Source organism: Colius striatus, chromosome 4, assembly GCF_028858725.1.
Source record: "Colius striatus isolate bColStr4 chromosome 4, bColStr4.1.hap1, whole genome shotgun sequence".
NCBI lineage: Eukaryota > Metazoa > Chordata > Aves > Coliiformes > Coliidae > Colius > Colius striatus.
In genome coordinates this window covers 71714429-71786517 of record NC_084762.1, presented here as the reverse complement: position 1 = coordinate 71786517, position 72089 = coordinate 71714429, and positions in this window count along the sequence as shown.

The following is a 72089-nucleotide window of genomic DNA, read 5'->3' as shown; positions in this document are numbered from 1 at the left end:
GTTAAGAAAAAATCCCTCCATAAATAGCTTAAGTGACTGAAGGGAGACCTCTAACTAGAGTTCACTCAAGAAAGCTTTAGCATTAGAATGTGTGCTGCCCTTTAAAAATAAGGACTTTGTGAGACAGCAGAGGCAATGCACAATGGTGAAGGGTCTAGAGAACAAGTCTTATGAAAGAGCATCTGAGAGAGCTGGAGTTGTGTAGCCTGGAGAAGAGCAGGCTGAGAGGAGACGTGATCATTCTCTCTCTACAGCTACCTGAAAGGGGATTGAGGTAGGGGTTGTTCTCTTCTCTCAGGTAATGAAGGACAGGACAAGAGGAAACAACCTCAAGTTGCAGCATGGAAGGTTTAGATTGGACATGAGGAAGAACTTTTTCCAGTGAGAGAGTTCTTAGACACTGGCACAGGCTGCCCAGGAGTCACCATCCCTGGAAGCATTTAAAAGATGTGTAGATGAGGTGCTGAGGGACATGGTTTAGTGGTGGACTTGGCAGTCTGAGGTTACTGATTGGTCTTGGTGATCTTAAAGGTCTTTTCCAAACAAAGCAATTCTATGATTCAAGGATACTAAAAACCAGAAGAGTTTTCATATATCTCTTACACATGCCTCTAGGCATAAATTATCCTATTCTTCTCAGTTCACAATGGGACAACAGGAAATACTGGAACAGTCACATACCAACACTTACTTGTTCATTTTCTCTTTCATCTTCATGAATATGTCATCTACAGGCTTTTTGTCTGTTGCTTTTTAACCCAAGCCACAAACATTTAAAATTCTCAAACATTTACCAAAAGGTCAAATCAAATTTCTGGCCACTCTCATTAAAAAGTTTCATTTTAATAATTTCAAAATATTTTAGTTCTGTCTTAAATATTTATATTTTTAAACTCCTTTAAGAGTATAAATTAACTGCACTTGCAAGATCATACAGTCATAGTATCATAGAATCATAGAATGGTAGAGGTTGGAAGGGATCTTTAGAGATCATCTAGTCCAACCCCCCCCGCAGAAGCAGGTTCACCTAGATCAGGTCACATAGGAGCATGTCCAGACGGGTCTTGAAGACTTCCAAGGAAGGAGACTCCACAACCCCTCTGGGCAGCCTGTGCCACTGCTCCCTCACCCTCACAGTGAAATAGTTTTTCATATATTTAAGTCATCTGAAAATATTTGAAAAGTTGTGATGTCAGCAGTTGCTTACTGCTTACTGTTCCTGTTACCTCATGCCATTTCTCAAATGCAATTCAACAGAACCAACCTTTTCCTACAGGTACATTCAAGGTTTGGTGGCTTTCTATTCACTAACAAATCACAAAAGTTTAACTTATATATTGCAACAAATAATGCCATTACTACCCTATGGGTGCAAGGACATGCTTGCAAATGTCACCTGAGAAAGACACAGACAGCTCCAAAATCTCCTGCTGCTGCTCTTGCGCAAGGATAAGAACACAGACACAAAATCTGGTCACACAGATGACTTTCTTTTCCACCGATTTAACAGTGAAACCTAAGGAAAATGTTCTTTCTTGCTTTTCTGGGAAAACAAGCTATACTTTTGAGCAGTACTTAAGCTGTGGAAGAAGTTGCTCATATTGCTCATATTTGCTGGTGAAAAGGCGGTTCTGATGATTTCAGCTGCATGGGGTGTGATACAGTATTTATTCTGGCAAGTGGAGATTTACATTTGAATGTTTGCAGGAGAAAAAGAAAAAGGACATATAGCTTCTTAAAGCTGTGACTAAACCACACAGATGAAGAAAACAAAAAAAAAAGGGGGAAAAAAACAGATAACTGTATTTGATTACTCCATTTAACTGGTAATATAGATAGAAATTGACACAACTTCAGTTATTTGTTGGCTGGTCAAGTTTCTAACCATCTCCTCTCCCTAGGGAAGTTTGCCTACTGGAAGTGTTTTATGCTACTAGACTGAATTCTGCAACAGATTTCTAATGGTACCAAAAAGATCTCAGTGGAAAAGAAACCCTTTCTTTGCCCGAGGAATCGGTGTAGACTGGTAGAGAGTTTTGTGGGTAGACCAGTGAAATGAGAAAAGAATAAAATAAAAAACCCACCAGAAAGAATTTATTACTCTTGCTCATGGCTTTTTCTGCTAATGAAACTTGAGAGAACAGTGTGAAGCCTTTTGATTATTTCTTCTTTTAAAAGATAAATCCTACTTGTCATTGTGATATGATAGGCTCAAGTGCAGTGGTTGTATCTCTGTTATCTTCAACAAACTAAAACCATCACCGCCTATATACTCCAGAATGAGAACAGAATAAGGCTACAGACACAAAGACTCCAATTCTGCTCTGAGATTTATTTTGTCCTTTTGTAAAAGTGACCTAAGTACAGCATTGATGTCACCAAGAGAACAGCAGTTTTTGAGTAGGGTGCAGATGCCATCTTCTTCCCCTTGTCTCTGTAATGCGTAGCTCTACATAGGGGATGGTAGTGCAACTGGCAGTTCTGCTGTTGCCCAGTCTGAAAACCCTCTGTGATTTAAAGGCCTGCTCTTTTAAATGTTTTAAATTATTTCCTAAAATGGATTTACTGAGATTGGGTGTGGAGTGGTTAGTATTACTGGGGTGTGCATTTAGGGAGACTGGAATAAGCAATACCACGTAGCAATCTCTATAGATGAACCAAGAAAACATGGCTTGGAGGGGATGCAGAATTTTACTGATTTTAGTTTTGCATTCAACTGTTTGTTGTTTGCCCTGGCTAATGCACAAGATTGGAGAGTGACACTTGAAACACTTAGACAAGGAAGAAACAGGCTATCTCAGGAGATGCAGCCCCAGGAATTAAAGAAGTCACAGAGTGTTTGAGGTTGGGAGGGATCTCTAGAGGTGATCTGGTCCTCATGCAGAGCAATGTAGAGCCAGGATCGTGTCCAGATAGACTCACTCATCTATTAAACAAATTAAAGCTCCACTGGAGTAGAAGTCATATGCCACTGATCTGCAATCCAATCCAGAGCCAACCATGAACAGCACTTCTTCTTGCATGTAAATGTAATTTATCACAGTCTCTCTCAACCAAGAGTGTGTGCCTGGGGAGGCAGATGGCATTATTTTGGAGTTTTGTGTTTCAGAGGATACCAAGAAATTCAGAAAACTCAAGTTTTCTTTTCAGTGAGTTGGCAACCGTGAATGCTTGCTGCAAGCAGAGGCCATTAGGGGAAAGGTGAATGAAGAACAGAGTGAGAAGTGTGGAGCTACTACAAGAACCGGTTGAGGGCAACCTGGGTCAACTGTTTTGAAAGGAGGATGGACACATAGTGGAACAGTAAAATCCTAGAAGAGATTATGACTTTAACAGCAGTTGAGGGGATCACTATCTGCTGCTCCTTCTCTTTCCCTCTAGATTTATGGGCTTTGCAGAACCCCTGGCTCTCCAAAGAAGTCTGTGCTATATTTCTTTCATAGATATGTGAACACTTCTCCCCCCTCCCTTTACATGCAAGCTTTGGACAACATATCTCAAATCCTTTTCTCTGCTGTCTCTGACTGCAGACGTGTCAGTGTCAGCAGCCAAACTAGATGAAGCATGAGTCAAGCCACTTCTGGGGAAGGGTTGAGAACTGGCGTGCTTGCTCCATACCACAGAATAGTGATGCTGATGGAGGCAAGTTTCTGACCCTGTCCATCTCAGCAGAATATTTTCATCTCAGCTGAAAATATCACATTAAGGTAAATGATCCACTCAACACTTCTGTTTAAAGGTCAGATATTTTCTAAGCACTTTTAAAAACTGATTATTTCTGAGGATGTTGTTGCTGGTTAGTATGTCCCAGGAGGACACTGGGAAAGCTTAGTAATCAAGTCTGGGATCATGTTAAGTCAAGTGGTCAATATAAAGAATTATTCTTCTCTACTCCCTCACTCTGGTTTTGGTTCTACAGATTCTCTTGATAGTATTTTCCCAGGTCTGGGGATCCAAGCAGGATGCAGATCCAGCCCCGAAGATCTCAGATTCAAGCTGTGCTCCAGTCACTGCCAGGTAACCACTGCCTGTTCTGAGTGGCAGTTCTGAGTGTTGGCCTTGAGGTAGACTAAGGAGAGAAAACAAATCTTTCTTGATCCTCCAGTTCTCCCCTGTCAGTGGGAAATTAGAGATTTCTGTCTTTCAGGGAAGGAGAGGGAGTTCAGTCTGCATCTTCTTCCCCTGTGGCTCACAGCAACTTGCCAACTTGTCCCTCTCCTTGCTTCTTTGTATGGTTTTCATTCCTCTCCCATACAACCACTTTTATGATTTGAGGCTGTCCTGAAAAGTGCCTAAATTTAATCATCTGAAATCACAGAGGTACAAACTGACTGCAGGTGCAACCCTAACATTTTCTGGAGGAACTTTAAATAAGTGAAACATTATTCCTTTTTCAGATAAGTTAGGAATTATCCACAAGCACACTGTTTAATATATAGGGCTGCAAAGAAATCAGGGTAGAAATCAAGCAGGATGTCAACTGGTTTAGACAAAAAGTCCGTAGCATTGTCAGGGAGAGAGGCTCTTAAATGATTAGAACCAGAGAAAAATAGGTCTGGAAGGGACTTTGGGAGGTCATGTAGTCACTTCCCTGGCCCCCAGCCAGCTTGGTTATATGTGTGTTGTTCCTGACAGATGTTAACCTAAATTGTTGAGACCGCCAGTGATGGAGACTCCACGACTTCCCCAGGCGATCTATTCTAGTGCTGCCTTAATAGTACCATTAGAAAGTTTTCCCTAATGCCTAACAAAATTTTTACACACTTCCTTTGCAGCAGTTGAACTCCACCGCTTCTTGACCTATCCCCTGTAGATGCAGAGGGCAGGTTACGCCTTTCCTCTTCACAGCAGCCTTTATGTACTAAAAGGCTGCTACCATCCCCTCCCCCATCTATTTTTCTTGAGACCACACCAAGCTAATTCCTTCCCTATTTCCTCCAAGGTCACGTGTTTTTAGACCTCGTGTTGCTTTCTTTTGGGTATTCTCAAATTTGTCCATATGCAGCTCAAATTAGAGCCATATCTGTGCCAGGGAACAAATAAATAGTATTTCTTCAAGTATCTTTCAGCAGCACTACTTTTTATGCACCCCATACAATGTTTGCCTTTTCATGATACAGCTTTGCAACTTAATTTTGTTCTCACGGGCCTCAGATTTCTGATCAATCTTGTCAAATGCCTCACCTTGCATTTTCACCGTGGAAATTCATCCTGTGTATTTTCCAGGCCATTTCACCGGTTTCCCAAGGGCACTTGGAATTCTAATGCACTCCTGCAGTGTACTTGCAGCTCCTCCCAGCAGTATCATCTAGCTAATTTATCTAGCTCCTTTCCTATCATCCCGATAGTGATAGCATGGGGCAAAACCAACTCTAGTGTCCCCCATCATCCCACCCAAGGCATCCTTCCACTTTGAGAGCAAACCTTTACAAGAAAACCTCTGCCAGAACTGCTTGCAAACAGCCTACAGACTATCTTGCTTGCTTGTGTGATTGAGAGCTGTGCGCAACTGCCAGAACTCAATTGAAGCAAAGACAGCTGCTATCCACTGCTTCTCCCTCTATTTCTGATGATTTGTACTTGGTAGATCCAAGCTGGGTGGTAACCTTTTCACCTCCCAGTTCCTCCCAAGACGTTTGTTTGCTTATTTGGGAAGAGTTTCTCAGAGACTGCATTTAGGCTGATGACTCCACAATGTTCTATTTTCTCTGAGAGTTTTTATTGTCCCTTGCTTTCCTTTGACCTTTTTCAGACTTCTAGTAACCCAGCTGCTCCCTGCAAGGCCTCAGTGATAACTGCTGACGAGCCAGAGATATCCTTATGTCAGACGAGGAAACTCAGCCAATTGAAAATGCAAGCCTACCTGATTCTTCTCCGACTTGTTCTTGCCCTACTATGGTCTTTTATCCTTGGAATTACTGACCTTAAGCACGTGATCTCTGTTATAGGGAGACAGATGGAAAAAAACCCAAAACGTTAAACAATTTGACCTTTGTATGTAAAGTTTCCCTTTCCACCAGTCTTTTCCTTACTAGAAATGTACTTGTACAATGATTTCTTCTTGTCCTTGATGCCTGTTCTTAACATGCTTGAGTTGTTCTTTTGTGCTCACTTTAGCAATCTCACCTACTGTTTACTCCTTACATTTCCTCTTGAGTTTGAGATCAACGAAGAGCTCATGATTTTGCTAAATTTGTGTCTTTCCATAGCTGATTTCTTCCTCTAATTCTTTTAGAAGCTGACAGCTTTTTTAATCTTTTCCTTAAAGTGCTTTCCATGAGCCTTTGCAGTTACTAGTTTGCCTTTTTGTGTTTCATTTTTTTAAAAATTCTCTTTATGAAGATCATAAACTTTGTCATTTCATGTTCACTCTCACACAAATTGCTTTTTACCTTTATATTCTCAACACCTCCTCTCTATTGGTTAGGATCAAAACTAGAAAAAGATTTTACTGTTTCATCTTCCTTAACAAAAATTGGCTTCCAAGAAGTGGCTGAACAGTCTGGGTTTTGCTATATTCCTTCTCTTTTGTATAGTTAAAATTCCTCACTGCTCCCAAATCTTGCTTAGTGTGATTGTGTTAATAAAAGCTTTTAAGAGTATCTTATTAATCTGATCCACTCTAGAGGCCTCCCCTTCCACTGCAAGGCAGTGAACCTCCCTCTTTTCTTCCTTAATCATTTTAAGAGACTGTTAGAGGTCTAACTCCCTCTACCTTGTAGTGAATTTAGGAGATGACAGTATGTAAAGCAACAATTTCTCTCTTCCTCATGTCTGTCTTTCTAGAATGATTTATAAATGATATGAATATTCTGATAATTTTAGATAACCAGCCTCTTCTTTGTTGTGGTGACAGTACCATTTTCTTGGTTATATATTGAGACTTCCATCTCACTTTTAAAGCAATAATGGTGGAGCTGGTCAGCTGAAATGCAAACATCAGTTAGTTTTCCAGCAAAGGAATTTTCATGATGGACACGCAACATTAAAACAGTAAGCTCAGGCTAGAGCCACAGATTCACTTAGTACAGAACTCTGTAGATTTCTGAGACTTCCTTCCTCAGACCAAGCTCCATGTCTGGGAACAGTACCCACAGATGTCCAGGTGTGAGGCAGTGAGCTGCCTACATGAAGTAACCACATGTTTTTCCAAGGAAGTATCCCCAGAGACAGCGGATGCTAAATCCCAGATGCTGAGGCGCACTGAGGATTCACAGACATAACTTGCCAAGAGCAAAATGCTTAAACCAACTCTTTCGCAGGGAGAATAGTGATGAGGAGCCCCACTATCAGTAAGTGCTTGTTAGAGGACTCAGGAGAAGAGAGGATGAATCCAAAGCGAAACATCCATCTTTGCCTACTCAGATTTGTGTCCCCATCTCCCAGTCAGTGAGCTAAACATCCCGAAACACTGAGCTAGAGACATCACAAGCCTTTAGGGTGAGGCAGCAGCTAAACAGAGGATCTGGAGGTCAATAGAATGTCTTCAAATTCCTCAAAATGTCAGTTAGAGAGAGAAGACCTGTACTTCACCCCTCCTTCCTTAAGCAACCCAGCAGGGAGAGTTCAGCCTCTGTGCAAGTGACTTTTCTGTTACTCACTGTACTTTCTTCCATGAACAAAACCAAAGCAATCTGCTCTTGTGGCATTCCCAAGCAAGCTGTGGTCTCAAGGCGATATTATTATGTGTAAACGTAGCTGCCATTAGCTCTAATAATGTGTGCATTGTTCAGGGTTCAAACCCAGAGCTTTGCTGCCACCACCTACTTCAACCAGTAGTGCTTTCCAGCTTCAGCCGCCCTCCTCTGTCAACCGGCGCTTGCCACAATTTATACCTAATGCCTGTGTCTTTCAGAGCATGGAAATGCTCAGTCCTGGGGATAGTCTGCAGGCTCAGGTAGCAGGAAGGATGACAGAAGCTGTCATCGTCTGACGACGGTGACCGGCTGGTCAATGAGAACGGTGCAGAAGCGCCAAAGGAAAGCACTATTTCTTTCTTAGAAAAGACATGTGGTACAGCTGCCTGCATAGCAAGGGGAGATCTGGCTGAGTAAGGGAGGCTGGGCAAAACATCTGTTTTGTGTTTCCCAGGCTTTTGACAGCACGACAGTTATTTTGGGGTTTTTACAAGTCTTGCAGTCATTTTAAACAATGTTTTTGCCAAGTTTTCCACTTTCTGCTAAATAAGATTGCTCCTGATATCAAGAGGTGACTTTACTTCAGAAAAAGAAAAAAAGACATAAATGTCTGCTATTACCTACATACCCTCTCCCTAAGTTTTTTTCACTTTTCTAGCCCAGCTTTTAAATACCCATTCCAGAACTTTGTGAGAATTTCTGCTGGTGATACAAAGAGAAAGATTTCTTCCGTGAACAAAAGAATGGTTTCTCTTAGAAGAGAATTACGTGTGCTGCAGCCTCATTTTTTCCTTCCCCCTCTAACTCTTGGTTTCCAGATGTAGAGAAAGCTGGTTTGAGCATAAGAACATATGTTTTCAGCATGAATTCTGTTGGCAGGGTACTTCTGCACAGTACTGCAGAGTTGCTGCAAGCCATCCCTGACCAGCATACATGTATAATGTGCTCTAGAGATTATCCTGCTTCGTTTTTATCCTCCTTCCCCTCCCTTCAGCAAGTTTCACTTTAATACAACACTCCAGACTTTGTGCTCTGTTCCACTGCTGAACACCTGAGTGCTCCTATCAATAAAAATGTTACAAACTGAGCTCTCCCAGATGCAGGGAAAAGGCATCTAACTTTAATGCGTGCCTTCAGCATCTCATTTCTTTGATCTGCATCTGAGGCATGTGGCCGTTCATATTTATTAATTACAAAAATAAATTATGTTGTCCGGTGCTCCATGTTTTGGCTGGAAAAGTCATAACAAAGGAAGAACTTTACATGTGGTCCTCAGTGTTTATAGAGTTCTTCCTCTCTGCCTATTAAAAATTAATAGGACCCTTTATATTTATGTGGTGATATTTGGCTTCAGCCAACTTTGGACCAGCTTCTGGCTCACTTGCTCTTTTTGAATGGTCTCTTACTCCAGGAGAGGTAGATTTATTTTCGGGTGAAGTACAATTCAGCAAGAGCAAAGAGTGCCAAAATCTAGTCCTATAGTAGCATCACAGAGAAAATGTACTATAAACATGTTTATCTTAGCAGGCAATATATCAGAATGATAATGTTTCCATTAAATATATTTTCAATGACAGAAGGTTAGAATCACACTTTGTTCAGTCATAGATGCTTGGCTGAGTCATCTGCTAACTTGCTGCTTGCCTTACTCCTGTCATATATTATCCATGAATGAACACAGCAGTTTCCATCACTATTATTCTTTGGGTTCAGTCATTTAGTGCACTCCTCAAAGCAGCTATGAGGCCATCTCTCCATCATTACTTCAGCTGCTGGTGAATTATCAAACCAGCAATCCATAAAGCCCGTAGAGCTCATATTAATTATCAGAAACTGATAGTACATTAATTGATCCCTTTTGTATTCTTGCTTGTAAATACAAAACCAGCCCAAGATAGGAACCTTTCTTGAGGCCTGCTGTTATGCATATTATGCTAAGTTGTGGAAGTGAAGGTGTTTGTTTAATGACTATGATGTCACTTGGCTTAATTTGTCATACAATACAAATAACAGTAAAGTCTATGTACATTTGAAGACTGCACAGTTTGTTAGATTGGTTTCTCCCAAGTATTTTATGCATCTTGAATAGTCATTCTGGAGAAGTACAATGTTACCCTTTTGAAACTGAGAGATATATCAAAATTGTGTGTGTGTGTGTATGTGTGTGCATTTTGTAAAAAGATGAAGGAATAATGCAATGTATGGCTAGATATAGTGACAGACTTGGAATGGCGTAAACTGTTACTGTCTCTGATTTGAGATGTGAGCACGTGGATACATTTCCTCTACCAAAATGCAAAAACAAGACAGATGAGCTGAAAGATTGTCAGAAAACTATCCTGGAAGTTGGTGCTTCTTTTAAGCCCAAGTGCTGGTTTACAATGAGAGTGTGATGTTTAGTTTCCGCAGTTGTACTGAAATCAAACAACATGAAAATGTTTGCAGATGAGTCCAAGCCTGTTTCCACAAGAAAGTGGTACTCATAATTTGGGTCAGTAGTAACGTAAGCCAACAAAGCAGGATGCACATAGAACTTGAAAGCCCAAAGTGTAAAGCTGAGACCCAGAAACTGTGGTATTGGGCTGTCAGCTGATTCTATAGGCACAGGTACTACATAGGGGCTTAGCATCCTGTGTGTGGGTTATCTTATGAACATCAAATCAGAGCAGCTAGCTGCCTCACTGATCCCTCCAATCAGCCAGGAGCAAGACACTAAGACACAAATGTTCTTGCAACATGCCTCATGTTCACCAGCAAATTAATGTTGTAAAAATCACAGGAGACATCCTAGCTATACTTTAAAGGCCATAGCACACTGGCTTTGGAACCCTTTGCCTTTCTAGAATAGCCAAGGAGGCAGAACAGTCATCCATGACAGGGGAGACATGACTTCATTCCCCTCCTCAGCCTGCATGAGGACAAACCTAACTATCTCTGAGAGGGGAGTATACATAAACCATACTTAACCTATACTTAAGCCATAGGGTGCTCAAGAGGAATTTTTCCTACTCTTGTACTGAAGCCATGCCACCACACAGCAAAGAAGCCATATTTTTGTGAAATGGATTAGGAAAGCACAAAAAGTGGGACTGCAGCCCACTGCTTAGACTTCTCTCATGGGGCAGGAGTGGTCTGAAATTTTTAAGTGACTGTTAACTTGAGATGTAGAAACGCAGTTTAAATAAAGGCATATTTTTAAAAATGTGTAAGCTCTGGAACAAAACTAATGAGCACCATTTGAAGAGAGCATATCGACCGAAAGTGGATAAATAGGTACCAACACATGCTTCCAACCTTGAGAGAGCCACTACATCCCAAAGAGCTGACTGAGACAGCTCCTCCACTTAACACAGAGAAAAGGCTTCTACAGAGCCTGTAACAACTCCGAAGACCAAACTTTGAAGACTGGAAATCATTTCAAGCAAAGTTAATCATGCTAAAATACACCAGCTGCTTTACTTCTTGTACACAACTGGCAGTCAGATAAGCTACACTCTAGTGCTGGTAAGGTTGTCTGCGAGCCCCTGGGGGCTTGGCAGGCTATGGAGGGCATGAGGGAATGTGTCACTTGCACTGGGAGGAGGGCATCCAGCCTCTCCCGGTAGACCTCCATGGCCTGGGGAACTGAGGACCTGCTTTTAAGGCTCAAATCCTTATACAAAGCCAGAAATAATGAATATCCAAGGAGACCTCACAGCAGACAATTTTTGCTTGAGATGTTTGTTTTGGGTTTTTTTTTTTTCTCCTCCCAGAAGAGAAAGGGAAAATGAAGTTCTGTTGCCAAAAACCTATGTGGAAATTTACTCTTTGAGGCCTCTACTGATGTTAGAATAGCCCTGGGGAAGTCCTGGGACTGAAGCCTAAGCCCAAGGGTCAGACTTGGGATCTTGTAGATGGGAAAGAATTGTAAGATTATTCCTGGAAAATACCCCTCTATTTTGCCTTTATACCTCCACTCTTCTGTCCCTGCACAGAAGATCAACTGTTAGAGTAATACAAACAGCTGTAGTTAATCCCACAGAGAGGAAAAACATGACGTACCGCATCCACATCCCAAATTACTGGGTACCTGTTTACATCTGGGCCAGTCCTTTGGTTTACCTCTTGAGCTCACATCTGCAAAATTCAGCAAGATACTGCATCTGTTAATATCACCATGGACTGCACACCCTGTCGAAGGCAAGTACAGATCTGAGATGTCACAGAATACATTCAAACATGAACAAAAAACTATTTGAGGTCTCTGAAGTGCCAGGATTAGTACTGATAGAGCATAAAAAGAGGCACTGCAGAAGCCAATGGGGTAGCCTAGGCTACATTTGTGCAATTCACAGAATTAAGAGCCAAAATTAGCCTCAGAAAAATGAATGGTCTCAGGATCTAATATTTGTTCACAACTTCTATTTAAAATGTTCTTAACCTAAATAGATTTCTTCACCTATCCTGAGTCCTGAGGTCATTTGGCTGCTAGAAGAGCTGAGATGTTGTAATTACATAGGCTTGGATAAGAGTCACAACCTTGTATTTTTTTCTACTGTGGACATGGCATAGGAACACTGCACTTACTTCTTGATAGTGTGTTTTGGTGTGTGAAATAGCTCTTCATTTATACACTACATAGACACTGAATTGTGTCCATCAGAGGAAAACTGAAATACAATTGGGTTGTTCGGTGCTGCTGTTTGTCTTCAGACTTAGTCATGACCTTTGGGAAGACAGCAGGCCATGGCAACAGCCTCCTGACATGACCAAGGTTGTTGTCATTGCAATGTCAAAAGATGCAGCACACAATGGTTCTCTCATTTAGCGATCATCTTTTCATGTAGAAGTAGTAAAATGCTATCCTGTAATGGTGTGCTACTAGTTCTTCAAATCAGCAAGACAGCATAAGTAATTTTTCAGTCTGGACTTGCTATTCATGTTTGTTATGTTGTCAGGACTTCTTTTTAGCCACTGGTAATGATTTCCACTTGTTGTAAAATGACTAGGAGCCTGTCAAGTAATCACCTACAAAAACACTAGGTCTAGAAGACAGGGATAATTCTCTCTGTCATAAAGGTTGCAATCTCTGATATCAGGCCAGATTTTGTTTCCAAATTAACAACCTACAGGTATATTGCACCAAGTAATATATTTTCACGGTCAGTTTTTAAGATCAAAGAGTGCCATAGGGAATGGTTCGATGATGGCAGGAGATGGGCCATGAAAATGCATGTAATAGTCCACCTCACAACATATCTGTACATAAATTAACATGGGAAATTAAGAGTTATTTAAAGTCATAAAGAGAGTTTTGTTCTTAAATAGGCTGAAAGATGGGCTGCCACAGCTCTGTGAAGTGGGGCAGGATTCTGTGATGCAAGTGTCTTTGACTGCAGGGGAGAATTTGAGACCCAGGATCTCTCTTCCACACATCTTTCTATAATTGTATATTTAGGTGAACATTCCTCTTCATCTCTCATTTTTACCTCTTTGGATTTGCAAGCAGCATACTAGCTTTGCAAAACTGATGTTTTTACTGAGTGGGGAAATAGCGAGAATATAACATTTTGTCAGTGGGAGAAAAATAGAAAAAGACCAAGAATTTATGGACCTAATTTCTTCCTTGATCAAGTCAGTTGAATGCATTAGATTTTAAGATGAGTTTCAGAACTTTGTATTGCAAAACTATTCAAAGAAATAAGTTTAGTTATGTCTCAGAAAACTTCTCTAACGGTTTTCATTGGATTACAGTCAAAATGAACAACACAGAAATGGTTCACAGTGATAATTCTGGACTTTCTGTGAGAGATAATTTGCAGTGATATTATGCAAGCTTTCCATCCACATGAGGAACTATTCCTCGATGTCTCTGCACATAAATGACATTATTCTCATTGCAAAGGACCTCAACCAAGATAAGTGACCCCACGTTTCAAGAGCACAGCAAGTTCATCATAAGAAACAGTCTAAGGGAAGCCACAGTAACCTGAGATGTATAAACCTACTGCACACCCAAAATTGCTGAGAAACACAGGTATAACCATACCAATGGAAAGCTGAAAGAGGGGGTGCTCCATCCTGCAGGTTAACATGGGCCAACAATTTTAACCCTAATTCCTGTAGCTATGAGTAAGATGGCATAGGAGGACAGGAGGAAATATGTCTTCTGCAGAATTCGTTTGCTTATTGAGTGGAGCTAGCGCATAGGTAAAGATGTAAACACAAATGTCATGACTGAGCAGCCAATGCCTAACCTGTTTTTGCCAAAATATACTTTCAGCTTGTACTGTTTCATTGTTGTAATAACCTGTTCTAATTACTTTTTAGCTCAATGCTCTAGGAGCCCTTTGCTAACTGGAATTTTAAATATTAATGCAAGAGTGTTTAAGATGTGTCCATTAAGGCTGGTAAAGTTGTGTTTGATTAACGGGCTTTTCATAAATGCACTGACACAAAATCTTTTTTTTTTTTTTAATTAATTCAGCCTGCAAATGAACATCATCCATTTTGCTATCATATTTTATCAGTCTGTAAAGTGCATTCTCACTTCAATTTTCAGCCCTGAATGCAGAACACTTTGTGAAAAATGACAGAATTTTAATGAGAAAGTGAACAACATGCCATCAACACCCTTTCGCCAGTAAAAATGGAAAAACATCAAGCTTTAAATCATGTTCTCTCCACACCTTTGGACATCTGCGATTCTGTCTGAGTCCTCAAAATCTGCTATATCTATCACCAGGTGCAGCCTTTAAACACTGAGGAGCTTTCTGCTTCATTGGTTGGCATGGCAACAGTTGTCAAATCATCCCTTGATAATGCTCTTTAATTGATTGTATAAATTATTTCTGAGATACATGATTGCAAAATGATGTACTGAAGCTCTTAAGTGAACTGATCAGAGTATGTGCGTTTAAAAATGCACTGCATTCACTGACCCTATCCAAGAACCTGACCCTCTTACAAGCCTGAAAGTCTTTAGATGAAGCATAAACACTAAGCATTAAGAAAAAGTTCAAAATTACGGCAAAGGTATCTTCTGCTCCAAGTGCCTATTAACAGTTATACCAGGAAAGGTGACCTACAAAAACATCATCAGCAATAAAGCTCTTGTTAATATGTTTGTGTCTGCACAGAGAGATAAACGGACAGGGAACGCAGAGACGCTCTCTTATCCTTTATACTCTCAACCATTTTAGACCAGTTACTAGAGTAAACTCTGAGGGTAATATTCCTCTGGCCAAAAGGAGACGTTTGCAGTGGAAATACCTGTATTTGAGCTGGTTTTCTAGATTTACTTTTATTGCCAGCAGAGAGAAACATTAATTTCTAAGACACATTAGTAAATACCTGAAGAAAATCAGATGATTTGCTAAACCCAAACAGCCTATTTTCCCTCCATTAACTATAAAGGGCTGTTGGTGTGACCAGCTCAGATGGATGCACTTATGTTTCAAATACCTGAAGGTAACTGAGAAGATTATTTTTTTTCTTCTACTGCCCTTTCAATTTTTTTTTTCAACATAAGACCAAAACTTGTTCCATGATTTATGTGTAAACAATAAAATCTTTTAAGATCGTGCTTAAAATGATCTCTTCTTTCAAACTTTGTTTCCATTATAACAAAGCATCTCAGTCTTGAGACAAATTTCCTATCTGAATAAAAATAGAGATGCCTTGATCAACAGATGACCACATAACTAAGACAAATATTTAGTTTCCCTAGTGCTTACAAAGACTTGTGAATTTATTAATTTGGTTTTTTTCATAAATTTCAATGTCAAAAGTACTAATCATGAATAGACTGTTGTATCGATGAACTGCAATTGGGCCTTAGCACATTGAAAAGCTTTCAATCCCAACTAGCATTTCAACACATGCATGAGCACAGATAACAATTTGTAAAGATATACAAAAAGAGAAGGGCTTATCTCAGCTGTCAAGCACAAATATTTCATTGACCCTCAAACAGAAATTTGGCTTCATTCTGAGAGACATCCTCCATCTTCATGAAACAAGGAAGAAGGTGTTGGTAAGAAAAGTGTCATTTAAAAAGAAATTCATCCATAACAGAGAATTTAAATGTCTTGAGTTTAGATTTAAAGGATTCTTTTGAGACAATGTGAAATCCCACACTTAGTGATGCGGAAAAGACTCTGCAGAAGAAGGGCCTTTGTGAAAACAAATATGTCTGCTGTATCTTCGTCTTTCAAAAATGTAGGTCAAAAGACAAACAGCAACCCACAGCATCATAGTGAAACTGGGCTCTCCCCATACCAATAACCCTCTCATAGTCTGTGTTTATCATCCTTATGTCTGAAGTCTGGCATAAAGAGATTAAATGTGTGCACAGACACATATATATATTTTTCCTTCTGCTGGTAATCAGAAAATGGCAGGGAAATGGCTCATTCATCTGCTATCTAAAAACATATAAGATGTTCTATACTAAATGGATATATTCACAGCCATCTTGTATCCCCAGCATAGTCCATAATTCTCTGTTGCTGTCACACTGAAGTTTCTGCCTTCTCTTGGTTGGAGAGGTTATCCTGACTTTGAAGACAAAGAGGGAAGAAGGTACTAAAGAGTAAATGGTGGCTCCACTGTCAAACATGTCTCCCTCCACAGGGAAGAAGGATGTGATGGAGGATGTGATGCCTAGGCAGCAGCTCTGGAGACGTCAGACTGCTGTCAACCTGGGCTTTATGATCTCCTCCTTCAGTCCTCCTTCAGCCAGGCATGAGAGGCAAAGGATGCCTCTGTCTTACTGTAATAAAGTGGCTGTCAAGGCTGCCGGGGTGGCCAGGCTGGCAGCCATGTCAGTGCCTGTAGTCTCCCATGCCTTCTAGCAGTGAGGCTGAGCCCTTTGCCCCTCTGGAGCACGCCAGGAGCTGCTCAGCTAGGACAGGGATCTACCAAGCATGTTTGACCTGTGCATCCCCACAGTTACTGTGCAAGGATAAATCTTCAGTGGGACGAACCCCATCCTCAGCCAGAGTGCCATCCACCTGGATCCAAAGCTAAGGGTCTCAGCTGGGGTAAAGATAGCTTCAGTGTCACACAGACCTTGTAGACTCTGGCTGCAGCCATGTGCAGAGCTCAGGACTGGCAAGACCCCATGCTGCTCACACAGCTTGGTGCCACACTTCTAGCTGACAGCAATCTTGCAGTTATCTACTCTGTGCCATAGTCAGTTTGGTGCCTGCAGGGTAGGCACTGTCTAAGAGGCAAAGAGGAATGGGTGAATTTCACTTGTGTTAAATTATCTCTGCAGAAACTGATTGCTCTCATTTCTGAAAGTTTTTTCTACCACACAAAAGTAAATAATGAAATCATGGAACGATCACAAAATGAAAGACAAAGAAAGTAGCATTTATCTTTATATGTCTAGAAGATACTATCTATCCAGATTATAATCTAGATGAAGAGAATTGGCTAAATATGCTTTACTCTCAGATGAGACAAATATGCTCACTAAATGAGACATATATGACTGACTTGACTTGAATTTATCTTCTTCAGCCTCAGTCTGAAGACTTTGAGGAGCTGGATTGCATTTCTTGCATTTAAATTCAATTTTCATTTCCTAGCTATTGTCAGAAATACTCTAAATTCATCAAAGCTCACACATTGCTCACCATCTAACCAGAGAAGAAGTAAATACATATGTCAGGCCTCGTTAGCAAAAACTGTCACTGACAAATGCCTGTTCTCCCTCCCTTTGCATCCTACCGTACCTCATGCAGCTGATGATCAACAACTGCTGCCGCTTAATGAGCCTGAATCTTCAGCACTGCTCCCTCAGAGACGCCTAGTGCCGCAACACCTTTGAAAACTTATAAAACAAACAAACTGGCTACTTTATACCCAAGGAAAAAGATTTCTAGAAGGAAAAGTCTGTCCTGAGGAGGAAACTTCTCCGCCTGAAGTGCTTCTGCTGAACTCAGCGCAGGAATATTTCACGGCTCAGAGACGATGCAAAGGTGGGAAATCCCCACTGAGCCTCACAACTGAAAGCCAAGCATCCTAAATTCCATCTGGCAGCAGCTGCGAAGAGGCTGGGAGCCCAGGTAGCATGTGTCTGCAACAAGAGACCCACTTCATCAGCAGCCCTCAGTACTGCAGAGGGAGGTGATGGATAGCCTGGTATGATGCCTGCTCTTCTCCCCATAGGAGCTGCAACTGGCTTGCCCACCACATGAACCTGCTGCCCTCCACCTCCAGCAACAACCAGAAGAAATGAGGTTAAGTTAAATCCAATGAGCTTGTGTTAAGAATTAGAACTTTTATCTCTCACGTCTGTTAAACCTGGAGCTGATTGATGAAGGCAGGATTGCACCTCTGGTGCTGCAAATCCCCCAAAATGACCTAAAAAACTTGGACAGTGTTAGTCATCCTGCCTCTCCATGTCCCCTGCCCCAGACTGTAGCAAGTGTGGGTCCTTTCCAGATTTAGGCAGTATCTGTGCAGATTTTTAAACCTTCGGCCAAAAAACCTGCAGATCTCGTTATATAAAGAGGGATTTAACACCAAGAAGTCTCTGAAGGCTGAAACAAGCTGGAAACAAATGTTGTTAGGGAGGTCCCTCTCCTCTGTGTGGGTCCCTTGAAGATTTCTGGTTATTCTGAAATTGTATTTCCACTCCAGCATTTTGCCTCTCTTGGAAGCAGCTGTGAAATAGCAGCCGCAGCAGCTGATTAATGCCAGGTGTACGTTCAGATCCACGCATCTGTATTTGTTGCTGCAAACTTAAGTAAACAATGACCAAATGTGGCTTTTCTAAGTGCAGCTTGAACTGTGTGTGCATACAGAAACTTAATCACTGTCAGCTGCTGCGTCGTAGGCTCAGAGGGCCCTAACCTCAGCGAAAAGCTCAAAGGAAAGTTCAAAAGATATTGACCACTTGACACATCTTGTGTTTTGGGAGATATTTTTGGATGACCGGAGAGCAGTAACAATTTTTATTTTCAAGTCTGTTTTTCCTTTCTGTGGAAAAAGACAGAAAAGATGATATTTTTTCTTCTTTCATTTGTTCTTGGTCTATTGATTTTATGGACCATATCACCAGTCAAACAAAGCACAGCAGGGGCTGATTCACCTAAGGCTTGTCCTTCATGTACAGCAAATGGGCAATATCAGGGAAATTCCTCTTAACAGTTAAGATAAATTCACCTTTCATTGTCTCTGTGACTGGGGACTCCTGGTGAGGTGTGTTTAATAGCTTGCTTTGATTAAGACAAAACAGGGAAACCAGGACCCAACATTGTACAATTTGTGGCAAAGGGGCTGAGGAAAACCTGTCCGAACTGAGGTCAGTGCTGAGACCCCCAGTGATTTCCATGGGATCCAGATTTTATCCAGTACTTTGTGTGAATGAGACATGTGACTTATCTTCAGTGTTCAGACAATAGTAATAATAATAAATTAAAAACATCATCCATCTCAAAATTGCCAGGCTGGATATAAAAGTTTTTATCAAGTTTAAAAAAATATTTTCGATGACTGAACAAGAAAAAGTGAGGGAAGGGACTGAGTATGTTGTGAACAAATGCACATGAGAGGGAGAGAAGTGGGAAGGTGTGGAAATTACTTCTGAAGCTGGGCCGGTGGAGTATGCACACTTGGCAAAACAAGCCACATATGTATGTCATCAGTAACTTGAAGTCTCTGAGTAACATGAAGTTAGAGCAGATGCTGACTTGAAATCTCATTTGTAGCAGAGTTAAATCATGTGTGGGTAATTATTAAATATTAAAAGCACAAGTCAAAAAGATTACCCAAAGAAGGAAAAAAATGGAGTATTTCATAAAACTTCATGATGAGGAGGTGCTGATGAATGAAGACAGGCATAGGGATGGATTTAAGTGCCAGATTGAAACATTATCAATTTTGCATGCCAGGTGTTTGATAAAGGGCACAGAATTCCCACTGTATAGCTCTTGTCTCAGGTACACTGCTTTCATTTCTTTAGACTCCATCTTTCCAGTCCTTTACAGGGAAGGAAGAGTATGAAAGTAATCCTTGGACTGGCAAAGTCTTCCTCCTGTTTAACTTCATTTGTCTGTCATGACACAGTGGACAGGAAGGAGAAATCCTCTAAGGCTTCTCTTATTTTGGGTCCAATGAAGGAACAAAAAACCAGATTCCTAAAGCTCGAGTTGCCTCTTAGGCTATGATTACAGCCATAGGGAAGACGGTGGCACAGGAAGAAGTATGGTATTTTTAAAGACATTGCCAAAGGTCTTAACAGGGGAAGGTGTGGGACTCTAACTGCATAAAACGACTAAGACTGCTTATGTCCCCTAGGATGAATTCTGCCTTTCGGGAGTGAGTCTGTATGCCAAGCCAAGAAAGATGGATCTTATTTTATTAGAAAAACTAGCAAACAAGCTCCCAAATACCAAAATCATCACAAACATCCATTCAACTATAAAGACCTCCAGCATTTTTAAAGTAGGGAATTAAGCTATGAAGAACTAGAACAGAACTAAGTATTATTCCAGGACTTGATATTTTAATATTATATATATTTTTTTAATTTGCCTTACTTTTATTCATCACAGACCAGATGTAAGCAGCAGTGCAAAGAAAGGGGAAGGAATCCAGCTGTAAACTCCAGGCCACTCCTCTTTATTTATCAGGCCCACCTCTATAATTCTCATGGTAGCACCAATTAAAAAGTCTCAGTAGACCTGTATTTTACCAGTAGCAACTTTTTTTTCAGTCTCGGCTTTTTAATTACATCTTATTGAAATCTAAAGGAAGTCCTGTGTTTGAGCATGGTTCATAAGTTCATAATGAAGTTAATAAATTATGGGTATTCTGCATTTCATAGATGGGTTTTGGGATTCGATTTAATTTGTTCAATTACAAAGGGCCTTGAAAGTTCAGTCTTCTCTAAGTACAGCATAGGACAGCAAATAATTTTCTGCTTGCAGAAAAGTAAATACAGTGGTATCAGCTAGCCAATGCTGAGCTGCAGTGTTTATCAAATGTTGGGATTTTATTGTGACATCTACTGTCTTTCACAACTTGTAGATGAGTAATGTTACAGTTAAGCTGAATTTGAGAACAACAGCAGCTTAAAACATCAAAGCCACAGGAGAAGATTCTTCAACATAAGCTGTGCACTAGCTCTTCATGTCTTAACTCTCCCCATAAAAGTCACTAAAAATTATATTCAAAATTAAAGAGAAAAGTAATACTGTAACACAAATGCCCAAATGTTCAGACAGTGCTCAGGCACAGAGGTCGGAAGACAGTGACAGGGTGGTAGCAATGTATGCTTGCTTTGAGGCAGAGAGCTGGAGAGCTCAGCTGACCAGGTGTGAAGGCTACCACTTCCATCGCTCTCCAAGCTGCTCCTGGCTGCTAGCCCCAGCACCTGGATCCATGTGCAGCTGCACAACCTTCTTGGCCAAATTCTTGAAAAGACAAAGGTCACATTGTGCTCTCTGCTGTAAATACATAGAGGCTGCTGCAGCTGCAGGAATGGAAATAGAAGCAGAAGCCAGCCAAAGTTGTTGCTATAAAATTGCAAATGGGTATTTGGAAAATAAAGTCCCATCAGAAGTTTTCATGAAGGTTTTACTTCTGCTGGCAGGCTGCTCAATCTGGGAATATAAACCCCGGCTCACATCTTTTTTTGGTATTAGTTGTATATTAGTGTAACTCCATTAACTCGTTTGCATTATTTCCAGCCTCCCTTGGAGAATATCTTTATTTATCTTGTACATCTGAGTGTAGCAAACCTTCAGCTCAATCTGTTTGAGCAATGCCAGAGAAGATTAGTCATTGTCCTAAGCTAGGGAGGCCATCTCACTGCCTGAGCCACAATTCACTATGCCATGGCAGCTTAAAGACAATTGTGCTTCACAGAATAAAGATGGGTACATGAAGACTTACTAGCTAGGATGAAATTTAATTCCTATTTTCTGTTAAAAGCTCTTTAAAAAAAATTGTTTCCACAGTACAATCCTTTGACTGAATTAGAAGAATGTATTTAATACAGACAAATATTTGTAGATATACAAAGTAGAGAGAAAAATTTCACCCTGGAAGCTCCTATGTTGTCATGAGATATAGTCTTTCAGAAGCCCACAGATGCAGTGTTATATCTGAGACTGGAGGAGCATTTGTTCTAATTTTTGTTAAGAATAAGATCATTTCCTCACCCTGCTCACTAAAATCAGAATCTGGTATACTTGGCTACTGAAAAATTATTCAGGTCTTTTTGCTCCCCTCAACTTTTTTTTTTTTTTGCTAGGACTGTCTGTCCCTTTGCTACTCTTTAGATACCAGACTTTACCAGTGCTGATTTAGTTTCAGGGAGGTGGGGCAGGAACTCCAGGCAGGTTGCATAATGTTCATTAACAACTATGCCATTCAACAGTGTGGGTTGTCATTAGTGTTTTATAATATAGAGAGACCAATGCGAGAGACCACCCTTAAGTCACTTCACAACTTACAAGCTCACCCTAAGACTGTCCAATACATATTACATATGATTCTGGTTTGCTTTTATTAGAAGTATGCCTTAATTAAGATTTTTCTCAGACCCTTGAATAACTCCTCAAGACTGGTTTCATTGTATACAGACTGTTGAATTATGGGGGGAAAAAGGAGTTCACAGTTGCATTCCCTTTTGGTACATTATATCAGCAACGTCTACAGGTGGAGCAGAATTATGAATTTATTGCCAAGGAAAGGCCCTAATGTCAGTTTTCATCATTCTTTGTGTTTTCTGTTTCACAGACATACATAAAATTACATTTGAATCCATAAATTTTACTATTCCAATGGGAAATTACTGATAGTTGTAGATTTTGCATATGACATTGTTTTGAGTGCAGCTTTTTGTTTTCTTTATTTGTTGGATCTGGGTGTAATAACAGGGTGGGAGGATGAGGAAACTCCTGATGTACAAACAAGTAATATTATTCAGCTGGCTTACTTTATATCAAATGTGAAACTTCTATGTTAAAATGGCAATGTTTGGTGTCTGTGAAGATTCAAAAACTACAGCTGGGTCTGAAATGCTCACCATTCCGTGTTTATTATGAATTATTCTTTGTTTCCACACAGTCCTCTTAAATGTTCATCATACATGCAAATGCATAATGCATTTCTCCTGATTCGGTCTAACACAGACTCTGTGATCCCCTGTGAACAATCAGCCCAGGAAAGGCTTTGCTCTCTTAACTCATCCCATACACTGTAGCTTTGTGCCTGTTTATTGTGCTCATTGTCCATGCTCAGCGGAGAATTGAAATGTAGGGGTTTTCAATTCTTACTTCTGAAGCATCTGACCCAACGGTTTCCCAAGTAATCAAAAAAACCCACCCCTAAACCATCTCCCAGTGTGTGAATAGTCTCACAATCTCTAAATACACTTGCTTTGCATATAAGAAAAGCAACAACAACTTCTGCGAAATGGAGCAGAGATTTGCCTTGCACACTCGCACACTCATGCAAACAGAACACATCTAGTGCATTCTCTTTCTTTCTTTTGCATGGCATCATTTTTAAGAACACATAATTGGTTTTCACCATGGTACTTTAAACCTGCATCTTCTGTCACTCAATTACGTGTAATCAGTGTTCTGTCTGTGTTTATTACTGTACGTGACAGTGTGACAACATGATTACAAAGGGGTGAGGAAGAGAATGGTAATGTGGCCTTTACACATTTATGAAATGAATTGCTGTCATGTAGACTAGGTAAGATTTCATTTGCAGTAGTCTGGGCAGATTTACACCCAGGAGACTGTTGAGTAACAGGTTTAACACCAGACTTGAGCATGGCACAACTGCTTTGCTATCAGATGAAAAAACTAACCACATTCATCGGTGGTAGCAATGTAAACATCTTAGCTGCAGGGTCCCGGACTCTGAGACCTAGAAGAAGCTGCAGTTCACTAACAATGTTCATGTCAACCAATTATGATTACTCTCCCTCTTTAATTACTTTTCAGCTGAGGTGGAACCTACGACATTATCACCGTCTCTTCCTCTGATTCGGGCAGCCGACATAAGACTTGTATATCCGGATCTGGAAAACATTCAGAAAGGTGACTAAAGAATGCAGCATGAAAGTACATTTTTTGAAAATTTGATATGGTCTTTGTTGGACATTTCCTCTCCTTATCTGCTTGTATTTTCACTTTCAAGTTGATAACACCCAGGCTGAGTTGAAACATGGTGATATTTCTGCCATTCTCTTCTGAGTTCATTGTGACTTTTTTATCATCAGCAGAAATAGAGGGAGACTGAATTAAACAGGAGCTGCAGAACTTGGAGCTTGCGATAACAATACAAATGGATTTTCTCTAACAGAGAAAAACAGCTGTCTCCATTATTTGAATGCTTCACCTTTCTCCATTCCATTAATTGGGTCTTTGATCACAAGCTGAGGTGGAGAGGCCCTGATAAGGAATAGGTTATTAGTAAAGTAGCCTAAAGGAATGAATTGGGCCTAGCACTTGCTGCAGAAGATGAGATAAACCCATAATGCCTGTGTATGTGAGTGGTAGAGAGTGATAGGGCCCTCAGACTGCCCTGAACTGCTTGCAAGAAGACTAATACTCTAGTGCTATGATAGCTAATGCAGGATATAAATTTAGCTCCCGGGAATGGAATAGGATAAAAATTCCATAAAGAGTTTTCTGTAAATGGCTTACACTTTTATATCAAACTGTGTCAGAGTATGCATGAAAAAAAAAAAACATTTTCTTGATCTCGCTATACGTTGAACACAACTGGAAGCTTTCAGTATAAGAAGGGGGAGAAATTACTGTTACATTTTTCCACCAAGACATTAATAAGAGCACCCTTTGAAGTGCGGTAAAGCTAAATTGGAGGAATTAAATTTGATTGAATCTAAGCCTGTTTATTTTTCATTTCTGCAGTGCAGGCGTTGAGTGATTTGTAATACTTCATTGGAAATCTTCAGGAACTTACTATCATGTAATCCATTTTTTGCTGAAGAATACGACCGCAGGGGACAAGGCCATATTGGTTTGTTGTTAATGTACTGGAAAGAGGTACTATGGAGAAAACAGTTAATATTAAATTACGAACACAAGGTTATCTTTCTGCTGCACATGCTCCACTGCCCTAGGCAGGGGTAATCTGTTAATAGCATTCAGCCAAAATGACACCATTAAGGAACTGAAGCTACACATCTTTTGCAAGCTGAATGATGTATAAAGCTGGTTTTCTATCATCCTAGATGCAATAAATTATCCATGCTGCTAAGAATTGATACAAGACAGAAGTTTGATAGAACTGGCACCCCAACACAAATGGAAGTGCTGCTTGTCAGGAAAGGACACAGAAATGTGAGTGCTGCAGGCCTACCTTTTATTTGTGTCTCTTTCCCCTTTTCTGATTTTTCATGTTTTAAGTGCCAGTCTGGCACATTTCCTACAGTGGCATGTAAGTATTGGGAGATCAAATGTGGAAAGGCAGAAAATGTATAGCCCATAAAGTAGTGTAGATTAGGAAACTCGAAAGATGTGTGTCCTCACTCTACTTTGAAGGAATAACTGCTTTTTACTTTCTGTTCTTTATTGCAGATGTCTCTGTGGGAAAAAAAAAAACAAACAAACAAACCAAAGACTGTGTGAAACAGCTTCTACTTAAGAGCAGCTACCTAAGACTCTTGGTTCTGATATGTTCAGCACTATCCCATGATACATCAGGTCTGATATTGTTCTATGTTATTGCAGCAAAATCAGGAACCTTTTATTATGTCAGTGAAGAGAAAAGCGAAAACAGAGTGTTAGGAGCTCTTTTAACTGTAGGAACTGTTTTTTCCTTTTAAAAATGATTTTTTTTCACTGTATGGATTCATTGTTCAGGGCCTGTCCAGAGGACCTGGAGTTAGATTTGTGAGGGTCACAGTGCTTACATTACACTTAACCCTGTAAATAAGATTAAAACGTGGTCCTCAAACCCTTCATCCAGTTTCTGCTCCTTCCTGGGAAGACTAGAGCCTCTATAAAGCCCCTAATTTGTCATTGAATTTGTCTGAAGTTACCCTAAGAGAAGTTACAGCACTAGACCATCGATAGCACTGAGTAGCTACACCTCCTCCTCCCTGTTCTGCCACCACTGGATTTAGAAATGAATCATCCCTGAGGTATACTCAGAGGATTTGTCTCTCAGCTATCTTGGTGGAAGGGGTATTCCTTTTCTTCCCATTTTTCCAATGTTCCAGCAGAGAGCTCAGAGGAGAGAGGTCAGCCCCTGTATGAGCATCACTGGTGGTGTTCAGTAGTGGATGGTAATATCCACCATCCTTCCACCATAGCTATTCTACTTTACAGGGAGCAAATGAAAAGTTGTGATATTTCTCGGCCTGTTAGTTTGGCACTTGTGTGAAAGTGGGTGGGACAGAGAAACCAATGTTTCATTCCCTGTACCAAAAAACTAGTGGTTTAGCTTTTTTATCCTCCCTCTTCCACCCATTTAGGGTGAAATGATACACAGGAGTAATGCAGAATAACATTTGAGGGCAACACAACTGGGATGAGAAGAATGGGATCTGCACAACAATCTTGATCTTTAGGAGGAACATATTTTCTTGAAAAAAGGACTCTGTTTTCTTGTTCTTCATTCAACTATGACACCTAGCTTCCCTTGAAGTAGCATAGTCTGTTCAAAACTGTAGTGTCTGTCGTATGGCAATTTCTGTTGGAACAGAATATAGTATCTAAGTAATGTAATGGACTTCTGAGATGAGTTGTCCTCATTCTACTGTCTGAAGGTATAGACGAGCCTTGGAGATCCACTCCTTAGTGTGGATCCTTGGATCCACTGTCCATAAATGTATATTTTTTCAATTTTAGTACAGCTTTTTAAGTAGTTTTTAAAAGTAGACTCCATGAGGGCCAAATTGCAGGCAGTAAGGCTAAGCTTTTGTCAGTCCAATTTTTTGCATGGTTCAAGGGCATCTACATCCCAATACAGAATAGAAAAGAGATTCTACAAAGACAAATAAGTTTTTTGTGGTTTCAGAGCACTACAGTTTGACTGCACAGAAAAAGCCTGCTGAGTTCCAGTTACTCCCTGTTGACTGCATTTGTGGCAAGATCCCTTATCGTACCCTAGCAACCTATCTAAGTTAGCCTAGGTATCTGCACACACAGGGTCAGTAAGTATATACAAGTTTGCTGTTGTTTCATTGCTTACATTTTTAAAAGAAACAGCAGAAGTAATTCTATCAACCCACCATTCTATTCACCATCAAACTACTCTGTGCCCAACCATATCCATGTAGTATACAACATACTGGCAGGGTTGCAATAGCCACAGCAAGGAAAGAAAGTGATTAAGGCACTTAGTAACAGTTGGGAGAGATGAATATTTTTAAAGTATGAAAACTCTCAGACAGTTATTTGATACATATTGTTACTTGAAAGATTGAGAGCAAAATTATGGTATATTAAATCAATATAGAGAAATCAACAGAGAGAAAAGGAAGGGCAGATGACTTTGAAAGAGCAAAAAATATTTGTGAGGGAATAGTCTAAATGAGCCTCCCAAAACTCATTAAAAAGGTCTAGATTCTGAACGATGAGATAAATTAAGCTGCTGAGTTTAATATGGGAGCATAGCTTCTTGTACATCCATTCAGATTGTTAGTTACATTGTATGTATTTATTGGAGCTGTATAGGGAATTTATTTTAACCACAGAAAGCCAGATTTATGGGCTGAATGTTTTTGTTTTGTTTTTCATTTTGCATGAGTCTAAAACTGTCTCTTGCTCCAAATCTAGGGCAGATAATTTGATTTGGCTGAATGATATGATTGCTAATGTAGTTTTTAAATCTTTAGCTAAACTGAAGAGCTGATATATGATATATGAATGTAATTTAAGTCAGATCTCTTGAGAGGAACATGCTGTAGTCCGACTGTCATTTACAGCTAGAGAAAGTAATTGAAAAAGTGCTATTAGATTAGATCCTTTTAATCGGCCTTGGCACAGGTGTAGTTTACTGAGGGTCTCTCTAATGAGTTAGTAAGGAAGGACTAAGTGTGGTTGAAATTAGAACATTTCCCCACAAAAACTTCTATTGTATTCCAGAAAACCCCCAATTTTTGCTGTGAAAAACCCTGAGGAGGAAGCAAGACAGAGAACATACAGCAACTGACCACAGTGTTGTGCAGCAGGTACCATTTCACAGACAGTGTAATCACCTCTCCATCTAACCGTCTCAGGTTTCAGTTCACCTGTGCGCCCTGGGATAAGGGGATACATCACAGGATACCAAATGAGCCTGTGCAGGATGGAGTCCCTGTACTTCCACTGTCCTGGGACAGTTGGGGAGATTTGACAAGGAGCTCCCCCGAGCCACTGTAGCCTGGATGAACACCAGCAAACTTCACTCCTAGTGATTGTTCTGTACTCTTTTGGAAAGAGCAGAACTGTAAGCACTGTTTGCAGCCTTTGGCAAGTTTAGTGATATGCAAACTAAAGTACTTTTCTCATAACTAAATGCCTGGTTTGTGACTTTGGGATTTTTGAGGTAGAATGCATCCAAGGGGTCTAACCTATCCACAAACAACCCCACACTAACAAAGAGAAATGTACATATCAGCAGAGATCCATTTCTTCTGTTAGGGCAAGTCTGGTCCTTCAGTATGCTCCACCTCAATGCTATGCCAAGCAGAGGGGTTGGTGCTTGTCCAGTTTTAAACAAAGGAGTCTATCCTACAACGCAGTCATTTCTTTTTCACATGAGACTACTGATTGTGAAAAGTAATTTGCCTTATTTTATAGTTATAATGAAACATTCTTTTAACTAATGACTTATTTAAGGTACTACTAATGTTGTTGAACTATGAATAAAATACACAGTAGTCAGAAATAAATGAAAAGGTGTTTGAGTCTTAATAAAATGATATGCATCTTTGTATCTTATTGAGCTGCATGGGTAGAAGCAAGTATAACATTAACTATCTTCTCTTAAGACAACATTTGAATGTATTAAAAATACTATTGCTAATAGAAGAAAAATTACAGATGATGCATCTTCCTGTCATTGACAAAATCTGATATGATCTGGAGTGTCAGTGAGATCTAAATTACATGATCTAAGGGATCCAGAATTAAGGCATACTTCCAAGGGAGACACTGTTGCTGACTATGGATCTCTGGATGAGTGAAGGGGGTGACAAGAACACAAATAGTCATGTCACTCTAAAGACAATACTGGGGCAGGAGCAAAAACAACCTGTGGATCAGCAGCTGGCTGTGCTGCTGGTGCTGCAGGCAGTGTTTTAGCTTCTTGTTTCAACAGACACTGTTCAAGGAGCAAAGATTGCCAGAGAAAGAGAGCAACTGCCTGAAAAAGTGAGACAAGAATGTCTATGACAACAGTTTACAGTTGTCATAGATAAAAATTTGATGTTGAGGCTGATATTGTTCTAATAGTTTTCAGTGCCTTCAATGACATCCATCAAGTTTGTGGATGACCTCAAACTAGATGAGTGTAAATGGTACACTTCAGGCAGAGAGAGATGACAAACTCGACTTCAACAAAGCCAAAGGCAAAGACATCCTCCTGGGATAGAGTAAACCCATACAACAGTCCACATTGCAGGTTCAATGATTAGGCAAAGAAAGATCTGCTGCTCTTGGTGGGCAACAGGTTGAAAATAAGTCAACAATGAGCCCTTGTGATAGCGGAGTCTTATCACATTCTGGGCTGCATTAACGGGACTTTCTGGTGCCAGAAGGTCAAGAGGAAGGATTGTTCCCTTCTATTCAGCACTTGTACAAAATGGTGTCCAGTTTTGAACCTCTTAACATAAGAAACATCAGTAAGCTGGTGAGTCAAACATAGTGTTCTTAAGATGAATGGAGGCTGGACCACATGATTTATGAGGAGACACTTAGGACTAGTTTGGTCTAAGGAAGACAGGACAGGATCTAAGGATGGATCTAATTATCATCTTCCAGTGACTAGTGGGTGTTTTCAGAGAAGATGAAATGAAACTTTTCTCAGGGGTGCAAAGTGAAAGACAAGAAGCAAGAGTTACACTTTTTGTCAGGGAAATTGCCATTTGGATTTAAAAAAAAAAAAAGAGAGAGAAAAGAAGTGGAGATATTCTTGGAGATTTTCAAAACTTGACCAGAGGTCCCTTCCAACCTAAATTATTCTGTGATTCACTACCAAATTTTGTAAGGTTTCTCTTTGAACTCTGTGGAAGTATCTATGGAGAACAAGGTCCATCTCTCTAATTTTAACCATCTGAAAAATAGATTGAGGAATTTGAAGAATGTGAAGTTAAATCACAACGTGAGCTACAGAACATGGTGTTTGCTTCTGGTTAAGTCAGTGATAGCCAGAAACCCTTAGACAGGTTGATGTTGCTGTCATTTTGAAAGATGATCAAAGGATGAAAAGAATAAACCATTACCTTGCTCCCAGTTTCTTTAAACACACTAAGAAATAATGGAGTAGCCAGAGTTGAGTTTATTAAATATGTTTCCAAAACCACTGGATTTTGGTTATAGGCATCTGAGGAAAAAAATTTCTAAATAAGTAACTCCCACTTTAGTGAAGAAAATCTGTGTACAGAACCAACTTTTGGATACAAATCACAATGTCTGTGTCTCTAAGTAACTGGTTGCTAATATAAATCAGGTGCTCAGAGGAACTAGTATTCTGAATCATTTATTTTGGAGGGCAAATTTTGTGGATGCAAAATGGCTCCACACAAGTCTCTTTGGATAATCAGTCCTCACATTCAACACGACTTTTTATGTTTTGTGGCCTATGCAATTATACATCTCCTACTGTGTCAGTAAAGTAACTTCTCTAATTGCCCCTATTCCACTCCCACTTCCCAAAATGACATTCAAAAATACAGGTGTGCAAAAGTCATTAAGAGGAATAATGTTTGTACTATCCTCGTAATGGCTGCTTTAAGTTTTATTCTCAGTACATCAATCCACATGAGAACTTTGCAGATGTTAAAAACACATACACTCTATAAATTAATCTATGCCACTTGAGAGAATTGAAGGCAAGAAAAAAATTTCATATAATTCAGTGTAATGAATTCAGATATCTAGGAGTGTGGCTTTACCACCAGCTTCATTTTCATTTTAAGTGTAGAAACTGGCAATCAAAGTTAACACAAAAGTGATAGTCTTTTTAGAAATGCACATGCTTTGCTGTTGGATGCTTCTTGGCTGATAAGCATGGCTTCTCAAGAGTATTTTCAGAGAGAACCAAAAGGCAATGCTGAATAGTTCAGATGCAAATACTGAATAGGAAATGATGCTTCAGGCAAACAAAAGCTTCAGCAATGCTTATTAATTGATTATAAATCATTTTATCTCAGAAAAAAGGAAATGATTCTACTTGCAGTTTTAGAAAAGGAGGCCACAGAGCAAGCAGAGGCAAATGTGAATGAAAGGATACATCGAATTCTATTCTGTCTCTGCACTTCTATTCTGTCTGTGAAAACATAAATTGCAGTAAGTAAGCAATGCAAAGGGAGATTTATGAGGGCTTTTTTTTAGAAATATTTTTTTATGCTATAGATATCATAAACTGTCAATCAAATTATGCTTGTAGTGACCACCACAAACCTCTCCTCATCCATGCATGGATTACAGAGGAAGCATATCAGAAAGGATTCATTTAATAACCCCTTGTTTCTAACTGCTCTGGAAGTCTTTAGGTCTCTTTAGCTTTGTAGACAGGGACTGGAACCAGATGTTTTTCCATTTAGCTGGGGCCAAAATTGTTTGAGCTCAGTTTGAGTTCCCATCAAAAATGAATTCAGCAGAACAGTTCAGATTTGTTTCTAGTGGGAGACAAAAATAGTGTTTCAGTGTGGTTTGCTGTTCTGGCACAGGATTCCCGTACAACTTCATGTTCCTCTGTCTCTCAGGTTGAGTGGAAGGGTTGGTGATGAATCTCTAAAAGAAGACAGGGTGAGATTCTGCTAATTTGACATGAAGCAGTGTCACTGCGTTTGTAGGACTGTCACAGCTGAACACAAATGCAGCAATGGGAACAGCTGGTTGCCAGTATTCAAAAGGTGAATGTTCACCTTACAGTGGGACAGAAACCTGTGGTCATTTCTGGAGTTGATCAAATTCTACATCCTGCTCATAGCAAAGCTGGCATCATAGCTGGATCTGATTGGCCAGGGCCTTGCCCACATTTCTAAAGTTCTCCAATAACAAAAATTTCTCAGACTCCCCGAGCATCCTGTCCATCTTCACTTTCTCTCTAATTCCATCTTCAAGCACTTGAGGTACCAGATAGATGACAGAAAAATTGCCTACAGCTTCAGCAGGTAAAGTGAGTGATAAATCTTTCAGGTTATTAAAGATGAGCCCAAAGTTGTCATTTTCCTATCCTGCAAGATTTGTCTGTTTCTCTGCTATTCCTTATTCTTCATTAATAGCACAATGTAAACTGACTTATCTTTGGCCCCATGTCCTTTTTTATTTTATTTCATACATCGTATCACAGAGCTGTGATAAAGACTCATCAAAATCATTGCTGCACCATATTTATACACACTACAGTGTTTCAGTCTTCTGTTAGCTCATAAATGATGGTTTTCTGTAGCAACTTGCATTTTTCCTCATTTGTCATCATACTCTGTCATTCATTATAACTTTTCATTGCCTTTTCTTTTCTTTTGTCTGGATAATGACATTTCCTGTATCCCATAAATATTTTAAATAAAATTTTCAAAATACCAATTTAAATAATAACAATAAAATATTAGGAGGGTGCTGTCTATTTATCACCTCTGCTTAAACACTGAGTATTTTCCTGTTCTAACTCTCACTTGACTATCATAAATCACTTCAGAAGCATAATTTGATTCGAACTCAAAGTGCTTGCTGAAGGAAGAAAATGAAAATATCCTTATTTTGTAAAAAGAGAAAATTGTAAAAGTCATCCTGAAGCAACCTGGCCAGTGACTTGGTTCAGGGAGAGGACACAAAAACCCAGACTTTCTATTCTCTGCATTGAGTATAGATGATATCAGCTGGATGTTTCCCTTTCTTAGGGATGTTGTCTCTCCAACAATTCAGTTTTCATAATAAGTCATGGGAACCTTGAAAGTGTTGGATCCTCTTAGTCCGGCTAGTGTCTTTCCTTTGAAAGTTTTCTTAAAAAAAACCACAAAACATCAAAGATCTAATATAGAAGCCTATTTTATCACAGAGGACCAACTCAAGTTAGCAAATTATGGAAACGTATCTTTTTTTTTTGTGTGATCTATGCCATCTAGATAGCAGCTGTTTGTTCAAACTCTTGCCTCATACTCAGTCTACATTAGTATACCCATTTTTTGACATTCAGAAAACAAATGTCTTAGTATTCTCTTAGAACACTGCTTTTTATTGATGATTTACAAAAGAGGAGACTGAGGGGGGATCTCATTAATATTTGCAAATATCTAAATGGTGGGTGTCAGGAGGTTGGGGCATCCCTTTTTTCTATTGTATCTAGCAATAGGAAAAGGATAATGGGATGAAGCTGGAGCACAAAAGGTTCCATTTAAATGTAAGAAAAAACTATTTCAACCCTGGAACAGGCTGCCCAGGTAGGAACCTGGACATGTTCCTATGCGACCTGATCTAGGTTGACCTGCTTCTGCAGGGGAGTTGGACTAGATGATCTCTAAAGGTCCCTTCCAACCCCTACCATTCTATGATTCTTTGATAATGAGTATGGTACTACTCACAGAGGTCTGAAGCTTCTGCAAGACTGTCCAACTGCAGCAACTGCTCCTTAGTTAAGAAGGCAGCCTGATCAGAACACATAAGATCCAAAATTACCTTAAAGAAGATGTCTCAAAGTGTAAAAACCATGATACTGACTTAAACTCTGACAAGCAAGGTATAGTATCTGCTCCAAGATGTAAGAAAAATTTCACAATGTATTCCAAAAGCCAACCCATGTTTCAGAGCAACAGTGTTTTTGGTATAAAACTTTTTTTGGCAAAACTTTGACAATCAAAATTCCCTGAAGCCAAATACATACAAGATAGAAAAATATTAGCTTTTATCTGCTTCTGAATGTTATACTTTTAAATGTCACTGAGATACCTTTAAATGTCATTTAAATGTCACTGGTTTTGTGCTGGCCTCAGTTCAAGATGCAGAAATGTAAAATAGAATGGAACTTACAGAGTCATCACATGGTGTTTTTTGTGAACTGGTCAAATTCCATCCCAATCCTTGTTATGCTATTTCCCTTTCACCCTTTCTTTCCTATCCCAGTGACTCCCCATCTGAAAATAAGTCCAAGATCCTAAGGAACTGAAAATTCATCTTCTAAGTGTTTGCACATCAGGCCACCTATTCAATCTTCTTTATATTCTTAATTAAATACTATTTTTAATTAATTTTATCTTATTAGAGTTTTTGCAAACTTCCAAATATTTCCAGTATCACCAGAAGAAAACAGCGGGGAGTGATATGTCTTAGATAAATTGAGCCTAAAGTGTAAAAACAAGTATAGAAGTTACTCATAACCTAACTTTTAGGGGATTTGGTAGGTGTTATTTCCAAACACACACACATTTACATACATATATATATTTTATCTGAATATAAGCACGTTCAGTATTGGAACGGTGCCACATTTCGCGATTTGTTAAAATGCACTATAAGTTAGTTGATGTTTTACCCCGCGGGAAAATTTTGCCTTTTGTATAATGTGTTTTCAGATTCTAAGCTTTTGAAACTCATGTCCACTGAGAATAGTATAGATTTTCAGAGTCAAACCCTGAGTCAGGTTGTGGGATTGATTTTTAAGTAGGACTACACATTAAAATCAATTTTTCAGAGGGGAAAAATGAAAACATCAATAAAAACATCTCAACTCTCTTCTTAAAAAAGCAACTCATAAAATTAGTAAAAGTTTTCTAGACGCAAATACATTTCAATACAAGAAGGGAAGTTAGCTTTGTCTTTATCTGAGAAAGAATGTAAAGATCATCAGAATGAAACTAGATGAAGTAAACAGTGTTTTCACAGTAAAGTAAAAATATGAGAAGACTGAAAGTCTAAATTACATGAATCAGGTATAATTCAGAATTTCTTTTTCAGTAATTAAGTTTTTATAACTTATAAAAAGGACAGAAAGTATAACAAATTAATAGTGCTAATATATTTTTTTTTTAAATACAGAGATCACTTCTATCTACATGGAAGGCTATGGTTTAATGTTAATGTATTTGTTAAAACTTCAGAATCTCTTTTCCAGGATTAAAAAAAGGGTGTTTAAGACTGTAGTTAATGAAATATCTTCATGAAACAAGCTCTCCACAATAGTTACAATAGATTATTTCACTGAAATATAAAATATTCTACACAATGCCACACAAAAACCTGATCAGAAGTTGCAGGAGTCTGGATATGAGGGAGAGAGATCCACAGCAACTCCAATAAATGTAATAGAAAGTGTTAACAGAAGAAACAATATGTTAAGATATAATTGCAGACAGTCAAACCATTAAAGACTGCCCCATGAAACACATTATGAAGAAGTCTCTCAGAGTACTTGTGAGCATTCGTCAGCTATAGACAAGGATTAAAGAAATATCATCTTTTCCCACCAGAAAGTAAAGTTCCATTAAAAATTATTATGAAACTCCTTCTGCTAAGTCAGGGGTGGTGTCCATGCTTTCTGGTCAGAGGGAAATTAAGGTTTATCCTTCCTTAGATGAATTTTTGCTTTAAAAATATGCATTTAAATTTGCGTTTAAAAGATAGGTTTGCAGCCTTCCCAGGTAATCCATGATCTGCTACACTGAGCAGAACAAATAAACCATTTATGTAGCTTTGTTAAGTACGATCTTGCTGGAACAGGTATACTGAAATGATTTTCTGAATCATTCATTTTATAAAGATATGTCCCAAGTAAGAATTTATTAACATGTTAATCTGTAATAATTTGCTTCTTATGCTATCTCACAATTACTGGTCCTTTAAAGAATAAACAGAAAAGTCTAAGCAAATCTTACATGACATCTATCTTAAGCATCTATCTAATATCTGAAATTAAAATTATTGCACTGCACAAGGCCCAAAAGACAAAAGCAATATACTCAAGAAAAGTAAACACATCAGATATTTATCATTTGGTAAAAAATAAGGAAAATGTTATATTAAACTAGAAGTTTAATCATAAAAGTGTTAGTGCAATAGTAATTCTTAAAAAAATCTCCCACATACAAAAACACTTTAATAATAGGATAACTGAAGCCTTTTCAGAGCAATATATTGATGATCTTACCTTATTTTAACTTTTAAAATAAGAAATATAGTAAATCGTTTCTAAGCACTGATTTTACAAAAACAAGTGACATGTTTTAGTATACAAGTGGTTGCATGTAATTCTGCATTACAGCTCACAGGAGTAATATTAGATACAGAAGCAGTGAATTTGACCTCACATAAATTTTAATCATTTCATAGTGAATATAGGGGCTGAGTCAAAGGCTTTAAAAATTTGTGTCTGTCTGGGGATCTGATTGCATTGAATCAGACTATTCCACTTTCACCTACAACCACCTTCAAATCCACATGCAGTTTAAATATTATCATAGTAAATTATTTGACTAATTATTTATGTACTTATACCTTGAAGTTATGACAAATCTACCTTTGAGAGGCAGTACCTCTCACTTCTAACTGTTCTTTGTTCCAAAATCGTTTTGTTTTTTTCCATACTGTTGGCAGTGGGCAGAATACAGAGAACTAATCTCTATGGCTAAGTAGTCTTCATACTTGAGAAGCTCATTCTGTGTTGCATTGTCATTTTCCTGAGTTGCAGGATGGTCTGAACAAATACAGAGCTTCAAGTTGTACAAAACCCAGTTGGCAATTCCTTACTTTTGAGATTGAATTTATACTTGGGTACTCCTAAGCACAGACAAGTTTTGCCTTTCAGTGCAAAATCTGCTCTATCAGATTTTCAAGTATGAATGTAAGGGCTTCAGCTAAGGAGTTGGTTTCAGTATATTTCTCTACAAGACATAAGAACAAATAATAACTGCAAAGAAAGACAGTATTGGCTGAAATTTAGATGAAAACCTAAGCCAGGTTAACATTAAGGACTTCAGAAAAACAGAGAGAAAGCAGTGGTGGGTGAGAAACCATACTGATCGGCAGAGCAAGAGCCAGCCCTAGTAGCTGTGATTTCCAGTACCACAGTCTGAGGGGTCCTGAGAAAATCAATCATTTTCTGTGACATCAGGCCTCATAAAGAAACATGAACATTCTTTTCTCAGCCTCTAACACAGTTTCCTTAATATCTTCCAGTGCAGTAGTGAGATGTACAGACTGACTCAGATCAGTTGGTGAGCTGGGTTCATCTGAGCAATGTAGATTTTAACAGAGCCTAATGCATCTAGAGCTGCAAAATGAAGAAAAATGGTAACGTATGTCCTGCTACTGTTAAGCAAAGCTGAAATATACTGTTCAGCTTCTAAGATGTTGTTTGTAAAGTGTTTGTGATTTACGCCAAGGGCACTAAGATCACAGCCTTGCTATAATAGAAAGATATAATAACTGAGGGATATGGACTGAACATCTCTGCTCTATTAAAGGCAGGGTTCCTAATCTGCAGTATACTACAAGTGGTAATAATTACTAAAGAATGCATAACAATAAAATGGCACTATCTTGTAAGCCATAAACCAAGGAGAAAGAGTTACAGTTTAATTAATTTTGTTTTCTTTTAGGAAACCAAATAAGAGCCCATCCCACACTCTAGGGCTCCTGAACAATAGTTCAGTTTTCATAATGAAGTAAAACAATGGACAGCTCATCATTCTCCAAAAATAAATGCACAAACAAACAGTAATCAAATAAAGCCCCTTCACAGCAGGCAAAAATCTCAAAGCTGGGCTTTCAGCTTAACTCCGTATCTCCTGTTTCCAAGCGCTTCAGCTCTCAGCTTTTTACTGAACACATGCAAATGCTGTGTTAGAAAAACAAAATTGTTTGGAGATCAACGTCCACCACAATGCTTTTTCCCTTAGAGTTCACAGAGGGAATAAGTCAGGATCACAGAATCCACGTGAAGGAAATACAGTCCTATGGAGAGGATGAGTCAAACCAAAAGAACTTTCTGGGAAAACTGGGTAGTTTTCATTCATAATTAGTGGATTTCAAGATTTTTCAAAAGAAAAATTTAAAGCAAATACTTTATCATTGCAAATTGCCAAAAGGAAACTACATTTGATTAAAAGCAACTGCGAGAGGAAGATCCCAATTTTCTCTTCATATTGAGAAGGCTAGAGAAATTCTGGTCATGTTGATATCAGAGGGGCAAAACTCCACTGTAGAGCAACATTCCCAGGAGAATGAGAGGGTAAAATGCTCCTAAACCAATGTAAAGGTGAAACAAATGTGGTGATAGTTTCAGGAAATAAAACATTTTTTAAAGGGCTGGAGACACATGGGACACTAATGATAACTGAAAGAGTTTCTAGAATACAATAGAAGCCCATGTGAATGTGAAATAACAATTCAGATAAAGTAGACCTAAAGAAAAAGAGGAAAAAACAAAATACAAAAAGATAAATATCACAGAGAACAATGTTAAGATTTGATGAGTTGTCAAAAAACAGAATAAAGAAAAGGTCAAAGACCAGTGACTGACATTCCAAATGTAAACCTGCCCAAAGAAATTAAAACTCCATGCCAAACCGTGGCAATGAGTTGTTCGTGTGAACCAGAAAACTGTCATGTTGTTTCCATATTTTTTTTCCATTCCCCAGGAACGGTATTGCTATAGGATACAACTACCAAGTTCTATACAACCAGTTTTGGTAAGACAGATATCTAAGATAGGCAGAATGAATCCTTGTCCATCCTTGGACATACCTTGCTCTCATCTCATTATAACAGGGTTCTAGATAAGTATGTGAGACAAAATGTCCACCATAAAGATGGCTAAAATTGAGATTAATTCCAACTCCTTTGAAAAGAACTAAAATGTTCTTATAAATATCCCTAAGATATGTTAAACACATCTATCATGGGACATACAGACTAGAATCAGACATGTAATGACAGAATGTCTGAAGTGTCTTTGAGTGGAAAGGAACAGTTAGGTCTCCGAGATCTGAAACTACATATCTTCTACAGAAATACTCAAAAAGAGTGACACAAAACCCCGAAGCATCCTACTGTTTCCAATAAAGGGTTGAATTTAGGGGAGAATGATGGAGCGTGTTAAAAGCGTATGAATCATTTTACCAGTACATGTTCTACTATTCCTCTGAAAAAAGGAGATGAGCTTTCATGTGGCTTGAATAGCTGATTGACATAGCTGATGGACACCAACTCTTATTAGCCCAAAGACAGACTTAGTCAGGCAGACACAAAACGTCTCCATGCTTTCTTCTCCCTCCACTTTCCAACTTCAAAACTGTCATGGTTTAGGCCCATCAGGGAACAAAAGACCAAGATTAGCCTCAAGTACCGAAGAGGCTGAGAACTGCCAAAGGGCAGGGAGGGCTTAATTGCCGCTTAAGGTTCAGGACAAAACAGACCAGGCCACTCGGCTTGGGGAAGAAAACAGAAAATAATTTAATGCAACATCAACTAAAACATAACCTTAAAACCCCAAACATAACCAAAATAAAACAACACAGAGTAGTACAACAATGAAGAGTCCGACCAGCCTTTGTAAGAACACCTTCTTGTCACACCTCCCCTCTTCCCAGGCTCAGAGCCCTGATCCTGGGGTTTTTTAACCTGGAATAAATGGGAAGGTTGTAAAAGAGACTCTAGACATGATAATTTCTTTTCTTTCATCCCATGCTAGCAACCAGAAATATGTCTCTTCTTTTCTCTGCAAGGAGAAGACCTGACAAGAGAGTTGTCTTCAGAGAGAAAAGAAAGATATGGATCGGTTACACAGTCTCCTCAAGCACAGCTACGGTGCCTCAAGAGAGCAGGAAGAATTTCAACTGAAACTAGGCATTTATCTCCTTCTTCTGGTCCAGCTACAGCTTTTCATTCCCTGAAGCAAGTTACCAATCGGGAAGGTAAGAGATACTCTAAAATGGGGAGTGTTATTTCCTAGTTCCTCTTCTTCAAGCTCTCTACTTGCTCTTGTATTCTGGGAATTGCCACCCAGAGCTTCTTAAGGTCACTGAAGCAATGAGTGAACACTCAAGAGATGTAACATTTGATGTTATTCATTCAGAACAATCTCCTTTTGAATGTTATTTGGTCTTCACCATTTACTCTTCAGAGAAGAACCTTTCTTTTCCTGTGTTGTTGAAAAGATACAGTGCCAACATTAATGAAAATGTTCTATGTACTGTGACTGTAATATTCCTTTGCTGAAATTATTTGGGAAGCTCCTTAGGTAATAGAAAGGAGGTGTTAATTCCTCTACTTGTGCCTCTAGTTTATTTTTCTCCACAGTTCTATTCCTTTCTGTTCTAACTTGTTAAATTGAAAACCCCTCCTTTTCTCTTGAGTCTCAGCTGTCGCTAAAAGGGTAATTCATACTTCACAGACTGAGGCTCATCCTTACCCCCACTCATGTTCAAACTCTTTAGAAGAAAGTGAACTTCCTGTGGTATAAGCCACATGGAAAGGGTTAGAGACGAACAATATTTATGTAAGCATGTTGTTGCTTTGACAGAGCCATGGGGAGCAAACTGTTAGGAGCCTTCATGTTTAAAGGCTCACAAGACTTTGTGAAGGAGAACATAGAAATCTGTGGACTCACAATGCTGTGAGGCATTTTGAGCCAAAGCTCAAGGGTGGTCTTTTTTGGAAACCTCACAAAAAAAAGAAAGTTTTCTGTTTCCCCTCATTCTTGCCCCATCTGCATTAAGTCCCTGAATAGCACATTTTAATCAAATGGACAGCAGCAGGGATGAGATCAGGAGTTCAGACAGGCACAGGGCTGGGGGAGGGGTGTGTGTGCTCACAATATGGGAAGAAAAGGCCAGCAGAACTTTTGGTCAAAACCAAACCTCGTCAGAGAAAGCTAGAGCTGTGAGAACTGGAGGGGGAGAAATAATCTGGAAGGAAGTCAAAGGAAATAAAGTTTAGAAAGTCAATGAGGACTCACAGTTTAACACCAAAACTCTGAGGTCTTTACTGAAAAAGGATGGTAAGATTCCAAAAAAGATAAAGAGGAGGGATGAGATGGGGAAAACTTGCCTTTACCTCTCTAATCTCTGTTGGTGGCTTCACTTACATCTTGCATAGCCATCTCCCCATCCCAGAATTTATTTGCATCAGAGTGACTGAAATACTTCTCAGGGAAGAGGAGTTAAATGAATTTTCTTTTATTAATCATGGATCATCATTCTCCTTGCAAAGAGGTCAGGGTTGTTTCTAGACAGGTTTCTGTTCTAATATTTATACGGTTAATTGTTTTATGCAAAGAGTCATTAAAATTTCCCTTCATTTTCTTCTTTTTTCCCAATCAACTCTGCAGTTTTTGATCCCCAGCTTATCCCATTATCACTATCCTTTTCTAATTATTTTCCTTACTGCCTAAATTACCATACATGCATTCTTTTTTCCCTCCAGGACTTGACTTCTCATACTTTGATCTGCTAATTGGCTTTTTAATCATCTCACTTTGTTTTCTTTTCTTTTTAATACCTAAAAATAAATTATTGACTGTAATAACCTGAAAGGTAGTAGTTTGATAACACTGACTCCTGAGGCCTGAGAGTCATCCCAGATATGTTGATTCCAAGGTAACTAGTGCAACTGCACAGCCAAGAGACAGAGTATCTCTACATCTGAGTATGTGATTTATGCTCCATCTCCATGATGTTTCTTCTTTCATCCTGGAACCTTTGTAATTTAAGTGTCTGTCTGCAGACATTTTGACTGAGACTGTCAGCTCACCGGAACCTCTGTACATCTTTTGGTAACTACTGCCTGGACATACTAATCCAAATACAAAAAGCCATGGAGTCCCTTATCAGTTAAAGTATACAGTGAAACTAAACTTCCTGCTTTTTTCCAAAGTGTAGTCCAGACCCTTCATTCACCTTAAAATCTTTTCTTTTGGTTCTACTTCTCTCTCTCCTTCAGTCCTCCTTTCAATTTAATTTCTTCTTCTTGCCAGTGTTTTCTTCCTTTTAATAATTCATGATAAATTCCTCAAAGCTCCAGTTTTCCTATTTTACCGACCCTTACCACAGACCCCTGCCTTTCCTTTTTACAGTTATGTCTACATGTTGTCAAAGCATGTAGGGCCACACTACAAGGGATTGTGGGCTAAAGATCAAACCAGTCACCGAGTAGAGGAGTTCATGATCTTTTGAATAACATACATCTACAAGTGCCATTCTGCTGCACAGACATTTCAGGCTCTAATAATCTTCACTTGACATTCCTGAATTTGCCTAGTGATGACAGTCTCTGTATATTAAGGCTAGTAAATGTCTCTATTGCAAATCACATTTATGATTTTTTTTAATGTCTTGAAGACTGTCAGAGACAGACATCTGAAGGGTGTGATTTCTTGACAGACTGTTTATGTACTAATGTGTAAAATTTCCCTAAAATCTGCTCTGCCATTTCTGTTGCCTGTAGGGTTGAGAAATTCAGTAGAGCCTTATGTTAGTGGTTGTCTAATCGTCTTGAATACAAGTTCTTCCCATTGCTCTGTCATCCTAACATGAAACAGTTCGTTGAAGTTTCCTAGAAATAGAAAAGGAGTTTAAAAAGTAAAAATCACTGCTGGGTTTCCCTCTGCAAAATAAAGATTTAATTTAACAAATTTTAATGCTTATGTATAAAATAAAATGTGTGCTTTTGGGGGATTGTTTTTAAATGGGAGAAAAAATTGAATCAAAGTCACATGGAAAATGAAGTTCAGAGAATCATTTTGTGAATTTAAAGGTAAAATATTGCCTTTCCAGACAACAAACTGCCTAGGGAAAGAGAAAAACAATGCCTATCTTTGTGCTAAGTCAGAACCTTTTGATAAAGATGATAGCACGGGAGGGGGTAGATAAACCCATAATGGAATCCACACTGTTGTTTTGTTTACTATCTCTCTAGCACAGGTTGCTGGTACCTCTACCTCTGTGAATCCAGCCAAGTCATCCCTGAGAAGCTAATCAAGCAGCGAGGAAGGATGGGTGCAGGTAGTCTTAGCTATGATTAAAAATCACTGGAAGAGCTATGTTGAATATTTTATTGTGTTTAAATGCTGAAGTATTTTGATTGATCACATCAACATATTTTTGTAGAGAAGACTTTATATTCAGCAGGGTTCTATAGGTATCCAGGTACTAGGTATGGCCTACTAGATTTCCCACAACACATGATTTGTCCCTGATGTAAGTTTTCAGAGTCTATAGGTCTAAACAGTCCTACCAAGGAGATGAAGACTTTCAAATAATGACGCGTTCATTACAAACCATAGTGAAACAGAATGACAGAAATCTTTCATTAAACAGAATGACCATGAAACTCTTTTATTTCTGCAATGTGGAAACAAAATTCTGGTCTTCTCACCTCTTCACTACATATGTAAGACATATAAATCAGTATTTAAACATATTCACAGTACTTCACTTCAAGGTTATTTCAACCTTAGCACATTTCTACCTTGAAATATTGGTACAACAAAGAAATGTAAGGAAATAAAGATGCATGTTAAAACAAAAACACCCAAACAAAAAATGTGCAGATCAGAGCTGCCACAGAGAGAGTTAGGCATTGTACTATGAAATGGCTTAGCAACTCTGAAGTATGCCACAGCAAGGTCAGTGTCATATGCCAAATCACTTCTGTCCAAAGATATATCAAGTTGTAACTAGGAAAGAGATAACATTGCTAGGTGAAGTTAATGAAAAAGAAATCATCAAACAAGTAATGAGATATACTGAAGCAGATAAAGTAGCAACCCAAATCCATAATTGATATCTTAAAAATTAAGCTTTCAATATTCACATAGCACTATTAGATATTGAATGTTTTTATCATGTTAACAACACAGTAATAGATGCTAAACACAGTGTCATGAAAGCAAAACAAAGAATTGCAAAAGAAATACATGTCTACTTAGTGTCTCATCAACTTTATGTTTTTATTAAAGCAAATATTTAAATTTCATTGAGTAGGAGATGATAAATCCTCTTTTCCATTAATTTGTGCAATATTTTGAAATACATATTTTATATCACAAAAGAAGACAGACAAATTAGAACCTGATTGGATCATTTCACAGCTATAAAGTCTGAAGAGTACTTAAGATAACAACTTTATCAGTATATATTTGTCATAAGTGGAACTGAACAACTACTTCAATTACACTTAGTTTAGCAAGTTTTCCACAGGATTCTAAAGGTCTCTGATAATAAGATTTATTATTTCTTAAATGCAATAAAAATACAAAAAAAAAGTAAGGCCGCATTTTTAATATCCTTAATATACCTTTTCTTCTCCCACTTTTCCCTGGAAATACTGCTAGTTAATTATTTTGACTGGAGAAGTGAATCTGAATCCTGTCTGATGCAGAGCATGTTTGGTCCTCCATAGCCTATAATATGGCCTTATTTTATAAACTGAAAGAGATGCAGAACCACAGTTTATCTGAAAAGTCAGTGGATTTAAGGCAGGAAGACACTACTAACCAGTGCAATAAAACATATACTATGAAACTAGAGGGGTTTTTTTTTTGAGTGAAATTACTGTCCTCTGGTTTGAAGAAAAATGCTCTTCAGAGGAAATAGATGGCTTGCTATAGCTATCAATCAATCATTTACTTGATCGATGTCTTTCACTCCTTGAAGAAATGACAATACACAAGACTTAGCTGAAGTGGAACAAATGTTCACTTGCTCATCTTTAATGTAAATGTACCTTATGGATTGTTGAACTTTCCAGAGACTACTGCTGTGTTGATTAATTGCTAATGAATGCTAATGAAGGAGTGAGGTGAATATACACAGTGATGTATTTAAGTGATGATTGATTGGATTTAACACTAGCTGTCAGGAGAGTACTTACCACATGCACAACAAGTCCATAAATATGCACAGAACTGCTAGTTGCCTTCTTGCACGTCTCTCTGGTCTTTTAAGTCGATCTGTGACAGGAAGAGAACTGCCCCTCTAGACTTTCACCGCTAAAGTAAATTCATTCCTTAGGAAGGACATCACCTTTCAATGACAGACTTTAATTAAACATTGATGATCAGTGCACAGTTGCATGACAAAATGTCACTCCACGAGTTCCCTTTTAAAAGCAAGAAGAAATTTTTAGAAAATTTTAATAATAAAAAAGCACTTAGAGACCAACAAAAATAGAAAGAGATTCTATTCATTAAAGCTCCAAAATACAGAAGGGACATTAGGATAAACAAAAGAAAGAAATGCCATTTCCAGTTTAAGAAGAGTAACGCTACATTATTCCTTTATGAGATGGAGGAAAATGAAGCAGCAAACTTTTTCTGGAAAGTACGACGCAGCTGGTTAGAAATTTCAGAGGCCAAGAGAAAACCTAGCTACTGACCAAATAAAGTAAGAGAATTGTGTGTGCCTGGCTGAAGTGCAAGGGAAGAGAGAATGTGAAGTGGAAGGAGGGTGCAGTGGAGCAGACCCCAGAGCCAGGATGGGTTATGCTCTGTGGAAATTGTTGCTAGCTCAGAGAAAGTTGACAGAGAGGGAAGTGTGAGTTATTTTTGTCATTCAGATGACAAACGCTCAATGTTCAGCTATCAATACCCAAATTTCTATTGTGCTGAGGTCTTTTGAAACACTTAACAGAGCTTCATGTGAAAATCTCCCAGCCATTAGTCTCTGGTGAATTCAGTAAAATGATGGTTACCATTTAAAATTACGTTTCAAAATTAAAGTTAAAATTCCTTTCTTCAAAAGGAGTACTATGTCAGTAATAAATATATCCTTCATACAGTCAAACTAAAGCTAATCAAGTTGTTAATTTTATACAGTCCACAAGAAAGAAATGGATAGGAACAACTGTTTCTAAATGCTTTGGAGGCATTGACATATTACCATGGCTGTAATTTTCAGCCGCCTTTGATTTTCAAGTCCTTAAGCACTTTCCAATAGGTATGCAGATTCACATACAGATAATTTAAACCTACTAGTAGTTAACAACTCTCTGTTGAAGGTGATTCCTAAACTTGCAGAGACAAGAACTGAAATTCTGACATTGTCGGAGCCATATTAAAACATTTTTAATGATTCAGAAAGATTAACTTAGAGTCTGCTGATGCTGAAACTTGTTTGTACTAGGTCAAGCTGGCATACGATTTAAGAAACTGGTCAGTGCTTCCACATGCCAAGTAGGAAGAGAATTGTCTTGGTGATAGTGAATTGCCACCTGGGTACAATTTCTTGCTGTGACTGTACTTTCAGGGAGCTTTGATTCATCGACAGACTTTGACAGTGAATTGACTGCTGTAAATGGTAGACCCAGATCTTTTGCTAAGTGAAGGGAGAGAATTAGCTGCCCTTGTGTTAGTGTGAGACTTCTCATTTACAAGATGAAAATCCATTGCAGTGGTATTCCTGTAGGAAAATCTGCATAATGGAGATGTTCAAATAATTGATTGTAACCTATTTAGGCAAAATGGTTGAAAGAGGAAGAGAAAGGCTCTGCATGGCAATACTTGCTTCCAAGTTACTGGTATCTCAAAAAGCAGATGACTCAGATCAGCTGGGATAAAAGAGCTTAAGCATCTACCATTTAGAATTGGAAACTGTTTTTAAAATATTGTCTGGTCACAGTCTTGTAATTTGAGAAGTGAGACACACGGGGAAAGCCACAAAAAAATCCCAACTAACTCGATTCAGAGGGAATGTAAAAAACCACAAGAATTAATTACAGAATAATATAAAACATTTCATAAAACATTAGATGTTCATATTGATATGTGTAAATGATAAGCTATGAGTAATAGAAAACAGATAAGGGAGATAAAAGAATACAAGCAGTTGTCTAGAGTCAGCTGATAAGGTGATACAAAGGAGAATGATAAATTTATTAAGATCAGAAGAAATGCTCAAAAGTGGTGAAAATCCCAACATTAAAGCATACCGGACATGCTTTTTTCCTCTAGTTACTAAAAGAAATAATCATATCATATCCTGACAGTGAAGTAACTTATGTTCCAATGAAAAGATGCAAAAATGAAAATAGTAAACAGCAGCTATTAAAAGTAGATTTTTCAACAGTGACAAACCCAATGATTCTACGATTCTATTTGCATGCTAGGCTTTATATGAGTTAGTCTAGTAGTTCTCTGAATAATTCAGTACGTTTTTCAGTGTATTTGGAACTCAAGGAACAGAAAAAGGTTGCTGGGATGTAAGAAGGGACAGATAACTATGTTTTCTTAGTCTGACATCAGTTCCAAATAAAACTGGCATGTATTCACATACGATATGACTTGATTATTAAAGAATATTACTAGAACCACTCAGCATAGGTTAAAATGCCTACAATCTTAGCTAAGTCATCTGTTATTTTTAAATAAGATTACCTGACTGCTCTATTACATGCACTTACTTCTATAGTGCATTTGTCTTTTTACTGATACTGTACAAATTTTCAGTTAAGAACACAGAAGAAAACACTAAAAGTTGGCATTGTTTAGGTGGCTTAAAACTTTGCTACTTGATACATCTCAAAATTTAATTAGGAATGGTGAGTTTTAGAAAAAGGTAAAATTTCTAAAGAAATAAAAGATTTTTTCATTATGGTATAATTTTACTCATGCAGCAGGAAGTTTCTGGCATATTCCTGAAGGAACTCACATTAGCAGAAGGGAAAGTTGAACTTTTTGATTGTTTTTTGAAAGACTGACCTGAGTGGCACCTGCCGAGCTACTGAAGAACGTGTCATCTCATTCATTTTGCTCTATTGTTATGCCAGAATTTTGTAGGAACTTTTGCCACTGTCTCCTTTATTATCCAGACAAACACACATGTAACCCAGCTTCTCTGAAATACTGTGTAAAAAAATCTCATGATTACTGGAAGCCAGTGGGCTTTATGAAGGCCTAGATCAAGCAGCAATTTTTTTCAGACCTTGCTTAGAATTTTTTTTCCAGTGGCTAAGCAGAAAGTCTCTTTTAGAGAAAGCTTTTTTTAATGGGACACTTCAGTTGAAGAGATTTGTCAGAAAGGAGGTAGAAATTTTTCTGGATGTTATATTTTCAAGTTATTTAACAACCTGGATTGAAGGTCCAGGTTTGACAAAGTGCACACAGTATCTGTGATTGAGGAGGGACTTTCAGGCAATCTTAGCTCTTGTAGCACTTTTGTGAACTGAAGGGGTTTTCAGAGGTGCTGTCTGCAGAGTTTCCAACAGGAGCTGCTTGATACCACTTTGCTGCGAGAACCTTACTCTAAATCTGAAGCATGAGATTGAATAAATAGGCTGTTTTTATGCCAGAGATGAGATTAATCTTTACAGTCATTACACACAGAGACTAATTCTAATTCTAGTAGTTCAAGAAAATATTTTTTATTACCTTTCCTCTTGTTTTATTAATTTTCTTCCAACTTACACGGTCACTACTCACCATAAACCATTTGGGCTGCACCGTTCATGTGTGCTGTATAAGCCGGCCTGTGCTGCAGTGTACTGTTTTATTTTATACCAGCTGTATGAAATCAAGGATCTCTCTTGAGCATAATGTGTTTTGGATTTGTGATAGCCCATGTGTCTCACTATTTCACTGATAACCACCGGAAAATTGCCAGGCGGCTCTGTCTGGGCCCTATGTCCGTGTCTGGATCTACATGCTGTCAAGTTCTCTGGTTTTAAACATCACTGTGATGCAGCACTCTTCTTTGCTTCTCTGGCACATCTCCAGGAGACAAACACTGTGTTTGAAGGCAACACGACAAAGTCCTGAATAATCCTTCAAAAGAACACTCAGGAACAGGAAGAATGAATGTATGTCACCTGGTGTCTCCAGAAGGCACCAGGAGAGAGTGTAGGAGAGAGTAAAAGCACAACCAAATCCATTTGTTTACAAAAAAAAAAAAAGAAATTGTTAAAAAATTAGAATCATAGAATGATAGCAGGTTCACCTGGATCAGATCACACAGGAACACATCCAGGCAGGTTTCAATTTTTAATGGGACAATGGACCATAATTAGGACTTCAGTGATCTTCAGACAAAGTAAATTAGAAAAAAAGTCATTTCTTCTTGTGCAACTCACATGCATTATCTCAATCCTACTCCCAGCGACAGACAGTGCACTTCAAGACCTCTTTCTTTCCTTTTAACTGTATTCCTGACCCCATGATCTTATTCTTTTTGTACATTTATGAAGTTTTTTGGACTAGACATTACAGCATAAACTCTAGAGTCACACAGTTTTCACCTCTTATAATGCATATGTTCTACTAGATTTTAAAATGTAATTTTTTTTAATATGGGTGAATCTGTGTGTCTGAGTTGTGAGGAAGTATTCGGTTTGAGAAAAAGTCTGGATCTGGTAAAAATTAATCACCTTACAGATCTTCCAGCACCACAGACTGTGTTTTCCATGTTTTTCTGAAGTAAAACAGTAATACAATAGAGTTTCCGTATTTTCTGATAGAGAATGGATAACTGCAACAGCTTCAAAAATTTATTTCAGGTTTTCCTTTAACAGAAAGAAAATTCTCAAATTCGCAAACCCCTTTTTAGCAGTGCCAGTCCTCTTTGCATGATCCTCACGGAGGCCCTCACTTTATCAGTATTTAATCTTGTGCTTGAAGTTAATCGTATTATTAGTTTATTTTGTTTTACTTCAACTATTCCTGTACTTAAACTGCAGAAGCACAGAAAAGTCTACATGATTCATTTTTAGACCCAGGAAATGCAGAACTAAGTAAAACTGAAGATAAAAAAACGATGTGCTTCAGGATTCTTTTTTTCCCTCTGCAACTCAAAACCTGAGATTTCTGTTCTATTTCATTTGCTCCCTAATTTATTCCACTTTATTTTAGAAACAAAATTTGGCAGGTGAGTCATAAGTGTATGGCATGATATTCTTCAGTGGCTTATTCACCCCTGATCATGTTAGTCAAGCTTACAATGGAAATATCTGTTAAGTTGTGAGAACATTTTGTCTCGTCTAGAGAACAGTGTGTCTTCTATTAAGGCTCATTATCAGAAATCAGGGTGGCAAATAGAAGTCACCAGCAATAGTACTCACAAGGGAGTGAGGTTACTGAGATAAAAAAAAATGTCAACAGCTGTTCATGAAAAACAATCTAAAATACATCCAGATCATTGTTAATATAAGGATGAACACACACTCTTTCATCACTATTTAAGAGTGCATCTTAAAAGAGCTATCTGTATTAAATACCAACTTCCCAAACTTACTACAAAAGAGTTTCCTGGCATTTCTGAGGTTCATAGTTTCTGTCATCATAAATTTTTCTGGCTTGTTGAAGTCAATCTTTCTGTCCTACTTCTCACCTACTGTGTCTCTGCTTGTTTTTCAAACCTCATTGACCACAATATCAATGACAAGCTACATTTCTTGTCCTTTAGCTCCACCCCATTTTTCATTCTTAGGGTTTAAAACATATTGGCAAGACAAAGGCTATTAGCTGGGTCTGCAGTACCCTAGGCTGATTCAACATGCAGCAATATAGACAGAATAGCTGGGTGTGCAACTGCTACTCTGCCTTTAGGTTAATTTACTGCATTACTCATCTTTTATGCAGTTGTAATTTCTACTATATAAAAATGGTCTTTCTAGACCACTTATTAAATCATTTACTGTAGGAAAAACATTATTTAAAGGTACTTCACAAAAGGTAGAGAATCACTATAAATAAAGCTATACACTTTTAAAAAACATATGTCCTTCCCACAACTAATTACATAGAAAAGGCAACTTTCTCTTTTAACAGTTATACCTGCCCGTGATCAGATATTCAGTATGTTTCTATCTCTGTTCTTTTTATCTTCATTTACTTAATCAAAGCCAGCTGTTTTCTCAAAAGAAGAACGCAAGAAAGAAATATTGGTTTATTAATCTTTTCTGAAGCTGATGCATTCTTGAGCTTAGTACTGTCAGAACTCAGAATGATTTACACGCTTGTTTATTTCAAAAAGGCTTTATGTCTTCCAATCATCCCCCTCCAAGCAGTCCAAAAGATGTTCAGAGTGGTAAAACCTTCATCTACCAAGCAGGTGAGCTTAAGCATATTTCTATTCTGTATTCAAGACTAGATTCATTCTTTCCACAGCTCTTTGTTTCTGATAAATTTCAAAAACAAAGAAAAGAACATAGCAATAGATAGACTACATTATATTTTTTTCCTTATGTTTGGTTTGGTTTTTTTTTTGCTTTGGCATTGAACATAAATCCATTCACTAGAAGACACAGGGACAAAGTTTGAGATCTTGTATGCTCATGTAACATCACTAAATGCAGAAAGCTCTTATAATTTAGCTCAGTAGAATAAGGCATCTTGGCTTAAAATTTATACATAATGTGCTGGCATGGCTTTTCTGTAGCCAGCAACTTTTTATGCTTGTTAAACAAATAGCTTAATAGCACAATATATTGCATTGTATACTATAAAATAATTAGGGTATAAAAGGCACTTTTGTGTACTGATGTAGTAGTTAATCTAGTGATAAGCTTTCCTGGAACTCAGAATGACTGGTTGCTGGCCAGGGCCTCTACATTGACTGCTGTTTGATTGCATGTGTTTCTTTTGCTGCCGTGTCCCCACATTGCTCTAGTTCAGGAGTTTTGAATCCAAGGTGACACTGATGAAGTGCAGGGAATGCTCCATCTCTGATGCATCATTCCCTGGCATCCTCCTTTAAGATCAATGTGAAGTTTTGATGTTTGCCAAGCAGGACATGATGCATCATTGTGCGTGGGAAGACCACATGCCTGTGATTAGAAAGCTGATCAAGACACATTTGGTTATTGAAACCTTACCTGGAATTTTAAGTAGCTGAAGGAAGTTAATTATATTTAATTAACTGAGAGTCCTAGATACCTCTCTAGCCTTCATGTTCCCATAACTGCATCTGAAACAAAGTGAAAAGCTGTATGACCTAATCCAGCATAGTCAATAAAACAAAGCTGTCTGCCTTTGACTTACTGCTGTGTCCTCTTCTCTGTCCCCTTTAAAGAAACAAAACAGAGGCACATAAGAGGTCTCTAAATCTCCCGATGTAATGGTACATTTCTTATTCCTGTTTTCTTTCATGCCACTGCCCAAGTCACAATGGGCTCATTTTTAAAACCTGGCTTTAATTTACCAGTGTAAAAACTTTTCTTCACTCATTTAATCAGGACAATTATAAGTCAGTGAAGCCTCCCACCTGCACACCATCTCTGACCCAAAGGGGAGCCAGGTGCCCTACATTAGTGCACAAGAACCACAGAAGACTGAAATGATCACTTGGGAAACCCCTCTGTGCCAGGGCAAGAAGGCAGGTAGTAAGTCCATGCCAGTCTCCCTCTGTGCCAGGAGAACTGCAAAACATGAAGGAGGACAGGGAAAGCATGTTCACCCCTCAGCCCTCCTATGGAATGAGAAGAGGCCTGTTTTCCTCCTCCTTCCCTTCTTTAGGAATATTTCTACCTACAGCTTGAGGTAAGGGGAGGAGGAGAGAAAGGAAAATCCTCCAGAAACAACTGGTCTGTGCCAGTGAATGAGACAACCTTGCCCATGGACAGAAAGGTCAGCTGAGTACCCACACTGGCTCAGGCGGGGCTTCAGTGCTTATAATGGCAAAACACATCTGTGATGATTTAAAAATTACCCAGCCATTTAGATTATGGATTCCAGTATGGTGCAGTAAAAATAGGGATGTATTTAGCTAATAACAGCACAAATGATGTTTCTCTTCACTGGTAGATGTTCAGAGTGCAGGTTTTCTCCTCAGCTCCTGAGAGATTTACAAATTGCAGTGCAGGCTTTCTCACAAATACCTAAAGGATTCATATTCACCAACAAATAGCTTGGAAAAAGTCTGAGCTAAACTGTCACAGCTTCCAGGACATGAAAAGCTAGGCCTCATGGCAATGCACATTACTGGCATGTTTTCTGGTTAAATCAAACTTTGGGCAGCTAGAGTTGTAAAATGGGCAATAAAATTTTTATAACATATCATAAATAAGAATGCTCATGCTGACTGTTTGATTGAAGTGGGCACTTCTTCATACCTCATATTTTGTGATCTGTTGGCACCTGCACTCCTTTTATTACTACATCAACTCGATATTTCCCCTTTGCTTAGGGAGAAAAGCTTATGGAAAGAAGCAAGTTTTCTAAACATTATTAGTATGCAAGCTGCTTAATATCTGGAAGTTACTACTCTCAAATGTTGCATACACATCATTTATTATTCTGTGCTTGTGACTTTCAGGTGGGTTTGTAACATGTGATGTACTAGGAACACAACAAATGTTACCAAAATGTATCATAATTCAAAGCCATGAACTTACTTCCTCCTTCCTTATTCTTTCAGTTCACTTTCTGAAAATACTGTGATTGATTTTTCATTCATGGGCATGCTCTTGGATCTAGACAGTTATTTACAGGCACATCTGTGGCACTCATCACTGATATTTCAACAGCTTGGAGAGGAACATGTACATTCATCCCTGTGTTGAGCAAAAGACAAACTTAGCAACGCAGAGATTAGGTGTATTGCCCTTAGTCCCCCTGTGATAGAAACTTTTCCAGGATGTGACCAGGGAGGACTGTGGGACTAGGACTGAGCACGGCACTAGCCCAAGAATGGGAGAAACTTCAAGTGTAGACAAGAAAGATCCAGTTGAGACCAGTGCTGTTGAGAACAGGTCAGCTGAGGGTGAGGAATTCAGCTCAGAGTGGTCCAGACCCCATAACATCTTTCCAGATGTCTATCAGGTCTCAGAGTGTTCCTAAAGAAGGCTGAGTGCGTATCAGAAAGCAAGATAAGCCTCTACCCCAACTCTTGCAGAGAAAAACCAATGATATTTCTCCTGATTTTCAAACATGTGAGTTGGAGAATGTATGTAACGTTGTGCACCTCCTTCTCTGAACTTGTAGTGATGGGCGGAGAGGCTTGTTCATGTGGGTGCACATGAACATGGACTCAAATTACTTCAGAAACAGATTTTTCCATTTTGTTGTAAGATTCCCCCGATGTTGACAACTTCCATGCAAAATTGCAACCTGGAGTGACATTTAATGGCCACATTCAGAAACCATTAAACACAAGGATTTTTACTAGAAACACTAATAAAGCTCAAACTCTACCAGCACTTGTGAGTTGTCACATACTCGTGACAGTGCTGTATAAATCACAGTTTTCTGCTATTCAAGACCCCAATGAGAGTCCAGGACGGGTCAATGTGTAGGGATGATTGGAAGGAGAGTGACAGTGCACATCTGAGCTCCCATGGTTTCAGTTGCAATGATTATTAATGTGAGAAAGCCAGAACAATGGAAACTTGCCCAAGTTCTAGCAGAATTTATAGCTTTTAGTGCTGATGTCCCTCAGCCTTGACCAGCTGTTACATTCTTGGAAGTGAAATACCTAAATATTCTTTAATTTGTCTCTCTTGTTTCCTATGGGACTAATGATGGACAAAGCAGTAGATAACATAATTATGGACACCCATTTGCAGACAACAGAAACACTGCAACTGCTACCAAAAATCTTTCCAGACAATCATAAAATCATAGAATCATAGAATGGTAGGGGTTGGAAGGGACCTCTAGAGATCATCTAGTCCAACCTCCCTGCAGAAGCAGGTCAACCTAGATCAGCATCTTAAAGTTGCATTCTACCAATAGTAGAGTTTTGCACCTAAAGGAGCAGCATTTTGAGTTTTCTTCATTTCTTTATATATATAAAAAAGATGACAGACTAGTAAAAGCTAAAGTAATTTTTACTTCAAAAGTAATTCCTAACTTGAACATTGTTAAAGCATGTGGCAGCAATAAGGTCTTCCAGGACCCTTCTTTTCTCCAGACTGAACAACCCCAACTCTCTCAGTCTTCCTTTGCAGAAGAGTTATTACATTCCTCTGATCATTTTTGTCTCTTTTGGACACAGCCCAACAGGTCCTTGTCTTTCCTCTGCTGAGGACCTCAGAGCTGGACACAGTAACCCAAGTAGGATCTCACCAAAGTAGAACAGAGGGGCAGAATCCCCTCCCTTGACCTGCTGCCCACGCTGCTTTTGATGTAGCCCAGGATGCTGTTGGCTTTCTGGGCTGTGAACCAGCTCATGTCCAGCTTTTCATCTACCAGTACCCCCAAGTACTTCTTCACAGGGCTGCTCTCAATCCCTTCATCCCCTAGCCTGTATTGATACTGGATGTTCTCCTGACCTTGCACTTAGCCTTGTTGAACCTTGAGCTTGTCCAGATCCCTCTGGATGGCATCCTATCACTGCTCACCTTGGTGTCAGCTGCAACCTTTCTGAGGGTACACTCAATTGTCTTGTTGATGGCACTGATGAAAATACTAAACAATGCTGGTCCTAATACAGACCCCTGAGTGATAACACTTGTCACTCATCTCCATCTGGACATTGAGCTGTTGACCACTACCCCCTGGATGTGACCATCCTACCAATTCCTCATCCACCCAACGATGCACACATCAAATCCATATTTAGAGAAAAGAATGTTGTAGAGAACTGTGTCAAAGGCCTTACAGATATCCAGATAGACTGTATCCATTGTTTTTTCTTGTCCATTAATGCAGTCACTTCATCATAGAAGGCCACTACATTGGTCAAGCAATGTCGTTTAATGAAATCTGTGCATTAATGAAAGGCACAAGCAGATTAAAATATAAAAACATAATCCCCTCTTTTATCCTTCTCAGTGTCATAGTGCCTATCACCAACAGATGAATATGAGGTGCAAGTAAATTCAGAATTACTCAATTACATTTGCAGTCAGACCTTAGTGAAAAAATCTGATTCTGATTATATCAAATGCAAAATTTCCCTTGACTTCAATGAGACAAGAATCCCTTTCTAAGTTTTCGTTTTCCATTAACAAAACCTTTCCTTCTAATTTACACACTCTAGTTGGTGTGAGAGCAGAATGTATTGCTTACATTCAGTGAAATACAGATATCCAACCTGTGCTAAAAGATGAGGGGACAGAGTTTCGTCATATGTAACAGAGCAAGAAAATGCTTGTAAAAAGAGGCATCTTTCTGACTCAATAGCATCAAATATCAATGATATGTGGAAAAGTAACAGCAGGATCTTTAGGAAAGCAGAAATGTATGATGGGTAAAACATGATAGGCACAGAACTGTCATCGCTCCCCATATAAGTCTTCACTTGATATGTGATGTACTCATGTAATAACAGTAATACATCAAAACTTTCCATGATGTATCTTTGTTATTGAATGAGGATCATACTCTTTCTTGCCTCCCTCCTAATGTCCTGTAGCATCTCCAAATGTGCTTAAAATGATTTCTCAACCTTTGGTAAAATCAGGATTTTTTAAAATGAACTTAATACCAATTGAGGGAAAAAAAAAATTAGAAGTTTTTAATGTATTTTAAGGAATAGCTGTTTGTTTAAGCCTTTTCATGCCTTGTCTGAGATCTTGAAATCATTTATTTAATAAAATGATGTCAATGACTCACAGCTTCTCTAATAGAGTTGTTTTCATTTATGTTGTATGCAGAAACAGTTCTGTTAATAAAAAACATATATAAATAAAGTAGCTCCAGAAAGGAATGCTGATTTGTATAAGAAAACCCTGGACAATTAGGAACTAATGTCTGTAAAATATTCTATTACCACAAGACACACACAAACTGATTGAAGACAGATACTTCTATGAGAGTTTTCTTGAGGCCAGCTTTATAAATAGATGCTCAATAATAGTAGGCCAGATGTTCAAAATAAATTGTCAAGCAAGATTTCTTGTAACCAAGCTGAGGAAAGCCATCAAAGCAATTGTTTCACAACTTCAGATCACATTCTGAGCCTGTTAGCCAATTGTCGAATGACGCTCTTTGAGATGATGAAGTGCTCTCTCCTGTCAGAAGAGCTAATGCTACTTTTGGAAAAGTGTCTAAAATATGAAATTGGACTGAGCTTCGCTATGAAGCTGAATGTCAATAGGGCATTTTGAACCAAACCATGGTGCTTCTTTAAAGATGTGACTCTTGCAAGGGTTATTTCTGTTACTGGTGAGCTGACAGCTTGTGGATACTCAGCATACCACACTGGTCAACATATACAGTATTACATGCCACAGCTTGCTCATGTGGGTACATGTTCCCCAGAAGGCTGTGCTGCCATTCAGCGGAATCTTTACCGGCTTGAGAGTTGGGCAGAGAGGAACCTCATGAGGTTCAACACGGACAAGTGCAGAGTCCTGCATCTGGGAAGGAACAACCCCATGCACCAGTACAGGCTGGGGGTTGAACTGCTGAAGAGCAGCTCTACAGAGAGAGACCTGGCAGTCCTGATTGATAATAAAGTAAACATGAGCCAGCAATGTGCCCTCATGGCCAGGAAGGTCAATGGCATCCTGGGATGCATCAAGAATTGTATAGCCAGTAGGTCAAGGGAGGTTCTTCTCCCCCTCTGCTCTGCCCTGATGAGGCCTCATCTGGAGTCCTGTGTCCAGTTCTGGGCTCCTCAGCTCAAGAGGAACAGAGAACTTCTGGAGAGAGTCCAGTGCAGGGCCACCAAGATGATCAGGGGACTGGAACATCTTTCATATGAGGAAAGGCTGCAGGAACTGGGACAGTTTAGTCTGGAGAAGAGGAGACTGAGGGGATATCTTATTGAAATTACAAATATCTAAATGGTGGGTGTCAGGAGGTTGGGATATCTCTTTTTTTCTATAGTAACTAGCAACAGGACAAGGGGTAATGGGATGAAGCTGGAACACAAAAAGTTCCACTTAAATATAAGAAAAAACTATTTCACTGTGAGGGTGACGGAGTAGTGAACAGGCTGCCCAGAGGGGTTGTGGAGTCTCCTTCCTTGGAGGTTTTCAAGACCCGCCTGGACATGTTCCTATGCTACCTGATCTAGTTGAACGTGCTTCTGCAGGGGAGTTGGACTAGATGATCTCTAAAGGTCCCTTCCAACCCTACCATTCTATGATTCTATGTTGGGGAGCTACAATATGAACATTTTAGAAGAGAGTTTTTTTTTTTAAAAAAAGGAAAAAGACAAGATTTTTTTATTCCATAAATATAGACATCTGAAAGTCATGAGGGTAGCCTGAACTGCAGGCTGCTAGTGTAGTCACTGAAGAAACAGCTTCCGCCAAAGTGTCACTTGTCTTCTCCTCAATTAGATATGAGCCTCTTTCTGATGGTTGTCACTCCTCATTAGCTATGGGAACTACAAACAGATGACAGTACAAAAGCACGAAAAGGTGTTTGTATCTGAAAAGGGAAGATCTCTTAGAGTATGCATTTTTTGAACAGATACAAATCCAGATGTGCTGGGTGAAACTGAATTAAAACAAATGGATTTATAACCAACTCTCTCTGCCCTGCTCCTTATTCCTTGCATACCAAGTCTTTTCCTCCAGAGGTTGCCTCAATCCAGCAATTTTAATCTGAGTTTTCAAATTACAAACAATCCTAGAAAATTTTCTATTTGTTCTCTAAAATGTTTCTTACTTTCCATCAGCTTTGAAAACTGCCTGTGTATTAACTCCCCGATCTTCAGAGCAGTCTCCCAGTCTATTGCACATTGCATTTCAAAATCTTCCTGCTTGGACAGCATTTGATTGCTCTATAGGAAGGAAAAGTCTTCTGCTTGATCCAGAGTGAATGAGCCCAGAAATGTAAACCGGTAACTTTCTTCTCTGCTTTCGTATTTTTCCATCTAACACATACAGACCAAGAGTTAGTGAGACAAAAAGTCACAGATGATTTGCATAAGTAGAATAATACTCCTGTAACTCTGGATTTGTGTGTTGAACTAAACAATAAGCTTTTCACAAGAAAATGGTATTGTGTGTGTGCGTCTGGTATTTTTCTTCCAATCAGATAACGAATTCCACAGGCTAACTCTGCAGCATCTAGGGAAAAGTATTTCATTTATTTGCTTTAAGTGTATGGCCTGGTAATACCATCTGATGTTCTTTGAAAAGTATAGGAATATTGTGGGAAATATTATACAAACATTCTTCATTCATCAGCACCGTATTACTCATAGTTTCACGTATCTTGGTCATATCCATCTTAAGTCATCTTTTCCCCAAACAAGGTCATTGTGGTCTGCAAATTTAAAGACACGAGAAGTGAAAAGAATTAGTGCAAGCCTTAGAATTTCACTTACTGCTAAAAGGTAATCTTGCAGCAAAGAAAGGCAAAATTTTCCCTAAATGTTACCCATAGTTACAGAAGCCTGGGGACTTCAGGCCTTCTCCAACTGGCCTAGATCTTAATTTAAAAATCTCCTCCAAAGGAAAGCAAGCAAAGTTTTTAATACCAATAGTATTAGTAAATAAATTAATAAGTGCGATATACTGCAGTTGACTAAAAGCCATTGTTCTTTTTCAGCATTATCCTTGCTGCCATATGTTTAGAGTCACTGGGATTGTAGCACTGCGAATAAAAGACACACAAGCTATCAATTAACTGTTTCTGAATGCCTCCATATTCTTGCTATACATCATTGCAGCTCCTCTAACCTTTGCAAGATGTTTTCTTCAGTCTCTTTTTGAACAGCATTTAGATGTTGCTGATGATTTGAAGTCTAACCTCTACAGTGGCACTATGAGAACACATTCATGGCCTCAAACCCTGTTGAGCTGGGCTTTGCACAGATGCAGGTATGAGTGCAGAGTTGCTCCCAACTCCATATATTTTCAGACAAAACACTTAAAAATCACAAAAAAACTGTGATCCTACTCAATAGTTTCAGAAATCTCATCTGCAGATACTAGCATCTGAGCTAGTGACCCCCAGCTTTACAGACAAAAGCCTTTTTTGCCTTTTCCTATAGAAATAGGCATTTCTATGTATCAACACATTTGATCTGACTTGTCAGTGACTTGTTTCTGTCTACTAAAAAAGAAGTAAAAAAAAGCTTTCTCAGACATCTATATCTAAAGATGTCTGCATTTGGCCAAACATAACTAATAGAAACTCATACTCATCAGCAAGACGGTCATGGTCTCAATACGGTGCTAACCAAATAGGTTTTACAGAACACTCAGTAAACACACACCTTAAAGTGGCTTTGTGAGTGCTTTGGGGAGCTGTTTATTGTCATGAGAAGTTAAAAAAATGTCAGAGAAAATGTCAGTGTAGTCACAAGAAATAAGATAATGTGATTTATGTAAGAGCCTCAGATGTCTGGGCGGGTATGAAAGACTCATGGAATCATAGAATGGTAGGGGTTGGAAGGGACCTTTAGAGATCATCTAGTCCAACCCCCTGCAGAAGCAGGATCACCTAGATCAGGTCACATAGGAACATGTGCAGGTGGGTCTTGAAGACCTCCAAGGAAGGAGACTCCACAATCCCTCTGGGCAACCTCTGCCACTGCTCCCGTACCCTCACAGTAAAATAGTTTTTTCTTGTATTTAACTCCACAAGAACAAGGTATGACACAGAGTGGGGAACTATAGACATTTCAACAGAAAATCACAGCCATTTAAGAGAAGTATGGCAATATTTTGCCAATGAAAACCAGGTGTGAAAAGTTTGACAAACAAGTTTACAAGAAAGGTAAGTGATTTGTTGTAGCTATGTTCAACTTAGCCTAATTGGTGAATTTTAAGATACATGAAAAAGCTTTAATTTGGCCACAAGGAAAAAGATTTGAAGACACACATGAAAGACACCACTTTTTGATATAGATACACTAGTTGATTTTGAGTTTGCAAATGAGGCATAGCAGAAAGTGAGAACAGTCTTCCTGAGCACCACTCCTCTCTCCCCAGAAATCAGGGAGCAGAATAAGACAATATTCCAGAGGACTTTCTGAACAAGCAGTTAGGGAGGCAGGAAGCAAGTGGAAAGAAGAAAAACCTATCTGAAGCCAAATAAAGAGATGAGTTTTCCAAAAGCATGTGTTTATCTTCATTCAAGCCCAGGGGAGCCAGACTGGCCAGGGAAGAAGGGGAATTCCACACTGCAGTTGGAGATTGGAGGGGAACAGAGAGAGAATAGACAGGGGCTGGAGGCTGATGTGAGCTGAGTAAGGGTAAGTAAGGGTAAACATGCTTGGTGATGGAGAAAGAGCCAAAGCATACTGAGAAGCTAAGGAAAAGACTAAGGATGGAATGGGATGAGACAGGATTACTGGAACAGCTGGAGTAGAGAAAAAGCACAGAGGAACTGTCTGCATTATGACAGGCAAAAGGAAAAGGAAGAGAAGGTCATGGTGTATTTTGTATTTATATATTAAATATATTTTTTTTCCTAGTGAGAAACAGAAAATTGCAGTGCAGGCAGAAAGAGATAAAAGCAGGAATGAGGAGGGCTTAGAAAAGTGACAGATGGTGAAAATGCAGCTACTATTGCAGGTGTAGGCACAGTGAAAATAGTAATTTATCTCTGAAAGTGACATAGACAAGAGATTGTCTGAGGTGAGATCTGGAACAAAGTAAGCAACAGTGCTTTACTAGCCATTTTTGTAATTTTTGCTGTAATACCTTGAGACAGATGAAATGTGTTTATAATTTGATGATTCAAAAGAACACTAAAAGGGCGACCCTAATTTACGGTTCATTGGAGGACCAAAGGAAACATCAGAAAACCCGTATTATTATTTTTTTAAAGTGGCAAAAATATGGTCCCCAAACTTCCATTAACTGAATCTTAGGCTGGACTGGTACTTTGAACTTCCTGATTATAGTATTTTAGAGAGTTAAGGCTAACATCTAAACAGGCACCCCACTTATTTCTGTGATTGAAGAAAGTATATCCAGCACTTATAAAAACACTTACGTACTTTAATAATTTAATATGTTGTTAAAAACAGTTTTATTTTAAAAGCTCCTTCAGAAAGATCTTCAAATCCTGGCATTCAATAAATGCAGAGATTTCTGGCATTTCACTTCAATAAAGTGTTAAAGAGTGAAGTTATACAAGTCTGTTCAATGCATGTCTGTATTTCACCCTATGCAATACCGATTAGAGTGGTTAAGGCATACTGGGAATTTTTTGATGCAATTGACTTCTGTTGCTAAGAAAGTCAAATCCAAAACTATTTTAAGAGTGCTGGTTTCAGCATAACCATCTTGGGTCCCAGTTGGCAAAAGGCTCTGTGGGAGCAGGTTGAGCCACTCATTCTATTATAAAAACAGTCTCTCTTCTGTCTGATTTAGAGGGGTGTTTCTGGGTAACTAGTGGATGCTTTTGGCTGAGTACATTCCAGCAGTTTCTGAAAGACTTAGCTGTTTTTATTCAAGATAGGAACATTTCTGAGTTTCAAAATGTTGAAAATGGCTTAATAATAATTAGCTATCAACTGTTAGATCATATATGGAAGTGTCAGGCTTATTTGTTTTTATTATTTACAGGTAAGACCCTAGAAATTTGGGGTTTATTTTCTAAACATGAAAATTCTGATGCTTCTTCATACAAAACTTCAAGAGTTGTGTAAATTCTTTAATTAGAAAGAAGACAGAAATGCAAGTGTATTAAGTCAGAACCATTCATAAAAACATGAAAAAGAGAAGTAAAATCTCACAATCTAAGCAAAATCTTCTTCCTTTCAAAAAGTATGTTCACAGCTTCCATTCTGGTCAGCAACATTAGACAGCTGGAGCCCACAGCTAAGAAAAAAATACATTCCTATAATTGTATAAATTAGAGCAAGAATGATTGTAATTGCTCACATTCACTGCCAAGAAGTTTCTACAGGTTTAAATTAGAAGACTTTTTTACAGTCTTAGGAGGGCAAATTGTTGCCACTTAAGAAAACAATCATTATTAAGTTTTGGATGTTGCACAAGAAAATAAAATTTTGTTTAAATGAACAAAATTTTTTTTAAGTACAACATGATTTTGGAAGTCTGGCACACAGAACCTGTCAATTATCTGTTGTGGGAAAAATAAAATTTATGAATAATGTCTAAGCAACATCTGCATTGAACTTATCTGTATGTTACCTAAAAGGCAATGAATCTGAAGGATGACATGAGTTAAGCCAATTACTGATTAGTCCTTAAAAATACTCCTTTCTCCCTTAGCATAGCACAATTTATTCAAAGATCTGGGGGTGCTACAGGAAGAAGGAAGGGCATTGTTATTTCTATTCTACAACTGAAGCAGCAGAAGAAAGCAGAAACACTGTGACATCTCCACTTTCCTGGAGAAGTTAGTGGGGATTTGTGGAGAAAAATCCTGCTCTTGCCTTTCCAACTAACTCTGTCCCCAGAACAGTTGGATTTTACTGCAGCTGAATAACTGCTGAGTAGTACATTCACAACTATGCACAAAAAAACACAGTTCCTGATTTGATTCAGCTGCATTCTTGCTCTTTTTTTGTTAGTCTCATTTCAAGCTATTTTCTCTGCATATGAATGTTGGTGAAGGCAACTGATATAGAGGGGTACACATATTCATGGAGGAATAGCATTTGAAAAAGTATACTCATCTTCTGTTTATTATTCATGATGCACTATTTATCATTCACTTTTTTCTCTATTCATAAAGTTTCAGGCATCCAATCAGGAGTGGAAACCAGGATGAATAATGGAAATACACAGTTCACAGATAATAGGCTGTAATTTGTACAGGCAAATGATCTGATGGACATTTATAATTAACTGAAACACAGTATTATGGGGGCACAAAAAATCTGCCCTCAAGAAGGGAGGCAGAGAAATGAACTTGATTATGTCTAGGGGCTCTAAGCAAGTAACCAGATAACAATGTGCTTTGATATAACCTGACTAATCCCAGGAACATAGGTCATTAAGCTATGAGAACAACTGCCTTATGAAGATGCAAGTCTATCATTTTAACAGCTATCTGTGGGGAAAGACAGATCTGTGTCTACATTTGGGTTGAGGGTAATCTGGTCCCATTTCTAACAGGGCCATTGAAAACTTCTTGTCTGTTGCATGATTCCTGCTAAATTGCCATTCTATGGACAGGAGTTTTACATTACATTCCACTGTCCTGAAAATCAAGGGGATTACTTTCTGTGGTATGTACTGCACTCCTAGCTGTCCAAAAAAGGGCCATGCCTCAGCTTCCCAGCTGTTATGTTTTCTCTGAGATGTTCAAGGCTGCACCATTTATTCAAGCACTCATAATCTTTGGAAAACAGTGGATGCATAAAAGGACTTGACTCTATTTAAGCACTGATCAGCAGTAACTGAAACATCCCTGAACTATCAATATTCTTTTCAACACAAATATGAAACAATAACTCCGGTTGTTTCTTGGTCTATATGTTTTTAGGAGATGCAGTGAGCTGAATTTTGGTCTATGTTTACTGTTCCTTCCACTTGGGAAATTTCCATCATTTCTACCCAGGAAAACCAATAATTATACATTTCCTTTCCCCATCAGGAAACTTCCCAGTGAGAAAGGTTGGGAGTGAGGAGGGACTAGTGTCAGACTGAGGAATGAGGTTATTGCACAGCAGCCAGGGTAGTTTATTTGGTCTAACTGATAAAATTAATTCAAGACTCATGCTTAAAACCACTGCCTGGCATTTTTTAATATTTCCTTCTTTTTGTTGTTGTTTGGGGTTGGTCAGAAAATTAGCCAGCAACCTTCTCTGAGAGGTTAATTAGGGGAGACTACTCGGGAGCACTATTCAGACGTATGCACATGTTGCCTGGTGGGAAGCTAACAGATGTATAAGAAGCTCAGAAACCTCTGTTTTTCTAACTGGGGGATCTTTTTCTCCACAGGACCCAAGTTCAGGCAGAGGTCAGATCCTGATTTCCTCCCAATGAGGATCAAAGTCTGCTGAAATTGTGTAATGCTTACAGTACAAATCAGTCTCGGTTTATGGCAACACCAACTGGAGAGGTTTTGCATCTCTCCTCAGTGCAATGTTATTGGTTTCCACAGTAAGAAATTACTGCTCCTATAGGTTAAACTTTATACTGTTCTCTGATGTTTGAAATTGTTTTGTCTTTTAAGCTATGCTAACACTTCACTTGTAATATAAGATGATTTTGTCATTGCTAGCCAGCAAATGTTTGACCTCAGCAGAGAATGTGAATTTGAAGCATGAAGATACACATTATTCCTCTGTCCTTGCATTTTTTTTGACTTTTCCTGGTATGGAAATGGCTCCAAATCCAGCTTAGTTATTCATTGTAAAAATACTGAAAAAGGTCCAGTCAGTTCTCTGCCTGAAATTTTGTGTGGGCTTTGGACCAGGCAGTAAATGCTCAGTCAAAGAACTCTAAACAATAGTGTGAAATATGATTTACCTGCTCAGTCACAAGCAGGCGATGGCAAGTAGACAACTACATACATTCAGTACTTACTGCTAGTTTTTCTGATCTCTTTTCATCTTTCCTTCCATAGTCAGATAATGTGATTAATATAAGTGAAGATCCAACAGGAGCACCATTAGAAACTTTTATTCTGACACTGATTCAGTTGCCTTAGCAGATGTTGCTGACTCCCTAAAACAAAGTTCCTGGAGATCCTGGTACTAACTTGCCTTTGTCATGATAAGCCATGTATGCAGAGATGGAAAAAGAGAAGGCTTTGAGGAACAGAAAGTGTCATGAAATTGGAGTAACTGCACTGTTGATTCAGGTAACCACTGAAACTCAGTGCTAACTCCAAGGAAGTCTATCTCGTCCTTTCTTCTGCTTGCTGACATGTCAGGCATGGGGAGGGAAACTTGGACCTCGACACTCAATAACCTAATCAGTCTAAATAATCAAGAAGCATACATGAGAGAGACTCCTGAGAAATTGAAAGAACCCTCTACCCATTAAAGTCTAGGAAGATCAAGATTGCATTGATTTATTTACTTGCATTCACCAGTGACTCAAGTTAATTAAAGGATATCTCCTGCAAATTCCCCATGAGGTACATCAATGGCTTATGGTAATACATGTTATTTCTACAAGAAATAATGATTTGTAGATGCCATAATTTCCCACAATCCACATATTTACTGAAGTCTGTCCCATTAAATCCTGATACTCTTGGTCCATTACAATGCCACTGATTTTTTTTGTATCTATGTAACTCCTTCAGTGGTTTTGTTTGTTTTTAGAAGAGAAACTATGTGAAATCTTAACTAGACTTAACCAAGCGCCTTTGAAGCTACCCCATCACTTTTCCTTTCATTGAGACCTACTTAAGATAACAGACCCATAGTCACACCTGTGCTCAGTTATGCTCCCGTAGCTCCATCAGCTTCTCATGAGGAAATTGGCTGCAAGCTCCTCTGAGTACCACAAGTATTTGCTGAGAAATTTTCTCTTTCCTGTAGAGTCACAAAACATCTACCAGTTTTTGTAGGAGGTGAGGTATCTGCCTTATCAAAGACTTTGCATCAATGAAATTCTTCATCAGAGTCTAACTGAGACTCTTTCATTCACTGAGTTCAGTGAATGTCTGGTTGGTGGAGGAGAGAGAATTTCTTTTACATAGAGTTTCATACATTTTTTCCTACAAGCAGAAGACGTGAACTGGATTGTTGTTAGCATCATTACATAACTGGCTGCTGAGTTGAAACCTGTGATGTTAGGACTCTTGAACAGATATTTTGCCATAAGATCCCACCCTGGGAGGGGTCTTAGACAGGAGGCGTAGGTGGAATAAGAAACGACTAATTTATTTACCCAAAAATATAATGGTTGCAACACTTACACGAAAATAGACTTTGTTACTTTATGTTCTCTGGAACGGGTCCAAACTGAGAGCAAGGGAAAGCATAAACACTAACTGGTGAAGGAGATAATAGTGGTTCAGGTTTTCTCCAACACAGAGGAAATTTGAAAACAGATTTGCTAATGTCAGGTGAAAACAAAAAAACTGTTCTATAGCCTGCCTTATTTTACATCTTTATCAATGATGTAGATGAAGGGATCAAATGCACCCTCACTAAGTTTGCAGATGACATGAATCTGGGTGGGTGTGTAGATCTCTTTGAGGACAGGGAGAATCTTCAGAGGTATCTGGACAGGTGGGAGCAATGGGCCAAGGTCAAAAGCCGGGTCTTGCAGTTGGGCCAAAACAACCCCAGGGAACACTACAGGCTTGGGATAGCATGACTGGAAAACTGCCACAAGGAAAAGGATCTAAAGATGTTGGTTGAAAGCTGGCTGAGTATGAGCCAGCAGTGTGCCCAGGTGGCCAAGAAGACCAATGGCATGCTGGCTTGTATAAAAAACAGTGTAACCAACAGCCTCAGGGAAGTGCTGTACTCAGCACTGGTGAGGACACACCTTGTATATTCTGTACAATTTTTGGGCCCCTCACTACAGGAGGGACATTCAGTTGCTGGAGTATGTCCAGAAGTGGGCAACAGAGTTGGTGAAAACTCAAATTGTGCCAGCAGAGTTTTAGGTTGAACATTAGGAAGAACTTCTTCACTGAAAGAACACTGGAACAGGCTGCCCAGGGTGGTGGTGAAGTCACAGTCCCTGGAGGTATTCAAAGGACACATAGATGTGGTGCTAAGGGGCATGGTTTAGCAGTGGGATTGGTAGTGTTAGGTTAGTGGTTGGACTTTGAGATCGTAAAGGTCTTTTCCAACCAAAACAATTCTGTGGTTCCACAAAACTACAGGCTACTGAGTAAAAGGTGGGAAGTAGGATCAGTCCTTTTTGTTGCTCTTTGGCAAACATAGTGCCTACCCTGTCCATTGACTCTTCTTTTTCCTCCACTTGCCTTTAAAAACTGTGTAGTGGTAAATATTCCAGCTCAGCCTCTGATAGGTTCATCCATCCAAGATCTTTGTTAAGAAAACCTCTTTTGAAAAACCCTATTTCTACAACAGAAATAAAGTATCTTCTAGCAAGTATGTTATAATTTTGTCACCCTTCTTGAATCCTAGATGTTACCTTGCGATAGTTCCATGTCACCTGCTGCACCCTAGCTACATTTTTCGTGATAGCCATGCTAGGCTGGCTGGTGGCTTGCTTATACCATGAAGCTAGCTAAAACATCTTCCTCTTCTCCTTGTCCTTCCACTTTTTCCCAATTAACTTTCTAGCAGTTTCACGTTTCTGGGTGCATGGTGTTGTCTCAGGCAGTCAAAAGTAACTATAAATGGCAAATAAAAGTCAGGAAAAGATCTATTTTCCCTGTTGCTTGTGAGTTATTAAAAAATTTGTTTTCCTGATCCTGCTGAATCTTACCTAATATTTGAGTTTGTAAGGAAACCTGAAACCAGGCAAATGTTACTAATCTCTGCCAATATTTTATCCCAGTTTATGCTGCAAAATTACTGTACGTCAATTCTTTCCTCACCAATCCCCCCACCTTGTATATGGCTTTATTTATGGCAAGTACAAAACTGCTAAAGCACAGTGTCATACTCTTTCTTCAATTTGAGTGTGTTACTTTATAGTTTTGCTACTAGTGGGCACCAAGAGTCTGTGCATTCAGAGTTGATCTGAGATTGATGAGATCATTCTAGATTGATGTAGACAACAGTATTTGGTGTCATAATTTTAGCAGTTGCAAATAGTCTTGCAAGTTATAAAAATGTGGTTGCTATCTAAGTTTTCTGGTTTGATTTGGGTTTCGATTTTTTAAATTACTATTTATTTATTTATTTAATCTGCATCCTTACACCCTTTTCATCTTGTGATAAGAAACTCCATTAGTAAGAGTATAGAATTTGATCCCTCCTGGGCTGCTAGCTGAACATAAATACATAAGCAGTATTGAAAGAAAAGAAACCATGAAATGTGTAAATAAATGATGGTGGAAAAGCCCAGATCACTCTTCTTTCTTTCTTTTTTTTTTTTCCTGGTTTATATCTGTGGCTATGGTTATTTCCCTGGAGATCAAGAAAGTGAAAGAATGCAAGGTTCATCATTTCTCTTCTACCTGGGGAGATCACATGAGAATGAAAAGAGCAGATGTCCATCTCTGTAAGAAATAAGACTTGTGATAGTCAAAGGAGAGAAGAAAAAAAAAAGAAAGAAAAAAAGGTGAAATGGATTCTTTTAAAAGATCTTTTAAACAAAGGAGTTACAGCATTTTAAATGATGGATTTTACTTATAAATAGGTTATATTGTACCCAGTGAATGTACAGGAAGAGCAGATACATAAGCTCTGAGATCTGAAATTAGATTTATAAATTAATTTCACTTTGTAGCTTGATAAACTCCGTGGTTTGTCACATATAGATGAAGGAGTTCTGCAAATTTTCACAAAACCTGTTGAGAAATATGACCAAATTGGATTTGTATAAAGGCATTCAGAGCTATGTAGAGGACATGGATATTTCAAGACTGTGATGTAGACTTAAACTACTTGAACAGGTCTTGTGAAAGTGGGAGCTGACTCCCCTTCTGAAGAATCAAGGAAATTTAGTCTTTCCTTTTAAGCCCATGAACAAGTAATGTATTGTGTGTCATCACATCAATTCTCCTCTGACCATTCTCTATCAGAAAGCCATATACCAAACAGTGAGACTGAGCTCAGATTCTGTGGAGTAAAAGAAGCATCTGAACCTAAAGAAAGGAAACAACTGCACTTTCCATACCCACTGTGAGTGAAATACTTGCTGAGCTCTTACATAAATGTTATCCCGTCCTTGTTTATCCACCTCCAAAGAAAATAGAAACTATGGCTTCATTTTGTGAAGAATCTGATATGGCTTATGTATATATGTGCATATGTGTGTGTACACATGCACGACACTGAGAAATCCTGCTGCATCCAGCTTCTTAGAGAGACTTACCATAAGGCATTCATTGTTCATAGATCCTTTCAGCCACAAGAATAATGATAGTTGGTATCAGCATATTGTACAAACATGATTCACAGTACCGAAAATGTCAAAATTGTTAGATGTTAGTAACATACATCTGTGATACCAGTGCCCACACTGTGCTGTTCTGCATGGGCTGTCCTAGCCCTGATCTGCATTGGCTGGCCACACATTGTGCACATTTGCCTCTCTGCTCCCCATGGAGTCATCTTGCCCCTTCTGCTGGCTAGGGTCAAACAACAGTTCACCCACTTTCTCCTCCAACACTTGGATTGGGGATTAAGGTGAGATGCTGTATAAAGAGGTCAGTTAGGGTCACCAAGGAAAAGTCTAATTCTGAGAGAGTTGTTCACACACATTCCAGGAGATCAAGTTTTTTTGTGCCAGGCCAGATTGTTTAGGTAGAACGGAAGTTAGTGAGGAGAGAAATCCTTGTTTTCAGCCACAATCAATCCCACTAACCTGTTAGATGTAATAACACTGCTTTTCTTGATAGCACCTTTAGTGTTGCAAAAAGATTCAACTGTTTGTGTCTGGATTTAGGCAGTCAGGAGCTAAATCCTGATCTGTACTTCTTGAGCCACTCTAGTTAAGCATAAAGCAGAACTTCTCCTCCCCAAGAGTTTATGCAGCCCCAGAGTCATGTGCAATGAGTTCTTAGGATCTCAGCACCAGACTTTGTGGTCTAAATTGCACCAGAGTTCTAATCTAGATCATAAATCTGTTTTGACTTGGGTTTTAAGGAAACTCACATGTCATCGTATCTGACTTGTCTTTTCATTGCTGATAAGTAGCAACTCTCACTTTGCATACACTTTCCATGTGGGATTAAATACTTTGAATAAAGCAACAAAATCCTTTTCCTCCTGACCTGTCTTTAAACCTGTCTATTTTTATCACAGATAGTCTTACCTTCCTTTACTTCTTTTATCTAAGCTCTGCAATATATCCTCTCACTTTTTGCAGGTGTCTCACCAGGCACAGACTATGTTCCAGTCAAGGCATTTATTAACCTTTGATTACTTGTGGCTTCATCCTTTCCTCTCTAGAGTTTGCTTTTTTATTTTTTTTTTTTTTTTTTTGTGAGAGAGGTGCTTACAGTATCAAGGAGCCTCTCAACCACCTGTATCCCTCAGAACCAGGAGGAGACTTGATGCTCAAAGAGATTAACTGATCTGTTCAAGGTCCATAAGAAAAGTCTGTAGAAACAGTTGTCAGATCCCCTGCAAATCTGAGCAGACAGGGGCTTAAAAACAAAACCATCCTGTCTCACTGTGAACAAGATTTATCTTCCCTACGAGCTCTTCATTCATTCACTCTCCCTTGTTCAGTATACCAGATAATACTGTCTGGCAGAAATTCAGTATGTGCTATCCTTCTGTCACTTGTAATTTTCTGGTTACAGCATAATCTTCCCAAGTTCCACAGCTGCCCATTCTGCAATTTTTAAAATCTTCCCTTGAAACTGGCTGATGTAAGGGACAGGCTATTGGGCTATCTGTTCTTACAGAGCATGAAAGTTCTGCCCTTTCTTTTAACAATACGGCCACTTGTTGATGCCATCTCCAAGGGATTTGGATTCATGTACAATCTGAAATGCCTAACTTTTGACGACTGAGTTGATCTAGTAAGCAGGAATTTGCAGTATGGGTCTGGCTTGGACATCAGTTAACAAATATTTTTGTTAAAGACTTAGATAATGACATGAACAGTTCATATAGCAGTCTCTAAACTCCAAATGTCTTTGATAAATTAAAAAAAATGCTCTGGAATATACAGGATGCAGTTTAATAAAGTAAGTAAAGCACATGTAGGCATAATCAGATCTATTCTTAAAGGAAAAGAAAGTGTAGGCTGGAATGCAGATTTGCAGTACAAGACAGTAAATCGCAGAGCCAGAGCAAATGCAAACACATAAATGCATGCTAGACATGTGAAGCAATTATTTTGTTATTCTCTCTACTTTTGATGACTCATCTTGAGTACTGTGTCCTGTATTGCATCCTACATCTTGGGAAAGGTATGGTCTAACTGAAGAGTCTACAGGAAATCAACCTACATGCTAAGTTTTGGGGGAAAAATGAGCAGACTTGGAGTAGTTCTTCTAATCTAACAGGATCACAATTTCCTACCAAACTAGTCCTTCCTCCAGCTCTTATTATATTACTCTCAGTAATTAACAGCTTAAATACTGACTTCAAGCCATTCCTCTCTGAATTCAACTCTTTTATCCAAGTTACTGGGAAATCCTGTTTAATTTCTCTGAGAAGCATTTCAGAATGCTTGGGAAGTTAATTTAGCAGGAAGACTTCACCTTTACTCAGAGTAGAATGATGTCTATCACAACTCCAAACTGTAATACTTCTTAGCAATGAAAGTTCGCTTCTGTCATTTGTCCATCTCCAATCATCAAAATGACCTTCAGCAGTTTAATTAATGAATAATGATCCAAGACAGCTTTCATCTATTTGTAATAAGTACATTTCTTTTTATTTTTTGAATTTTAATGGGATTATTTTTTTTTTCCAAATGTAATAAAACCCAGATACATGAGTATTATCATAAGCTTATGGAGCCTAACACTTTATTGCTCACACAAAGCTTTTCTGGA